Source organism: Carassius auratus, unplaced genomic scaffold (assembly GCF_003368295.1).
Source record: "Carassius auratus strain Wakin unplaced genomic scaffold, ASM336829v1 scaf_tig00215768, whole genome shotgun sequence".
NCBI lineage: Eukaryota > Metazoa > Chordata > Actinopteri > Cypriniformes > Cyprinidae > Carassius > Carassius auratus.
In genome coordinates, this window is record NW_020528235.1 from 573 (window position 1) to 62135 (window position 61563).

Consider the following 61563-nt stretch of genomic DNA (forward strand, 5'->3'; position numbering starts at 1 on the left):
TCTATTACGGTTATTTTGTCAATTATCTTTATTTCTTTCTGTTTGATGAAGACAAACTCTGTATCATCACAGAGGCATTTTTCACTTCCGCTGTCCCCCCTTAAAAAAATTACCATAAACACTAGACTAGAGCTACTGCCAAAATACTGCAATTGCTCGGGATATTGCAAACTGAAAATCAACCATCAAAACAAGACAACTCTTTTAAGAAGTTCCAATATTAGTCTATTTTGGTTTTAAGACTTTTTAAGAGAGATAAGAATCTGAATCAAAATCAGGGCCAAAATTTGAATCAGAATATGAGTCATAATCAAAGGATCAGAATCTGAATCAAAACACAAGTCATAAACAAACAATAAATTTACGTCAAAAAAAATGGAGTTTCATAGTCTATTATGGTATTAAGGGGTCAGGATCAGAATATGATATCAAAATCAGAGCCAAAATTTGAATCAGAATATGAGTCCATAATCAAAGGATCAGAATCTGATTCAAACACAAGTCATAAACAAACAGTACATTTCTGACAAAAAAGTATAGAGTTCCCATAGTCTAAAACACATGATCAGGATTAGAATCAGGAACAGAATCTGAATCCAAAATCAGATCCAAAATTTGAATCAGAATATGAGTCATAATAAAAGAATCAAAATCAGAATCAAAACAAAACAAAAGATGAGTTTTTAATCAACCACAGAGAAATTGCATTATTTCCAGTTTCTCACTGTCACATATTATGAGCTGAAAAAGGCAGCAGGTTTCTTCAAACATGATTGTACACACAGAAGAGCAGCTGAGCGCTCACTTTAAACATTGACTTTCAGACAGACCAGCAGGGGTTCAATTCTACAAACACTAGCAAACCATGTTTAATATGACTCGGAAACCTTTGTCTTGTCTTGATATTCAATCTATCAACTGCCACGATGTGTTTGTGTAGCTCAAAGTGTAAACAGCTGAGAGAAAATTACTACTACCCTTTATTATGGAATATTTCTTTAAAAGGCATAACCATGTGTTTCCTTTTTAAGGTGGATATGCTTAAATCTACTAAAAACAGACAATAGTTTCCTAAAATTAGGCTTTTTTTTTGCATGACACTGGACAGTAAAGAGAGCTTTGGGAGAGGATGGAGGTCTAAGTGGTTGCCATGGTGCCATAGGGTCATGGGGGTCACAGCTGCAAGAGGCAGCTTTAGGAGATCGCTAACAATTGCGGGGTCGCTAATCACACCATCACTCACATACAGAGGTAGCTTTAAATGAAGCACCAGTCGCGCCAGGCCTGAGACCGCTTCACTCTTAGCAGGAAATTCTGTGAGCATCCACTCAGCCTTTCTCTGTTTCACCCCTGCATTCGGCAAATCTCTCACCTCTAAGCCCCTCTGTTGGGCCAGCAAACCACTTCACAATCCCACCCTCCCACTCGCACACACACAAACACTGCAAGATGTCCTTGGTCCTCTATGGCGCAGGACAGATGGTGTCCTGCCTTAACCACTCAATTCTTTTTTCCCTATTTTCTCTATTTTGTATCTGTTCGGAAGGGGGAGCCAGGCTCTTGGAAAATGACCTAAACATGGTGAACGCTTTAGTGAGGCTTGAGTGGAGAAGAAGAGAGAAATGTGCATTAAAAAACTGAATTTGATGTTTGTCTGACACTTTTTAAGCTTATTTGAGCATGCATATAAATTCATACAATCATATGATAACAAACATATTTTTAACCCCCACTTACAACAAAGGCCCAAACAAAGGGGTATTATTTATTTTCTAATGTGTAGTTGAACCATTTAGTGCATACTAACAGCTAAACACACACACACACCATCCTCCATTCCATCTCCGCTGTCTGTCCTGACCAGGGTTTCATTGTTAACCTGTGTTGGATGCACAGATTCAGCTCTTCTCCAGCTGTTAGTGTGGCCATCGGTGTTCAGCAGCAGAGATTAACCTCCTTTTTAACCCCTAGTTCAGACAGCTGTATTGATCTGGACTGATATACTTCTGTATAAATCCCCAGTGAGACAAACCAAGGGTTGAAATCTGGGTTTAATCTGAGGTTAGCCCATCTCTATCGATCCATGAGGGCTTTCAAGATTCGACTGTTCTAGAAGAGTGTCCTGAGGTTCATGAGGGGAGTATTACTGGTTTTGAATCATGGGAATGTTCTGATGCTGGAGTTCACACATACAGATAGTTCTAATGTGTTCTAATTGACGCATTCATATTTTACAGTTGTTCTATATGACTGGTATTTCCAGATGCTAATGACAAATTATGAAAGTTCTAATGTTCTAGCATGCTATAAAATGCTATAGATATCTAATGCTCTAGAACACTGGAGGTATTTTGATGCTGATATTCATTTATTTTTACTTAAAGCTGCAGTAGGTAACTTTTGTAAAAAATATATTTTTTACATATTTGTTAAACCGGTCATTATGTCCTGACAGTTGAATATGAGACAGGTAATCTGTGAAAAAATCAAGCTCCTCTGGCTCCTCCCAGTGGTCCTATTGCCATTTGCAGAAAGCCATCCGCTCCCGGTAAAAAAACAACCAATCAGAGCTGCGGTCCGTAACTTTGTTTGTGTTCAAAATGTAGAAAATTTTATATAATAAGCGAGTTCACCATGAATCCATTTTCCAAACTGTGTTTTTAGCTTGTCCTGAATCTCTAGGGTGCACCTATAATAAGTGTTTATATTCTGACTATTTTAGATTGCTAAAAATAGCCCAGTACCTTTGTGATTCTTCATAGACATAAACAGAGAGAAGTAGATCCGGCTAAGATGTTCTTCCGCAAGAAGCAAGCAGTTCTGTTTATTAACCGCTAGAGCGTCAAAAGTTACCAACTGCAGTTTTAAGCACAATTTTGCTATTCTAGATCCTTGGAGATTTAGATTGTTGAAGTGTTCTGCTGTAGTCGTTCACGCATTAATGTTGTAGAATGCTAAAGCTTATGCCTACATTATAGATATCTAGAACACTGGAGGAGTTTGATGCTAATATTCACACATGAAGAGAACTTTACTGTTCTAGATCACTGGAATGATCACTGACTGATACTGACAGTTCTAAGGAGAGTTCAAATGTTCTAGAATGCTATTGAACATTAGAGATGTTTTGACGCTCAGTCACATTTTTACTGAATTTTACTTAAACTGAATTATTTTGTTCTAGGTCACTGGAACGTTCTGATGCCGAGGTTCTAGCTTAAATATAGTGAGTTCTATAATTGTTGGGCTGTTGATGCTGTTATTAGGAGAAGTGCTCAGATGTTCTAGTTTCATGTTCTGATGCTAATGTTCTTGTTAGCATAAGGATCATTTTTTATTTTCTAGAATATTTTTATGCTGAAAAAAATTCATGTATCGCGATTATATAATGATGACATACAGTCAACTGATTCCATGAACATGAAATATTAATATTTAATATAGTTAATCATTCAAAAAGTTTTACTAGTACATTATTTTAATAGTTATAAAAGTAATACTCAAATCTTCTGGAGTCCTTTGCACGACAATACAATTGCTAACTGAGATAAAAGATTGAACTAGTTGTGATTGTATTACCTGTTCCAGTTGTGTTGAATTTTTGATATACAGAGTGATTGAAATGGATGACAGTGAATATTACGAAAAATCAACTCATTGTTTGAGCTTCTGACCAATCAGAAGCAGCATATCCCCAAACTGAAATATTAAATGTGCTAGCCAGAATCATGAGTTGTATGACGAGGTTTAAGCATACATAACAAAGGGTCAATGGTTGCAACTAGAAGAAATTTAAAGCCACGGTGGCCTGAAAACATGATTTATATTTATACTCCCACATCCTCAGAGAATAGATCAGGATGCCAAAACGTTCAAAACACCCATGTGGATTTTTAATGGTCTATTGCAAAGGCAGTAAAATCCAAACAGCCATTAAACTACCAAACTCCAGGAAAAGAGACTTTAGTATTATTCCCATCAAGTCATAAAAGTTCAGGGAACAGGAGAAATCAATCATCTCTATCAGGCTGCGAGTAAGGCGCCTACCAAAGATCTTGGATAATCAACTAAATATCTAATGACTTTGGATTTGCACATTACAGTTTTATCATAACTGCCTAAGCTTCTCAGACAAAGACTTACACCCATTATCTGAATAATACCCCTAATTAGTGTATTCATTATATCCTCCCACACAAAGCCAGAGACACAGACACCTCTGGATTACTTAATCTGATGATGATGCAGTGTCATTTTCCCACTCACTCCAACCAGCGCCAAATGTTTGTCACAATCGGGTGGAAAATGCATAATCCTCACAAATGCTCTAAATTAGAGGAACATCGTAGACATGGAGCTAAATTCTGAATGTGCAGACCATAGATGGGATAGAAGCATGCAGGAGCTTTAATCATAACCCCATTACAATCCAAAACCCTTGTGAAAAATACATTCAATTCTGCATTTAATGTAATAACTGATGTACCCACCGGGCTTCAAAAGTAGACATATTTAAACAACTACCCAATAAAAAATGAGAGAGCCGTTGGATCTGGGTGTAAGAGGAAAACGAGCAAGAGAAATATTATTATTGTTATTATTTTTAATATGATTTCTAAATATTAATATATGCATTGAGTATACAGTACAGAACCTATTTTAGCTTTGATAATTAATTTGAAAATATAGTTGACTGTGAGTATTTATTTAAATTTTATGAGTACATATTTGTTCAATGAAATATTGTGCTTGTCAAACAGGCGGTTCCTTTAGACTGAAGGTTTGGTTTGACCTAATGAAATAAGTGATGAGCCGGAGTTTCTGCTGCATGTATGTCTGAGCGAGTGTGTTTGGGGTGCTATTGACCCCAGTTTTGCTGTGCACAGTGGGGGCCTTAATACAGAGAGCTGAACTGCCCCTCTTTTATAAGGAGCATAATAGCCATTCTCTCACAGTTGACCAACATTATCAAAGGGAGAGGAGGCATGTGGATTACAGATTTAACGAGCCCTTTGTGCAGACTAATTACATGTGAATGAGGGTCTGTAGGAGCTCATCCACCCCTTATATCTACCACAGGTGAACCCCAGACAAACCCCACACACACATTCAAACTGACAGAATACACAATGTAATATATATATATATATACATTGTGTGTATATATATATATATATATATATATATATATATATAGATAGATATGGTGGCATAAATTGTAACTGATTTGTAAAATGTAAATTCAAAGACTGGAGAATTAAATAAAAATTCAAATTAAATAAATTCAAAGACTGGACACTGGAAAATATAAGAAAATCGTTTTATTACCACAATGTACTTTCTATTGCAAAACTAACTAATCACACTCTATAAAAATGTGTTTTACAATAAATATTTGATATATCTGTATACATTGTATAGTTTTTGTATATATATATATATATATATATATATATATATATATATATATATATATATATATATATATATATATATTTTAATTGCCCTTTTTTCTTCTTTTTCTTTCACTTCCTATTCTTGCCTATTATTGTTGTTTCACTATAATTTTACTGCTCATCACATGTATACATGTAATATGAGTGTTTGTATATATTATACTAAACATATCATGTCATAAAAAATGTTAAAATAAAAAATGTGTTTTACAATATTTCAATATTTTCATATATAGGCTATTCATAATGTACTGTTTAATTTTTTATATACATGTTTTATATTTTATTTTAAAATTAAATGTATGCATTTAGCAGACGCTTTTATCCAAAGCAACTTACAGTGTATTCAGGCTATCAGTTTTTTTTACCTATCATGTGTTTTATTTTATTTCCTTTTCTAATAAAAATTATGGACTTTAAAGTTATAATTCAGTGTTACCAGACTGTTCTGCTCATGCTATGAAAAAAAAAAAGTATAAGAAGACAAATCCCCAAGATGATCATGTTTTCAATCGGAACATTTAATTACTCAACAGTCCTTTCTAATTAAGCCATGAGAAATTAAACAACTCCAGCACAGGGTCGATATAATTACTGCTAATTTATTGCTCAGATTATTCACCATTAATTTTTATTCTCTCAAACACAAATTGGAGGAACTGCCAGAGAAATAACTGTTTAATAATTATAAACGCTGGGCCTCTTCGTCCCTTTAATGGGTATAGCATCATTTATGCATTATTAGGATGTGTAACTGAACAGCCCATAGTTTGCATATTACTTTATTAAGCTAATGTGTTTTCTGCTTGGCCGTGCACGACTCTGTTAAAGCTTCTGAATCTTAAAATTACAACTCAATTAACACGACCGCTCCTTGCGTTTCACCAAATCTCATGAACATTGGGCAATCTGCATTCCCAATTAGTATCATGGGATTATCATGCTTTTTTAGACATGTTTTTTTTTTTTTTTACGTAGCACACAGAGATGCTTTATAAGGGAGTGCAAAAAAATGTGTGGAGAACAGTGCATGTGGGTGCATGTTTACAAAAGTCCGTGGCTGGGGTGGAGGTTGAGACTGTCATTCACCTCTCTCTGGCCCTGCGATGCCCTGCATGTGCTTTTCAGGCTTTGAAATGGGCTTTATGTGTGCGGGGGAGAGAGAGAGAAAAGGCTCGAGCAGCTGTGACGTGGGCGGCGTTGTTTCATTCACCTCTTGCCATGGCAACGGACAGGGGCCCGAGAAATATGCCCCCTCCTTGAGCCATGAGGGAGAAACAGAGAGACTCTGAAATCACATCAGTACATAGAGTGTTGTTATTTCAATCATATAATAATATAAACAAATATAATTATCGTAATATCATCAGCTCAGATAACCATTTAACTTTTTTCATATACACTGTAAGGATGGCATTACACCTCATTGAAGTTTACTATTGTGATTTTTTTATTTTATTTTTTTGCCTTATTTTTTTTTTTTTAATATATATAAATAAGTAAAATAAAATAGTCGTGCCAGATTTTCAATAAGCAGTCATGAGCTCACTGCACCTTTTCAATTTGAATTTAATTTTAACAAAGAAAATACATTTTTAAATTATAATTTTAATGAAGAAAATTAAGTTAAAATAGAGTAGATATCACAAAGTGTTGTGAAATATATTTTAAAGTGCAAATCACATTTCTGAATTTGATTAATAGTATTAGTCTTTATTTTCTATTTGAAATATATTATGAACCAAATATCATTATTTTATTTTTTGTTGAAAAGCATTTTGTTTTATCCAGTAATATTAACTTAATATAAGATATAAATATACTTAATTAATTTGCTTACACATTTAAACTATTTTGATAAAATTATTTTTCTTTGTTTGTTTGTTTGTTTACCTTTTATTTGAAATGCTTTGGGCCAATAGCTACGGTATATAATAAATTGTATTCCTTTTTGGACAAAGCACTCATTAAATATCCAATAATGTCGAAACTAAGCTACAATTTATTATTGAATTGGAATATATATTGGAATAACTATCCTATAAGTAACAGCCAAATAAAACAGCATGTTAATATTAAATTGTGAAACGTTTCAACTTTAAGAAAAACTTAACGAAAGCCAGACTGGATGCTTTGGAGCCCACTGCGCCCTGTCACTGCTGATTCCTCTGTGCTTGTTTTTTAGGCGAACGCAATGGGATGGGGCTTCTGTCGAATCTACTGCGACCAATGAACGCGCCGCTGTCACATCTGTTAAGCGCTTCTGACCAATAGACAGCAGCGCGAGGCGGATCTCAGGTGCGCGCCTCTGCGTCCTCGCGGCTCTGGCGCGCTGGGGAGCCGCCTGTGGCACAGAGTAGCTGTGGAAACTATGGCGACCGCGGCGTCCAACCACTACAGCATCCTCACGTCCAACTCGGAGCCCGGCAGCATGCAGCAGACGCCGCCGCCGCCGGCCTACAGGGACGCGCACAGCCTTCTGCAGAGCGAGTACACCACACTGCAGAGCAGCGGGAGCACGCTCGGCCACGCGCACCAGTGGCTGACGGCGGCGCTGTCTCACGGGGGAGAGGGGTCGCCATGGCCCGCCAGCCCGCTGGGCGAGCAGGACATTAAGCCGGTGGAGGAGCTGCAGCATTCGCCGAGACAGGCGCATCTGGTGCAGCAAAGCCAGCAGCATCACGAGGCGGGCGCTTGGCGCGCGACCACTATGCCGAGCATGAGCACCTCCAACGGGCAGAGCTTGATCTACTCTCAGTCCGGGTACGGCGAACCGGGGATGCACCACGAGGACCACCACAGCCCGCATCTGAGCGAGCACGGCCACCCGCAGAGCCTGCACTCGGACGAGGACACGCCGACCTCGGACGACCTGGAGCAGTTCGCCAAGCAGTTCAAGCAGCGCCGGATCAAGCTGGGGTTTACGCAGGCGGACGTGGGGCTCGCGCTGGGCACCCTTTACGGCAATGTCTTCTCCCAGACCACCATCTGCAGGTTCGAGGCGCTCCAGCTGAGCTTCAAAAACATGTGCAAACTCAAGCCCCTGCTGAACAAATGGCTGGAGGAGGCGGACTCCACCTCAGGAAGCCCGACCAGCCTGGATAAGATTGCTGCGCAGGGGAGGAAGAGGAAAAAGCGGACCTCCATCGAGGTGAGTGTCAAAGGGGCCCTGGAGAGCCATTTCCTCAAGTGCCCGAAACCCGGTGCGTCGGAGATCACTTCGCTGGCGGATAGCCTGCAGCTGGAGAAGGAGGTTGTGCGGGTCTGGTTTTGCAACCGGCGGCAGAAGGAGAAGCGAATGACGCCCCAAAACGGACCGATGGCCGGGAACGAGGATGTGTACGGGGACGCCTCGCCTCACCACGGCGCGCAGACACCTGTTCCGTGAGAAAGGGGCGGCCTGAACATAATCGACTGTCTCTTTGTCCCGGTCACAAGCCCGCTCGGGGCGGACCGACGGTGATGAAGTGTCTCTGTGTGTGGCACCTCCAAGGGCGCGGAGCGCGCGTGGTTGCGCGAACAATTTACCGGCACGGGCGCGAGAAAACACGCTCTGAGTCGTTACGCGCAGCGGCTGAACCTAAAGAGGGAACGTAAATATTATTTTATTTAAGATTTCTTTTCAAGTCCGGGGATCTGTGAAAGCATCATATCACTTCCAACCGAAAGCTGTGAAAAAGGCGTCGGGGGCGCGCCATCTTCCCCTCATGACCAGAAAAGGTTTATTACGGATTGAAATTAATCTGCTGCAGTCTACTGTGCATTCTCTTACACATACTAATGGCAAATGCTTCATTATTATTATTATCATTATTATTTCCGTCACGATCACAAAATGTTTAATACTCATTAAGATTGTGTCTGCTTTTTATTGGCCTTTATGCCAATAAATAACCAAATAATAATTATTATTATTATAAACGAAATATATCTAAATTATTTAAATAAATAAAAAACCTAACATGCACAATTAACAACAAAAGCAACAATAATAATATTTATTATTATACTTAACATTATGTGGCTATATGTTAACTTATCTGAAAGTATCACTGTTAAATGCAAACGTGATCAGTTCTTTAAAAGTCTCATTTCGGTCACAACAAAGGCTGCCAAGTGCCGCTGTGTGTCGTTCACAGGCAAAGCAGGCCGATTTCATGCAGATCACGGATTCACTCTGCTGGTGCAAAACAGAGGCCTGAGGAAAACAGTAAAACCTAGAAGCGCACAGTGCTTTGGACCATATCGAAATTTCTATTTCTATAAATAAAATTCAGTGATACCAGCTCTTCATAAGTAACCACCCAATTGGGGTTTCTTAACATTTTGAGTGAATTTTTATAATGCACCAAAATTTGCACCATGATTTGAGACGGTGGCTTATTTAGATTTTAATCAATTTTTGTTTATTTGGAAATCTAAAAAACCCCAAAACGGAATCGTACAATTTATGATATTTTATATGAAAGATAAAAACAATCCAAGCTTTTAATTTAATTTAATTTAATTATTTTGTCTGGAAACGCTTTATATGGAAATGACAAGATTTAAAAACAATATTGACGACAATAATAATAATAATAATAATAATAATAATATAGAGGCTAGTTGTTCTTGCTCATAATTAACACAGATCAAGATTTTAAAACAACAACGACAATATAATAATAATGATAATAATAAGAGGCCAGTTTTCGTTGCCCATTATTATTATAGCATTGTGTGAATTTGTGCGTCAACTAAATGTATATGCCTCGTTATGTTTGTATCTGTTTGCTCTATTGTGTTTCTTGTTTATCCCAAATATGTATCTTTTTTTTTAAGAGAAATATTACACCAGCTGTGTCACAATGATTTGATGGCCTGCATCGAGAAACAAGGACATTGTGCGTGGATTTTTCATTTGAATTTTCTATGGCTCTGTGAATACTTGTATATTTGTGCACTTAACCTGACACTGCCAAAGCACAAGCTGTCAGTGTGCCCTGTTGAGACCAGTAATGTCTTTGGTTTTGACAGAAAAATTGCACAGTTTTTAAACGCCTTTTGTCATTAAATGAATACGTTTTTATAAGAAGAAGTGCCTCTCATCAATCTGTGCCCCGCGCATGAAGATCCTCAAGATAAACGGATTCACAATTCCACACATTATTCGAGCATCAAGGCTGTGTGAATATAATGTTGCTTCAGGATGAGCTGATGCTGTAGATCCATCGCAGCCCGATGCAATTCCTTCGCTTCCATTTCTGAGTGACCATGGAGGCAAATGTTTGCCATTTCACTGCTAATGAAGACGGATCTGACGGGTCCAAACGTGTCCAGAAACAGATCGGCAACGTATGTTAATATTTTCTGATGCTATTCTGGATCTAAAACTTATTATTATTATATATTTTAAATACATTAATGGAAACAAAATATCAGACTACTGCTACAACATTAGTGAGATCTTAATTTTCTAATTAATAGCTTTTATAAGATAAAATTGCTTTCCATTTTTAAACAGGCCGGTCGTTTCTAATCGGCTATTACCTGTAAAACAATATAAGTTATTGCTCCGTCAATGTACAATTTAAGATGTCAGTTTTATTTGCTGTGTATTGATAATGAATAGTGAATCTTAGGGCCTTGGAAAACGGCGTAAAGCCGCATTTGTGTGTGTGTGTGTGTGTGTGTGTGTGTGTGTGTGTGTGTGTGTGCAGTGAGCGCCATCTACTGACGATAATGTGTTGGAGAAAAGCAATTCTTAATGAAATTTAGATATTACAGTCGTCTATATGTTTGCATGTTCTGTTTAGTCAAACATACTGGCATAAAGTATCCTAATGTAATATGAGCTCGGGGGTGTGTTTTATAAAAACACTTTCTAGTAGTTTCTAGTTTCTAGTCACTCACCGAGTTAGTTCAGATGGTACCTGTAGAGGTTTGTATAGGTTTGGTAAAGTGCAAGTCAAAAGTCTCAAGTCATTGTATGTTGGTTGTGATTCATATTCATTTGTGTTTGAGAGAAAGTTTTTACCTTTGGAAAGTTGTTCTGTTGGAGCAGGTGGCACCTAAATACATTGGATCAATATTTAACAATCTTAGGATTTAAAAAAAATCTGGCATGCAAACAGGCAATTGCAGTTTGCAATTGATTCATATTAACTGAATGAATGAATTATTAAACTAAAACTATTCAACATAAAACACAATAAAAAAAAAGGCTTTGTGACAGTATATACACGCTATACTGATATGATTTAAGTAATTGTTCTCTAGGCTTCAGAAATGAGGGAGTTTAAAAATCCTTCTAAATTATATGTAGGCTTATTAGGAATAAATATTAAGAATTAAAGAATGAACTGCAATCAGAAACCACACATAGAGCAAGGAACAGTTCATTTAATACAGCTATATTTCATGAAACGTGGTTTAATCTTTAATACAATTATCAGACAATTTGGGTTCCTTATGTTACAGTGACCATTTGTTCATGTCCACAACCCCTGCCTCCCCAATATTATGTATAGCCTATAATAAATCCATAAATCCCCCGGGGTCATGATACACACAACATAGACTCTGTAATATGGCTCTAAAATCAGCACACACACATGAAAATAAACATGAGACTTGGACTCCCTACCATTGCCTTTCCAACATTATTCCATCTTTGGGTTGCCATATTTCTATCACTTTTGGCATATGAGTGGGACTGTATGACTTGTGAGGAAAATAAATACACGATTGTCATGTATGGATGATAAAACTAGCTAGAAACTAAAGCTCAACAAGGAACCATTAAAAATTAATTTGCAATAGTCTGTAACGCCTAAAGTGAGCTTTTGAAGACAAGCCTTGAATTCTGGCCTAGTGAGCATCATCTGAAATTCATTCAATATGATCAAAAAGAAAACTGTGTAAAACACACAACTCTCACAGGAACTAAAACAACTGCAGATATTCATGAAGAAATATAACAACTCATTAAAAGTCAAGAATAAGTCTTTTGCAATACTTTCAAAACATAAATTAAATCACAAGCAATAAATAAAAAAAGATCAAGTGGTCCAGGATTAACACATAGTACAAACAAAACATTTAAATATATATTTTTAAATATTAAAATATATTATTATTATTTTATTTTTATTTAAATCTTAAATCAAGAAAAATACAAAAGCAAACAAACAAACATCTTAAGAAAGATTATGGTTTAACTCAGACTGACTGTCAATTTTTTGACTTTGTACTTTGAAGGAATGGTTCACCAGAAAAATTTTAATTTGCTGAAAATGTACTCAGGCCTTCCAAGATGTAAATTATTTTGTTTTATCATCGGAACAGATTTGGAGAAATGTAGCACTACATCAGTTGCTCACCAATAGATCCTCTGCAGTGAATGGGTGCCGTCAGAATGAGAGTCCAAACAGTTGATGAAAACATCACAATAATCCACACCACTCCAGTCCATCAAATAATGTATTGTGTAGTGAAAATCTGTGTGTTTAAAAGAAACAAATTCATCTGTAAGACATTTTTAACTCTAAATCATTGCTTTAGGTTAAAATATTAGTCCTCTGTTAATAATATTGCTTTCTCCAACTTCACAAGATATTAACTGATATACTGGAGTAATGTGGATTATTGTGATGCTTTTATTAGCTGTCTGGACTCTCATTCTGATGGCACCCATTCACTACAGAGAAAAAAAAAACTAATCTCTATGTTGTATGGTCAAAGGGTGAATAAATCATCAGCAAATGTTCCTTTTTGGGTGAACTGTTCCTTTAAGTCTTTGGCACATTTAAATAATTGCTGGCATGCAAACATTTTATTTCTGAAAAAAGCACCAGTTAATTAACCCAATGTTTATTTAAAATCGTTTTTTCTAATAATGCTTCATTTAAAAAAACATCAGATAAGTACATTTGGATTTGAAGGGGCATTCTTTCTAATAAATGCTCTATATAGACAGCATCTTAATGCAGGATTATGTTTAAGATTTTAAAAGGGCTTTGGTGGCAACAGGAAGGAAGTTTGTACGGCACAGCAAGATACGGATTAAATCTCACTAAGGAACAGAAAAACATAAGTCTCCCGTCCTGCATGTGTCATTCGTTGTGCATCGGACCCTAGGAGATCATTCCTGCGAGTGTGTTCATGTGTGAAGATGACTCAGAGACTCAGTCCTGCAGCAGATGGACACACACACACACACACACCAGCTGTCTGTCTCCATCTGTATTGTGTTATGAGTCTCCTGTAATGGCTGCATTGGAGTAACACTGCTGCATTACCAGGGTATTCTGTTCTGTTCTGGTCCAGTGTTTTTTTGTCGTAGTAAATAATGATGCAGCCCACAGGAGGCGCTCTTGCATCACAGATCCATCTGAAGTGTTTGCTGTTCGACAAACACAAGTGATGTTTTTAGCTAGGAAAACATATACACGAGTCTTGCATGATATAGATTTTAACAGCATGCAACTGATTCTGGATCTGCATTGCAGACTATATTGATTTTACATTTTCTTGCAACTGAAAATAGACTGAACCTCAAACAAATAAATGATCTATTTATACATTCACCGTGTTTGCTCCTAAATTAATAATTTGCCCAATATCAAATAATAATCTGTCCTTAATTAAACATGCAGGGAGTACTGATGAGATATGACTGATATTAAACCACAAAAGTTAAGTTAGGCCTCTAAATTATGAACATGATCAAAACTGTCCTGGAAAACCTGTTCTATTGAATCTACTATATGCATTCTCTCATCAAACTGATAGATTATATATATATATATATATATATATATATATATATATATATATATATATATATTTTTTTTTTTTTTTTTTTTTTTTTTGCAAGTTAAAGGCCTTTTAGAAATTGTGAAAATTTTTGTAGTTCAAGTGTCTTTTTGCTGTGACAAATAAATAAAATAATCATAAAAATAACTTGTATATTGTTATATTTCAAGATGAATACTGGACAGCAACTTAGGCTTACTTGATTTATACTTACGCATAATTTTTTTGAAAAATCATGGTAAAATATGAGTACTATCAAATATGCTAAATATGATCAAATAAAACTGGATGTGAATTTTAGATTGACTATAAGAATGAGTCAAGTTGTTTCACACAAGTATTTACACACTTCAATCAGAACCCAAAACCCTTCTTTCTGTCTGTCTACCCGTATAACAATAAATCCCAGGATGTAAGAAATGCTGTTTAGCTACAAAAACACACACAGTGAAAGGGAAGTGGTCACATGTGATGATGTCATTCTGTCGATTTCGAGCGCAGTGATGATGTCACAACCACAGGAGGAGTGATTCAGCTGAAGCATCATTCACTCCGTTCCATTCTCACTCTTTAATCCATCTTTATTATTCTGTTTGATACTTTTTCTCCCTGGATTCTCTATGGCCTGACCTTCCCTCATTGAATAAAATCTCATTCTCATTAATTAAAAAGTGTCAGAATACCTGTCCATCGCTGAGAGTCTGGGAAAACCGCTGCTATGTTACCACATCTTTATTTGACCAGCCCTTCCCCTGCTAAAGGGCATGTGGGAGAACAAAGGGGGCGGGGCCCGTGCAGATACATCATCAAGAGGGTGTGGTTTTCACTTCAAATGCTCAGTTTCTGAGCATTCGGTGTCCATGTCAGAATCGAACAGAGAGTGCCCGGTGGCGTCGCTGTCTGGTGACGGTGTGTCATGGTGCGACAGAGCACTTTCCTGCTCCTGGAAGCTGCCGCTGCGTGAGTACAGACCCAAATCCGGAAGCTGAGAAGGAGAATCCGGCTCCTCGCTCAGTCCGTCGTAGTAAAGGTCGTCGACGTCCACAAACCACTCCGGCCAGAATTTACGGCGGATTCGTTCACAGTACATGGCCAGGTTGATGAACTCGCCTGCACCGATGAAGCAGCTTCACTCAGTTAATGCACTCAAAACTTTATGTAACAGTATTACAATACACAAAAAGCATGAGTTCATTAAATTCACCTTTGATTAACTGCTCTGGACGTGTTCCTGGGAGAGTCCACATGGCCTGAGCCAGATGACCAAATACAGCAGCATCTACTGTGGAGAGCTCCGGGCCCATTAGATACTTTTTATTGCCTACAGGATAAAATTGTTATTAAACTGAATTATATAAAACAACAGAAAAATTATTTTTCTATATTTTTCATGTGTTTTCTGGTTTGTTGCTATGATGTTGTGGTCTCTAGATATGGCTCAGGTACCTACGGAAGCTTGTTTCTACCACAGATGTAAAAAAATAATAAAGGTAATTGTGGTTTATATCTTACAATTCTGCTATTTTTCTCAGAATTTTGACTATTTGTTTTCTCCGAATACTGAATTTACATATTTTTCAGAATTGTTAAAATATGTCAAATGACTTTTTCCCTCTGATATTTGATTCTCAGATTTTTTTTCTCATAAAAAAAGTTAATTATGAGTTTATATCATCACAATTTAGAGCAGGAAAGTGGATCGTGTGGTCCAGAGTTGAGGACCCCTGATCTAGATTAAATATAGAAAATGACTAAAATGCTACAAATCCTGTCAATAAAGCTCAAAAAACTGTGCCTCAAATGTTCAAAACACACCAAGGAATGTGGCAAGGGTGCGCATGTCTTTCTCCATCAGAGAGTAAACCTCCTCTTTGGAGAAGCGTCCGATCCCATGGCCGTACATCTCTCTCTTCACAATGCTGCCGGTCACCTGACTCAAAATCCACCTGAGCATGTCACTCAGCGGCCCGTTTGTGGCTAACATCTTCTGCGTCTCTTCCACATTGTCCACCCACTGACAGTATGCTATCGTCCTAAAGCAAAATGCATCATATGTAGAATATTAACACATTTCAGTCATTCAGTAACTTAAATATTCAAGTAACTTATGCAAGTGAATCTGATCTCTGTTTTTCTACAATATAATGAAGCACTGAAGATGTTCATTCAAATATCAGGTTGATTTAGACCATATGTGAAGAAAAACACCCAGCTCTTTCTCACCAGTAGAAGTGTTCCTCCACCATCTTGGTTATGGCACGTGAGATGGCTTTCTCTTGAGGACTCAGGCTGGAGTTGAGATTCACACCGAGCTTTTCCTCCAGGAAGTCGATGATGAACTCTGTCCCGCACACCTGCTCCTTATTATACGCTATCCAAGGCATCTTCCCTTGAGGAGACAGCTTCCCATCGAAATAGTTCTGAGGAGAAAACAGCTTGTATGTTTAAAAAACATCCACCTCTTTTCACAACGTATCATTATCATATATTTTGATACCTGGTAAGGAAGGTCTGCCATCCGCAGGTATGTTTCTATCTTCAGGCAGAAAGGGGACAAGCTAGGCACTCCAGTTTTGGGCCGGGCAAACTGATGCAGAATGATGGCATCTTCAGAGTCCAACTCCTGTTCCTTCCTACAAGGCAGCAAATATGGAAGTGAATTAGAAATTAATGGAGATAAAAAAAAGTTCACAAATACACTAAAACATCATAAAGTGGTACATTTTCTTTTAAAAATGCACCAGAAACTGTCCAAAATGAGCAAGATTCAGCACCATCTACTGTGAAAAGCTTTGAGCCCATTAGATACTAATGGGAAAAATCCTATTATTACCTTGGGAGAAATTATATTATTAAATTGAATTATGTAGGGGGAAAAATAGATTTTTATGCAGTTTTTATGTGTTTTCAGATTGATGGTTGCTATAATATAGCTTAGTTACTTCCTTCAGTGTCTCTGGGATTTTTTGAAATTTCATCCTCTTTAAACCAACTTTATCATATTCTACAATTTTACAATTTTATTTCAAAACACACCAGAAACTCTTCAAAATGACCATATACAGCATTATCTATTGTGCAAAGCTTTGGGCACATTAGATACTTTTAATTGCGTTTGAAAGAAAGTATATTATTATTATATTATATATTATATTATATTCAATTACTTGATACAATTGGGGTAAATAGATTTTTAGATTATTTTAATGTGTTTCCTGGTTGGTTGTTATAATATTCTGTTTTTTTTTTTGTTTTTTTTTTTACATTTTATAATTTTTAAACAGAGTTCATCAACTCCTAAAATTATTTTAAAAAAAATTAAAATGGACCAGAAATATTCCAGAAACACTTTAGATCGATTCAGAGTTCAGTCTTTAGTGATTAGTCGCTGTCCACTTCAGTGGTGCTGAAACACATTCAAAACATCACAGTCAGTAGAGTTCTCTCTTCAGTTTTGTACTTATAAGTGTGTCTCTGATCTTAAAACAATTAATAATATGTAATTATATTTGTGTAATGCATGTCTGAATCAATAGCTCATGTGAATGGTCATCAAATAACACCAAGCCTTTCCCAGGGCCTTGTGTAACCTGAGATGTTTTGCTAAGTACTAACAGCACTGCCATTTCTGCAAAGGTCAGAGACAAAGCAAAAGCACAGAATTAAACCCAGCTGGCTCTGATCTCTACATTGACGGGTCACTATTTACACATTGTCAATAAGGGTATGATAAAGGTCATTCTATAACATCACAATATCACAAGGAGACATCCTCAAGGCCTACATATAGAGACGCTCCTGCAGCCATGCCCTTGATATAGCACACATCAACATGTCAACATGCGTAGACGAGGTAATAAATAGCATACTGCTCAAAATTCAATCAGTTGGCAGGTTCTGATTCTGATATTCATATTCACTGTATTCATCACTCTTCAGCGTAGGATAACGAATGGCTGCATTGCATTTTGTTGACATGAATTTAGGTAATTTTTCATACATAAAAACCCTGTTTATGCCCCTCTCACTCCATCCAAAGGGGATATATATATATATATATATATATATATATATATATATATATATATATATATATATATACAAGCATTACATAAATCGTAATAATAATAACAAAAACAGAATAATACAATTATTGTTATATATAATAATTGTTAAATATTATTTACAAAATATTAAATATGTCAAATAATGTCTAAAATATTTAAATATTAATATATTAAAATATAAACATTAAATTTCTATAAATTATATATAAAAGTACAAGCACTGCATGGATAGCAGTAATTATAATTTATATTATTATCACCACTGTCTATGCAGTGCTTATTTATTGAGTGCTAATATATAAACGTTGCATAGATAGATAGATACCTAATGACAAGCAGCTCGTGTAGTAAATAGGCAGCGGCGGCGAGCAGCGCGCCCCCGGTGATGTAGAGCGTTTTTCTCCACCAGGAGTCGACTCCTAACGCAGACATGATCCCTCCGCACTCCTGCAGCGGGTAGGCTATAATGTACCCATATAACGAGAGATCCTCCTCAGAGCCGCACAAGCCAAGCGAGAGGCTCTTGTTCCGGCCCAGTTCAAGCGCGCAGGAGCGGCTCCAGGCGAAGGCGACGTGCCAGTACATCCTCTCTCTCCTCTATCCGCCCTTCGGCCCGGTGTGGGTTCGACAGAGGAGGCTTCATCAGTGCCGCAGGGTGGAGGTGGTGAGGATGTGGGTGTCAGAGGGTCTAAGGACAAACGGATGAGGAGCAGCAGCGGGCATGTCGCCTCCTGATGCTGGCCGTCCGTCCCCGCGGTGGGGTCGGCATCAATCCGCAGCCGCTCGCCGCCGCTGTTTACCGCACAGCTGAGCGCTGTACGTCACCAGGGGCGGGGCTGCTGATGCTGCGAGGGGGCGGGACGAGTGCGCAGATTCGCCACTCTCATTGGTCAGATCCACTTGTTCGGTAACAAAAAATTCATAATAGCTCATTATATGAAATCAGTAATTTATAAAGGTTCCATTATTTTGTTCCAGAAACATTTGATGAAGTAGCTTCGCAACTAACCTCACAGAACGAAGGATTAATAATATGTTCTATTTACATCAGTGTTATTTTCATATCATGTACCGTACATCTGCTGTAGCTTACATTTATATTTGGAATTCAGTTTTTTTTTTCATTTACGTTTTTTACATTATTATTATAAAATTAAATACTTATAGTTTAAACGATTTTAGTTAATTTAGTAGGTTAATTCATGACAATTGGCAGATTTTTGTCAGTCATTTTAAAGAGAATTTTTTTTTCCCAATTTACCTGAATCACCCTACATCGAAAATTTCACATAATTCACAATGCACCATTAAAATTAAGTTTAAAATATAACATAAAAGTATAAATTAATTTAATATAATTTAAAACTTTATAAATATATAAAAATATTTTATATAATTATAGAAAATAATTAAATTATATATTTAATATATAATTTTTAAATATCATTTTAACACAGGACACTTTTCATGCCAAAAAAAAAAAAAAGATTTGTAATTTTTGTTTCAACAGCAGCTTTATTCAATAAGGCTTCTGAGCTCCATTATAGACAAATTAATGAGAACACTCCAAGCCCTCTCATCTTACAGAGCTCTCACATTGACAAATATATATACAGGCAAATAATGGGTACAATGCATCACGGAGAAGGGCCACATTTATGCAAGTTCACTCAATAAAGATGAGGCAACACTCCTAAAGCACAACTAAAATTAAAATAATTCCATTCAAAACACACCCAAACATGTATGTTCTGTAAAATAATTTGAAGTCCTTCATGTCCACCAAACTAATGATGGAGATGCAAATGATAGGAAGTGAGGGACTTGATAACCACATCTAAGACGTAGATCTACATGGCCAAAACCCTGAAGATATTGGCTTGTCCTCCATGGACAACAAATCTAAAAACAAACAAAATGAAAGCAAAAAAAAAAAGTCATTTGGCTTTATGTCAAGTACACATATAGCATAATCATACAGTAAATTTATGAGACAAAACAATGTCAAGGGCTATAAATGGAAAGCATATTTACAATGCCGTTTGAAGCATACTGTGATCGACTCAACTATCTGTGTCACTTGTGCATTTTAACTCACATCCACATGTGCGTCAAATATCCAATCAGGATTTGATTACACAGTACGAGGGTTCAAAAGATCGCCGTCACATAGCCCTGTGGCCAATCAGTTTACAGACAGCCACTTTGTAAAGAGGACTGATCCGTTTCCCTGAGGAATACAAACTGTGATATGGTCAACGAGAGGCACGCATACAAATATATTTGCGATTAAACACACACACTCTCTATTTGCCGCTCTCAGACAGAAAATAATCAAGTTTTCTTAGTTCCCAAAGAGCATCCGCTAAAAGAAGCTTAATGGGACTTTTCAAGGAAGTCAGGACCATCGACTAACAAGATCTGGGAAAACAGCACCCCTCTTAATCAAACAAATACCCAATGAGGTGCGTTTGTGTGTGTGTGTGTGTGTTGTGTGTGTGTCCGTAACATTCAAGACAACAGCCTTAGGCTTGCCAGAAAACTCTAAATCAAAGCATATTTCCTATTGGTGAGCAGTTCGGACATGGGCTGCTCTGATTGGTGGAAGGAAGGAGGTGGCATCATTCTCTCTGCTCTGATTGGTGGAAGGAAAGAGGTGGCATCATTCTCTCTGCTCTGATTGCTGGAAGAGCCCAGAAGAGAGGAAAAAGAGGATTTGTGCCGGGAATGTGTTTCCCACAGTCATAAAACAATGAGCTTGTGAAAAGCAGCATTCAGATGTGCCGGGATGTGCTGTGTTTGTGTATCACTCCACCTCAGGTCCTCCAGCAGAGGCCGCTCTAGGACTGACTGTACGAGCTGTTTTGACTCCCGTTTGAGCTCTGGTCAGTCTCACTGTTGTAAGAAAAGAAAATACAGGCGCAGAAGTGAGAGGAGATAAAAAAGGTCTTTTCCACTTTTCTTAAAACTATAAAAAATTACCAAAAATGTTGGTAATTGAAATAAAGCTGAAATAAAATATAGATGAAAAACTTGAACTTAAGCTAAATTTAGAAATGCCTTGAAAACTAATAAAATAAAATAAGCATAAGTACTAAAGTTACTAAAACTAAAAATGTAATAAAAATTAAAACGAGCTGTAATAAAGTGCTTTTCCACTTTTTGAAAATGTTTCAAATAATTTTGAGTACTGAAATAATAAAGAAAAAAAAACTTAAACCTAAAACTTAAAAAAATATTTGAACATAAAACAGACTTTAATAAAGGGATTTTTTTCTAACTATCAAAAACAATGAAATAAAAATAAATAATATAAATGAATAAATACAGGATGAAAAACGTACATTTTAAAAACTTGCCATTAAGCTATATAGACACGGTCAAAATAAATAAATCAATCAATCACAAAAGCACATAAAATTTGTAAAATGTAAACTGAAAATATAAGCATGAAAACTAATTCAAAATATGAATAAATAATATAAAAGTTTATAAACAACACTAAAATATCATTGGGCAGTATCATCAACCATGTTAAATGCGGTGAAAAATTCACAAGTGTGAAAGCATGCATTCTAACAAAAACTGTGACATTAACTCTAAAAAAAATTTTTTTTATCTATAACTGTAGTATAATCCAGTAATTGTACTTTTATCCATGACATTTACAAGAATTCAAGAGTTGCAAAGACATTTTGCACTGAAATGCACTGCCTCTTTTCATTGTTTCTCTTTGCATTAGTGAAAGCTTCCCAGAATATTTCCATATAGATAAATACAGTGTTGTGTGATTGTGAAAACTGAGGTCTGCAGTCTGTCGTACCTGTTAGGAGGAGGTTTGGGTTTGGGCACTTTGTTGAGCACAACGGCCATTTCCTTCCTATCATCAAAGTTCTTCCACTGGTCATAGAGTTTCAGAATCACCCTGATAATCTCCAGGATCTGTTTGGAGGAAAGCTCCTATGTTAATATACAGAGCAAGGCAGAAACATTCATTCATTTTTACAGCCGAGTGTGTCTTACCTTGTCCATGTCAACAGACAGCTCAGCGAACCACTGCCTGGCATCTTTCTGCTGCACCACACAGGCCACATGCAGGCAGGCTGGAGGGGGAGGGACACACAATCTGTAACTCCGCCCACTGGTATGTGACATGACAATGTCTTCATACAGTTATTTGGATTAAATATAGGCAGTTTGTTCTTACCCAGTGCTATCATAAATGGAGGATAAAGCAGACACAGGTCTGTCCTGTAGGTGTCGTTCACTATCCTCCTGCACACATTCACAGGACATTCAAGTTCACTCATTCAGCTTATTTTGCGAGACAGAAGTAAGCTATCTTCTGTGAATGTGCAAGACTTCCGCTTCTTTATCTGCTATAGGAAAATGACTAAGAAAAAGGAAATGTAGTAAACCAGTATTATTTTAGTATCATTGGGATATATCATAGTTTTTATTAATATTTTGAATCAGTTTAATTTTAATATTCGCGGTTTTCATCTTAAAGTTTTAGTAATTCTGTTATTTTTCTCATTAGTTTTTGTTTGTCTAAAGTTTTTATAAATTTTTATTCAGTTTTAGTTATTTTCATTTATTAAGTTAAACTAAATTAAAAGGAGAAATGATGCCATGGCATCTAGCCAAAATAGAATATATATATATATATATATTTCAGTTCATTTTTGTTTATTTCAGTTATTTTAGTTTTGATTTCTACAACTATTTCTATAACTATAATAATCCTGCAGAAAATGGTTACACTATTTGCACTTCAAACCAATTTATTTATTATATATATATATATATATATATATATATATATGATAATAAATGTAAAATATTATAAGAAATACAATTCAAGCAATATAACAGTTTTTGTAAAAAAAAATATTAAAAACATTTTTGCTAATTAAAATAAAGCTAAAATAAAATATTAATATTAGATTAAAAATGTAAATAAAAATTAGATGTCGTTTTGGTAACTAACTCAAATAAGTTTAAGTAATAAATGTTTTTTTATTATTATTATTAATTAAAACCAAAACTGAACTAAAACTGAAAAAAAAAATAAAGATATAAAAAAAAAAAAAAAAAAACTTAAATGACACTGCTGGAAGCAAATGACACCGGACACCTCACACATTAATTTTATAAACAGTCGCACCTGCTCTTACATTACAAACAAGATTTTTTAATGAAAGATGAGCTTTCAGGAGAGGCATAGATTCAAAAGCAAGAGGCTTGTATCTGCAACTTATCTAATCAACATTTCCTTCACCACCCACTTAGACGTTTCTAACACACTTATAAGGCAAAATGAACAGTGCTTGCTTGTTTTCCATGCCGTCTGAAGCCACGCTCCTCACCAAGCCAGCGGCAGCAGCATGTCCTCCTGCCCCATGTCCTGCACATACTGCAGTAATGGTCTGTAAGGGTGATACACGATCAGACAGCAGTCCTGAAACAAATCCAAACCAAACACCCATGAACAGACGGCAAAAACAAACACCTGAACATCCCAAAGAAGAAGAATCAATACCAACCATGAGCTCCAGTAAGTAGAATTCACACTCCAAGATCTAGACACAAAGAGAGAAGCATGAGTTCACTGCAAAACATGTGGATCATTTTTCCCATTACGATTATCCATAAACGTTCCACCAGGCCTCTGAGACCCCTGATCAGTGGTGTCCCCAACAAATAAAACTCTTTGTAATCATACCACACTTATCACCAGCCCGAGACACGGGCTGCCACAACCAACAGTCATTTTCACCATAACGAGACTTTCCTACGAAGGTGTCGTAAGCGTGAGGAATGTCGCTCCTGATTGGGTGTCAGAAACTTGGTGACCCTTAGGATGTGACAGAAGGCTGCATCATCACACACACAATCTCAGCCTCTCAGACAGCGTTTCCATCATATGAATCAGATTGTTTTATCTAGATCTTTAGTGACGCTGTCAGATTTGTTTGGGACTGTAACAGCAAGGCTATCTGGAACAACTCGCCTACATTTCAGATCAGTGTTTTAGAAGTTTTCTGCTGGAGCAAAGCAAAGAAGTCTGACTCACGTGGTTCATTCTGAAGGGAAACTCCTTTGGAAAGGCATAAGAGAACCTTGTTTTCACTGTTACAAACAGAGAAAGATGTATTTAATCCATATTAGTATGAAAACATGATCTGGTATTCCCAAACCTTCCTGATAGTGAAGAGATTTGGTGATTTTTTTTTATTTTTAATTTTAGATTTGCATCTCAAATAAATGCATCTTGATTAAAGGATGTTTAGACATTTGTACTAAAAAATAAAAATACTAAGGAAGACAATCTTTTTTTTCCCAGTGAATGCAACATTTATTATCATGACTTTATGATTTTAAAATCTTTTAAAGTTCTTTATTTGTGGAAGGGTGAATTAAGTCTTGTTAAGACCCGTTGAAACCCTGTACTTTATACTGTTAAATTGCATTTCTGTAGTAATATATGATGCTGTCGGATGAGTTTGTGAAATATAAATTACTTACTCACAGACGTTGCTGCTGAAATAAGGCGTGTGTTCGAAACAACACCAAATTCCTGTTAAGGAAATATTTTTTTTATTACATTAAAAATCAAAATGATGCATCTTTCAGCAGAAATTCCCATATTGAGAGTGTTTACCTCTACTTTAGAGGCCAGAAACACACATGTGGGGGCCATCAGCACAGGGTCTATGCTCTTCAGAGAGTACCTGAAAACAAGCCAAGAGCTTTCTTTAACTTTCATGCAAGTGTACTCGAAAAAAGCCACAGAGAATAAATGTAGCACCCTCATTTGTAAAACACAAGGGCCATCAATCTTAAAGTCGAGCACCAATCTTTACGGAGGAAGTAAAGGCTGTAACCAAGAAAAGGACCTGCTCACCTGGCGTAGAAACGCTTAAAGTAGACTGTTGCCGTTGCGATGACCTGCTGCCTGAGTTTCAAGTGTTCCCCTAAAGCTTGAATCACTGCCACGAGAAGACAAATTAAACTATTTAAAGTGTTTAAAGACAAGGTTTAATGCTATAGAATTTGAATGAACATTTCCTTAAAAATGTATCTTGAATAAAATACAAAGCAGCCGAATTACACCTGAAGATATGCATAAATTCAGAACAGGCCCATGTTCATATTTTAAAAACAATTTATCTCCATACCATTGGCAAAAAATATCTGTAGCTTCCAATATTCCTCCTCGGTGAGGAACTTGAGATCTTTCTGTCTCTCCTTCATCAGATCCTGTTTGTCCAGAACCCACTGCAGACTGATAAGAACAAACACCAGACACTTAAAATTCAGAAATCATAAAATAATAACTTATAAATCAACGCAGCGGCATTACATTGTATATTTAATATACTCATAATTTATGTCACTTCATTTTCAAACTTCATACAAGCATCAAAACAAAATGATACTTACTGAAAAACGTAAAAATCACTTAAAACGATAAGAATGAACTAATGCCGTGAATAACACATTTATTATTCTTTTCATAAATTTAATTTCTCTATGGTTTCTTCAGTTCAAAGCCACTAGCCAGCCGGCTAAAACTAATAATCCAGATATTTAAACTATTCCAAAAAATAATAGACATCCATTCTAGTATATATTATTTGGTATTAACGAAGATTTAAAAAAAAGACATTAGTTACAATTAGGCAAATCCATGAGTTTGTATGGTTTTATTTCTCTTGCAGCTTCGAAGCAGCAAAACCTCTAGAAATTCCTTTAATGTCCTCGATTTTATTTACAAAACCGGTCTCTACTTACTAATGTGAGCTCTGCCAGAAGTTCCCTGCCATCCTGAGATTTTTTAGGTAGAAAATAAACTTAACGTGATCTTAAATTGAGTTAAAATAAAACGATACTCTGATTAAATCAGACGATGAGCGCGACATAAAAAACACTCCGTGTAATTTAAATGTGCACATGAAAACGGTCCGGAAGAAAGCAAATCTAAGCATGAGTTCCGGGCAGTTTCATAACATAACATTACATAACATTACATAACATAACTTTTTTTCGTATTAAGATGTGCTTTCCTTTTGAAGCAAAAAAAAAAAAACAAAAAAAAAACGCATGCAAACTTGTCCTTGCTAAGGAAGGATAGTACATAGCATGCTGCAATATGATTTGTAACAAATACATCTTCACGTTCCCATCACTTGTACTTTGTACAAAATAGTTGGTTGGTCATCCTTGAACCAAAGTAGAAAAATGCATATGTTATTATTTACTGCCAATATATTATTAGGTAAACTGCCAACTTATATTTGTAATCTTTTATCATATTATACTTCTAATTATATAATACATTTTACAAACCACATTTGACTGTTCGCTCTGAGTTTGGCAAAAACAGCCTTTTCCTCAGCTGTGGAATGAAATGCGGAGTGTTAGGATGTTAGAAAAAAAATCCATCTCTAAATATTTGTAGAAATCTTTTGGAGTTCTACCTGGAAGAACTTGTGAATGTCTTTAAATATGATGTTAGATGATTATTTTTGTCTGTCTAATTTCCTCCTGCTATTTTGGCCACTCCCTGGTAGAAGAGATTTATATCTCAGTGGGATAATTCTTGGTAAAATAAAGGATAATATAATATAATATAATATAATATAATATAATATAATATAATATAATATAATATAATATAATATAATATAATATAATATAATATAATATAATATAATATAATATAATATTTTTGTATATAATATAATAGTACTGTTATCATTATATATAAAATATAAATGTATCATATCAATTTAAATGTAACAAATAATATTTCATGCCACTTTTATGCTATTTAGCCCTATATAATAATTATATTGGAATTTTCTTTATGCGTTTGTTTGCTTGTTTGTTTCCAGAACATAATAAAGTAGCAGCATGCTCTTCCTTGATGAGGTCACCAGCATTTTCAGTCTCGGAGTTTTTAGACAGTTTCAGATGCAGAGAATTTCATTATATCAGGCTTGCCGTCTTCATTAGGAAAGCTCACTCGTCTATTTTTATCGCGGTAAAGCTCTTCGCACTGGCCCATCAGATAGTTGAGCGGAGGGTTCGACTCTGTGTCAGACTGATGTTCGACATTCCTCGCCCGGACAGCAGGTATAAAGCTCCATCATCCATGAGCGCAGGCACAACGCTTCTGGAGCATCTTTGGAGACGTGCGAGGAACTACAGCTTCACCATGAGTCACAGTCCAGAAAGATTGTCCTCTTACCGCCGTCACTTTGAGGGTGGCCTGACCTCTTCCACGCTTCAGGTCCGGGTCTCCAGCCCTTCGCCCACCCGTGGAGCCGCGCGCCACCGCTCCGCCAGCTACACCCGCAGTGGCACTATGGGGCGCAGGGCGCGCTCCGGATCCCGCAAATCACGCATGACCAGGTATGCCTTATCATATCATATCATATCATATCATTATTTCAGCTATGAAATTTTTTATTTTTGTGTACTTTAGATCTAAGTACTAAAATAACTAAAACTATAAGCTATGCAGACATTTTTTTTTTTTACTAAAACTCGGAACTAAAATTAAAATGAAAATAGAACGTAAAAATAAAATCTTGTTTTAAATCTAATTTAAAATATTGAAGAAAAAAAAAAAAAAATATATATATATATATATATATATATATATATATATATATATATATATATATATATATATATATATATATATAAGCATATCAAGGATACTAAAATAACTCTGGCAATAATATAATAATAATATTGCAGTTAACTAAAACTAAAAGCATAAAAAAAAATTTAATTACTCTAAATAATATAATCATTTAAAAGAAATAAAATATTTTAAAAATTCTGCTAGATTCCAGGGTAACAATTCTCATTTCTGTTTAGTTGAAGTATTAAAACAACAACAACAACAACAACAAATAAAAAAAAAAAACTTAAAACTAAAACTTACAATAAAAATATACAGACTTATTTTTCAAAAAAAAGTTAGAAAATGTCAAAAACACAACAAAGTTACTAAAACCTTGACTCAATACACAAAACAGAAAATGTTCAATTAAATTCGAATTCAAAATATCAACAAAAATATTATATTATATCAATTATACTAAACTAACACTGGCAGTAATGGCTATAACAATAATATATAATATCATTAATAATAATAATTTTATTGCATTATATATGTGATAATTAAATTGGTCAAATAGCTTGTATTTTGTATTACCTTTAAAAAAATATACATTTTTTACAATAAACACTATTTACCTTCTACAGCAGCGTGAGTATGGGAACGCTGTGTCTGGGCATGGGTTTGGGGGTAGCTGGGGGTGCGCTGGATCTGGACGCTGCAGCCGCTGAGAACCAGGCTTTCCTCAGCACACGCACCAGTGAGAGAAAGGAGATGGTCACCCTCAATGACCGTCTGGCTGTATATATTGAGAAGGTAAGACACTTCTGAAGCATGCTTCTCCATCTTCTCCTTTTGCTTTCCCATTTTGTAGACCAGCCTGTGAGTTTGAGTGGTCTTGTTCCAGGTACGCTCTCTGGAGCAGAGCAACAAGCTGCTGGAGACAGAAATTGAGGGCATCAAGAGCCACCATGTGAAGCCGTCTGGACTTCGACTGCTCTATGAGGACCAGCTGAGGGAGCTGAGGAGGATTGCTGACCAGATGAAAGTCCAGCGGGTGAGGGATGACCACAGGCCAATCACGACTGACTTACACATTTAGACCATAACTTACTAATTTCTAGCAAGTATCTACCCTTGCTTTCGTAGGACCTGGCAGTAGCAGCAAAGGATGCCATGGCAGGTCAGCTGGAGATGCTGAAGGTGAAATACGAGGAGGCTTTGGAGGCCAGGAAAAAGGCAGAGCTTGAAATTGAAACCTTCAGACCGGTAAGGTTCAACTTAATACACAAAAAACGTTAACATCGATCAGTTTTACTTAATGACTGGTGCTCAAACTCCCTTTGTCTACTAGGATGTGGACGCAGCCACATCCGCCCGAATTGCCTTGGAAAAACGACTGGAAAACCTGGAAGTGGAGCTTGAGTTCCTGCAGAGGATTCACAAAAAGGTCCAGGCCATTTAAATATAATATTATCTAATATTATAATATTATAAATGTCATCATATTATTATAAATAATAATATATAAGAAGAATTGTGACTTTTTTTCATGCAATTCTGAGTTTACATCATGCAATTCTGAATTCTGAATATAATATAATATAATATAATATAATATAATATAATATCCACTGTAAAAAATGACATGACAAGTCACGGCAACATATCTTTTTCAATTACTTTAGCTTATCAAAATAATTTTTTTACAAGCTTATCAAACTTAATTTTTTAAGTTATACAAGATTCATTTATTATTCTTAAAAACGTAACGTTTTTTTTTACAGTCTGCCTACTGTAAAGTTTAGTTTTACTGTTCTCAAAGAATATTCTCAAATTGCTATGTGATTTTAATGTTAATCACTGGGTATTTCATTGTATTGATATGTATTTACAATCGAATTAATTGTTCTGACAACTTGATTGAAAAAAAATTTCTCTATGTCAGGAAATCGAGGAGTTGATGGCTCAGATTTATGGATCTGTGGCTAAAGTAGATGTGGCCTTCTCTTTGCCCGATCTGGCATCCGCCCTCAAACAGATCCAGGCTCAATATGACAGTATCGCTGCCCAAAACCTGCAGGTAATGAGGACGGGCCGCATATAAACCTCATTATCCCTTACACTGAACTCAAATGCTCATGTTTTTCCCGACTGGTGTTTACTAGGAGATGGACGCTTGGTATAAAGCAAAGTTTCAAGATCTAAACAAAGCTACATCACGGCATGTGGACACAGTGAGGAGCATCAGAGAGGAACTCACAGCTTACAAGAGAGAGGTGTGGGAAATCCTGTCCCGTGCATCATTTAATAAAAGCACCCAACTCTACTGCCTTATAAATTGAATGCATGTGTGTTTTTAGATTCAGAATAAACAGAGAGAGCTGGACGCTCTTAAAAACAGGAATGAAGCACTGCTGCTCCAAATCCAGGAAGCACAGGAGAGACACAAGAAAGAGGAGGAGGGACTACAGGTAAAGCCACACCCCTTTCAATGTAAAGAGAACATGTCACAATGGCTACAAACCAAATCCTCTTCAGCGGACTCATGGGATAGTAAAGTGTCCATCATATGTGTACTTCAGTAACTTGCTACCCTTTGACTACCATTTTCTAAATACTGTAAATTCAAAAATACTACTCTTTTATAGTAAAGGGAAATATGCAAACTTATGAATAGTAGATTTTCTAGAACAGAATGTCATTGAGACCGAGGGTGGGCCCTTTTTGTAGCAACCACCCAGAAACTAACCTCACTGCGTTGTATCATACAAGCATTCATGAATGAGTTACACTCAATTTGATTCGAAGATCTCAAAAAATCATGTGTCATAGATCCGTATCGAGACTTTAAAGGAGGAACTGAAGTCTATTAAAGGGAAGATTGGGCTGCTGCTGAGAGAATATCAGGAACTGCTCAACATTAAGATGTCGCTGGAGATTGAAATCACCACATACAGGTACTTCAGTGCTGCCATCACACCACAGCACCTTGAATGAGTGATACATTGCATCTTAAAATTTAGATATTTTTTTAGATGTAAACACAGAATTTTGAGAAATAATCTCAGAATTCCAAAATATAAACTCTCAGTTCTAAGAAGACAAATCTGAATTGTGACTTTTTTCTTGCAATTCTGAGTTTTAATCTCGCAATTCTGTTTAGTTTTTTTCACCATGGAATTAAAAAATAAAAAGGTAATTGCAACTTTTTAATCTTACAATTCTGACTTGTTTCACTGAATTATGAGTTCTTTATCTTGCAATCCTGACATTTGAATTCTGAGTTTACATCTCACAATTCAGTTTTTTTCGGTAAGGTAATTGCGGTAATATCTCGGATGTTTTTTTTTTTGTTGCCTTGAAACTATTTAACTCACAATTCTGACTTTTCTCTCGCAATTGCAAGTTTGTGAATTTTTTTTCTCAGAACTGCAAGTTTATATCTCACGATTCAGTTTTTTTTTCTCTCAAAATTGTGAAAAAAGTTTTCAATTGTGATAAAAAATACTCACAATTCCCTTTTTTATTCTGTGGCAGAAATGGGATTCCATAATATAATGATTAAAAATGGTTTACCATATACACATAGTTTAAGATCCTTGGCAACTACCGATATCTAACCCATTTTTGATTTGCCTGTGGTATTGCAGGAAGCTGATAGAGGGAGAAGACAGTCGCTTGTCCAGTATGGTGAGTGGACTGTCTCTCATGAGCGTGAGTGCAGGAAGGGTCAGCAGTGTTTCTGGGGCGATCCGTGGAGCGGTGAGCTCAGCCGCCTCAGAGAAGATGCTCTCCAACAGCACAATAGTCAACCACAACCATCAGGAGTCTGTGGAGGAGTTCACTCACGAGCAGGCTGTGGAGATGACCGAGAGAAAGACCGTCCTCATTAGGTACAAGTACACCATTCCAACACAACATTACAAAACAACTTCATACTTCTTTTTTTATTATTATATTATAAAATGCATCTGGATGCTAATTCCGATCTCACTTTGGTTGCAGAACAGTTGAGACAGATGAGGACATGTTTGAAAGGGACACCCAAGAACGTACCATCACTATCTCTGGCGCCGCTGAAGAGAACGATTGAAATTGTCTCATTTCCATCTCCATCAAAGTTAATTCATTAAGAGTTGTTGTTGCTCAGATCTCACATTCTGTTATCAAAACCGGTGACAAACCAAATGTCAAAAAAAGTTTTTCATCCTTTGCTACCTGCTTTGACTAAATTGCTGTAACTGCGTCTATAAGCGTTTAACTATGTCTCATCTGATTCTTCAAAACAAATAAAGTTTGACTGCATAGCAGCAGTGCCTGAAATTGTTTTTAATGCAGTGCATATATGGCAAAAGTAATGCTTTCATATTTTTTTTACAGGTAATATCAGATAGAAGAAACCACCAGAATGATAGGATACAATGTTTATTCGAGTTTCTAAGAACCCAGGTAGCATTTTATTGGAGAAAAAGGGTAATAAATCACATAAAGCTACATACAATCAAGTTTAATTCACCTCTATTTTATTTAATACAATAAGGCTTTTATTAGAGAGCTACCCAGTTTTGATTGCACATTCACTACTATTCAAAAGTCTACTATTCAGTTTTTCTGGAAAATAATTATCATGGTTTCCACAAAGATATGAATCAGCAGCACAACTGTCTTCAGCGATGATAATAATCAGAAATGTTTCTTAAGCAGCAAATCAGCATATTAGAATGATTTCTGAAGGATCATGTGATCACAGGAGACTGGAGTAATAATGCTGAAAATTCAGCTTTGCATCACAGGAAAAAAATGCTAAAATATATTCAATATATACAGTAATATTTCCAAATATTACTGTTTTTTTACAGTATTAAAAAATATTAAGATATCTTACCAACCCCAAACTACAAAATATTTTGTTCTATTCCCAAAATGGTAGGTAAAAAATAAAAAAATAAAAAAAGGCAAACCTTGAGTGTAAACATATGTTCACATAGATCATGGTTTAACATTCCCTCATAATCATACACTTCCATTTATAAAGATTGTTGGTCATTCATACAGTACAACATTTGTCATCTCCCAAATCATTCAAAACATTTGTCTGTGCCACAAAAACTTGTTTACTGTACATTTAGAGTATTTCTACATTTCACTGCATGGATTCAAGCTGTCTGCATGCGTGAATGTTTAATTAGTGCAGAGGTTTTGGCTCGTCTCCGATTCCTCCAGCAAGACGATACACAGCCAGGCTGACCTCATGAGCCAGACTATCAGCACTTTCCTGCACATAAACAGAACAATTGTAATTACAATCAAACACATCATACGCAATATATCAGAGAAAACGAGTGTAATGATCCAGTGTACCTGTGTGTCAGCCTCGGCATAGACCCTGACCACATCTTCAGTTCCAGACGGTCTAACGAAAGACCGAGCGCTTTTATATTTCTTGACAAGCATGTCGATGGTGTCCTGCAGCCCCTTTGGACTCACAGCCCTCCTCTCTGCGTCTGTCGTATCTATGACACGCCGGTCTGACACCTGCAGAGTGCAACAGTTAAATATACACTCTTACACTCATAAACCTCACAAACACACACACACGAGCACACACCGTGACTTTTAGCTGGCGGTTGGGCAGGTCTGTGTAAATAGCGTCCCAGTCTTGTGCAGACATCCCTCTGATGGCCAACACCGCTTCAATCACTAGCATATCTGATATCGCGTCTCCCACCGTCTGCAGAAAAGAGAAAGGGAGTTCAGTTTTGAAAAAGACAGTTTTAGTAAAGCGTCTGGTGATCCAGTTTGTCTATACCTGGTTGATCAGATTGATGGTGCTCTCCAGGAGTTTCACCGCTCGTTTTCTCTCATCGTTTGTGTTCGGGTCTTTCATCAGCTCCTGAATCTGTTTCTGTGCAGCTTTGCTGAACAAAACCTGGTTAAAAAAACACTGGTTAAAACTAACAGAGCTCAAAAATAAATCGCAGATGTTACATTTTAACATGATGGGAATGCTAAATTGTGCAGTTTCAAATGAATACAAGTTTAAAAGTATATTTGAACATTTTAAGAGCATGACAACATATCCTAGTCCTAATACTAATATTATCAAAATATGTTGAAATTTAAACTTAAAAATTCAAAAAATAAATGTAACATTTGAAATGCAAAAAAGTTAGATTTAAATGTAAATGTAAAATTCTAAATCGAGTGTTGCTGCCTTTTTTAAATTTTCAAATCAATACCCTTCAACCGAATTTTAGCCAATGACCCAGGGATCTGCCTTTGTAAAATGGCATTATTTAGCAGTGAACTCACAGTTCCATGTCCATTTGCCTCAAAATACACTCCAATATCATATTCCTGTGCTGCGTGATGTAGGTGCTTAACTCCTGTTTTCGTACAGCATACTGTGACCTGAGGAGAAGTCTAGGGTTACATCTCATAAACAGCAAGTTTAACCATAAATTGGAATACCTTAAAGTAACAGGAGACTTTTTATTGAATCACCTTCATGACATCCTCCAAATAGCGAGTTGAGCTCCCATTAGCATATGCTGTCTGAACAACAGCAATCTGTAAGTTCAACTCTGCCTGAACGTAAACACACAGATTAAATGAATGTGCAAGTTCATATTTGGATGTGGTCACTTCATTCTAGAATGCGTTTAGAACCTGTGTGAGCAGCTCTTTGAGGTATGTGCTGATGAGAGTAGCGATCTTGTCTCCGTCCAGCAGATGGAAGCAGCCTTTAGAGTCGGTGTAGTAGTAAACGATGCGATCGGCATCACCATCGAACGAGCAGCAGCGCTCACCTACTCCCATATTCATACCTGGAGTCAAGAAAGCGAGAGATTTCTCAGTTAAATTGCTATGAAAGAGTGATATCCAAGTTTGGAAAAGAAGTATGATAAGGCTGCATTTATTGGATCAAAACACATGAAAAACAGAAATATTGTTCAATATTATAAGAACTGTTTTCTGTTTTAATATACTTTAAAATGTTATTTATTCCTGTGATACAAAGCCAAATTTTCAGCATCATTCCTCCAGTCTTCAGTCTCACATGATCCTTCAGAAATCATGCTAATATGCTGATCAGCTGCTCAAGAAACAATTTTTATCATTCGTATATATTTTCCCGCTTAAGGTTTTGTGGAAACTCTGGTATAGGTAAGATAAAAAAATAAATAAACAAATATATTAATTTAGCAATGAAGCATTTAATTGATTAAAAATGACAGTAAAGATCTTTATAATTTTACAATAATTTATATTTCTATTACTTAAAGTATCTTAAAATATGTAAGACAAATATTAAGAAGCAAGAACTGTTTTCAACACTGATAGTAAGAACTATTATTAAGAATTGAGCAGCAAAAATAACCTATAATAACTAATCAGTATATCTGAAGGATCACGTGAGACTGACGACTGGAGTAATGATGCTGAAAAATTATATTTAAGAAATAGCAATGTTTATGATTTTTTATTAAATTATTTATGAAGACATTTTTAAACTGTAATAATATTTCAGAATGTCACCATGTTTACTGTTAATGAATGAAGCCTTGGTGAGCCGTCTATCAAAAACATTCAAAAGCATAATTATTCCACACTTTTGACCAGTAGTGTAGTGTTTTTCAAAGCTTATCTCATTGTATCATAAAATAAACTCTTAGTTAATACAAACACAGATATTACAGCATCTTCTACTCATAAGAAAGGCTTTTTTTCCCCTGCTGGGATCAGAGGTGCAGTTTTCTCATGAGACGTCCCTCGAGGAGTTCAGACAGACCTTGAGGCGCTTTCTGCTGCACTTTGACGTAATCTGCTCCACACATGTGGTTGAGTTTCCCACTACTGCCGTCATTCGAAAGCACCACCTGCAGCTCGGATCGAAGAAACGGCTCCATTTCTCTCATCTTCAATGCGCCGATGCCGTTGGCTCCATCCACCAATAGCCTCTTCTGATCGTCGGTGCGGTTTAAGGCCTTTGGAATACAAGCAGGGAAGCAATCAATGCTAGAAAAATAATAAGCATCATTAATGTTTTTTTTTTTGTCGCTCTTACATTTTGAGTGAGCTGAAGGAAAGCCTGTGAGAGTTTTTGGTAGTAGCCCTCAATAGTGGGACTGCCGTAGCAGCCATTGGTGTTGCAACAGCACACCATATAATGCAGCTGGGGAGTGGTGACCAGACCATAGTCTTAAAGAGAAACACACACCCATCAATATGTCACAATATAATCAACAGAGCAATTCATCAACCTTTGTACTGTCATATCTGTGGGCAAACCAACTGTACTTATACTCGGAAATATAATGCAAATGCAAAACATCTCTAAATGAGCTATATACACGAGTCGATGAATTAAGGTTTTATAATTGCATAATACACACCATGAGTTTTGCCTCCCAAACTGGAAACTCCATCCAATACAGCCTGAGAGAGACTCACACTGCTTGGTCTGAAGAAAATATACAAAGAGAAATAAAACACTACACTTCAGTAATGTATTTTATGCAGTACACATTCAACCATTTGACATATTATAGATGAACGCAATAGCATATGTAGATCTAGCCATTAATCATGAATCAACTAATGTATTATTCATCAAATCTATTAAATATAGCATGTTCTCATCAGGTGCTTTATGCCATGCGGAGTTGGGAACAAATCTATCAAATGATCTCAAAACTGCACAGATAATGTATAAAGCACATGCACATGCATTCACAGCTGTTTAAAATGAGAGTGAGCTGGTATAAATGCATAAAAAAAAATAACTGACAATATATTGAAAAAAAAAATGTAGTTCATTTTGCAATTTTTTTATTTTATTTTTTTATTATTAAGACAATAAACAGATATAAAACCCCAAAACAGATCATTTGTACAGCATATATAATATTTGAAACAATTGTATTCATGTATGAAACAATTTTTAGTTACATAGCTTATAAAAGTTTTCTTTCTGTATAATTTTGTATACATCTAGTAATGAAAATCACACTTATTAGAATTATAATGAAAAGCGTATGCATAATAAACTAAGGCTTCAGCTTGCACCTTTTTCACTTAATATGTATAACTATGTAAACATACTATGGGAAATGGTGTATGAAATGAATCCTGATTATGATAACAGTTAGGTAAAAATTTTTTTAGCCTGAATGCACTGTAAGTCACTTTGAATAGAAGCATCTGCTAAATGCCTAAATTTATTTTTATTTTATTTTATAACAGGAAGTATGATTATTTTTGGCTACACTGGCTAGTCAATCACGTTTTCAGACTGTGCAACCTCTGTTGGCCGTTTTCTGACTTGATCTACTGGCTTGGCCACTATGAAGTCTACAGGTTTGGTAGCTTCTCTCTCTATGTACTTAAGCTTTCAGTTTTAACATTTGTTAACCTTTCCACTGTGTAAACAGAATCCAGGCTACCTGGTGTCTTTGCCGATGTAGACGCTTGCAGGCTCACTCATGTCGATGTCCTCTTTCTTAATAATGTCCTTCAGCTCTTTGAGAAGAGAGTCCTGCTCAGCGTTAGCGAGCTGTGTGGCGTATCCCTCCCACACCACTGTCACCATCTCCCCCATGGGGTCAATTAGCTTTACCCCATTGTCCTCCTGAAAATGATGAAAACATTCCAGGAACATTCTTGGAAAGTGAAAAAAGCACCACTACTCTATTGTTATGACACAGATGGCTCTTACCTCTGGGTTATGGGAGGCGGTCACCATGACTCCAATGGTGGATTTCGTTTTTTTGGACCTCAAAGTTGCCAGCAGCCCCATGCGGAACATGATGTGATCCAGATGTGTGGCATGAGTGCGGAATCCAGCTGTGCCATACTGCAAAGTCAGGCCCTCCGGCTTCGGATGCACCTTGGACTTCTGAGATACTTTCTCAAACTGAGCCATCTCTGAAATCTAACACAAAAACAACTCCAATCATCTAGCTCAATTTATTTATTAAATCATATTCTTTACAACTTTCATAACAGGATCACCCACAATGATTACCACTAAAACACTGCATTGTTTCATGTATAAACATTGCTAAATCTGAACTATAAAAATTATAAGTTTTAAAAAACTAGTGCTGTCAAACAATTAATCATATCCAAAATAAAAGTTTTTGTTTGACTAATATATGTGTACTGTGTATATAAGCCTATAAACACACACACACACATACATTTATATTAATACAATTTATAGAATTTAATTTATTTCACATATAAAAATAAATTTTCTGAAATATATACATGCATGTGTGTTTATTTATATAAAGATAATAAATATACAGAGTACCCACACATATATTATGTAAAAAAATAATCGCCTGGCTGTGTATCGTCTTGCTGGAGGAATCGGAGACGAGCCAAAACCTCTGCACTAATTAAACATTCACGCATGCAGACAGCTTGAATCCATGCAGTGAAATGTAGAAATACTCTAAATGTACAGTAAACAAGTATTTGTGGCACAGACAAATGTTTTGAATGATTTGGGAGATGACAAATGTTGTACTGTATGAATGACCAACAATCTTTATAAATGTTAGTGTATGATTATGAGGGAATGTTAAACCATGATCTATGTGAACATATGTTTACACTCAAGGTTTGCCTTTTTTTATTTTTTTATTTTTTACCTACCATTTTGGGAATAGAACAAAATATTTTGTAGTTTGGGGTTGGGGTTGGTAAGATATCTTAATAGTTCTTAATACTGTAAAAAAAACAGTAATATTGTGAAATATTACTGTATATATTGAATATATTTTAGCATTTTTTTCCTGTGATGCAAAGCTGAATTTTCAAAAATAATCGCAATTAATCATTTGACAGCACTATTAAAAACTCAATACAGTTTGTGGTGCACAAGGAAACCAGATGAAAAATCAAACCAGTGATCATTCAATTCCTAAATAAACTGCAATGAATAATTTGCCTGTCCCAATTATTTTATCCAAGCTTAATTTATAAAACAACTATAAACGAACATCTGAAAAATCTGAAACATGCAAACTAACAGACAGTAACTACATATATTAAAAGACGTGAATATAACCATAACATTTAAAGAGTTCCACAAAAAAAATAATAATAATAACTTCATTCAATCTGAAATGAATGAATCTGCTAATCACACAACCGCACACATTATCCGGACTTGCGAACGAAAGAAAAACATATGCAAATGATTTATTATTTATCTGCCATTAAAATATTTTAATATGAAGACAGCTGATGAAGTTTATACTTACTCTGCTCTTTCTGCAACTGAAGGGCGTGCGCTGCACTTCCTACTTCCCTGATTACGTGGCTGCAGTGACGGAGATCGCCACGCCCCCTAATCTGACGTACGCGTAAACTTGACGCATATTTTAATCAAATTGTTTTCGTTTGACCCACTGGGTCTTGCAGTGTGTGCTCTAACTGAGAATTTTCATCGTTATCCCTGAAATATTGTATATATAAAATGTTATTTCTTAATAAATATTTCATGAAAAAAAAAAAAATTTTTATTAATTAACTTTATTAATTTAAACAAGTTTAGCTAAAGTATGACTCTTTATTTCAACAAACTCATTTACATCAGATTTTAAATAAATAAGAAAATAATTAAATGTTTTTAACTTCAAGAACATTTTCTCTAACTTTCAGTGATGACTAAAGCACTATGTTTCAACCCAACTTTGGGTCAGTTATGGACTAACCCAACTTTTGCAAATGTAAAAATGTAACCCAACAGTTGGATTCAGTCCATATTTGACTCCTTTATAGTGAAGTAGGCTATTTTAAAAAATATATAATACTTTTTCAGCCCTAGATGTTTTTTTTTTTTGGCTTCCTTATCAGCTGTGTAAACATGTTCAGAGAACACAGCAGATGTTATAAACATTTTTTCCATTTTACTAATGGGGAATGGCATCTCAGATGCCCCAGCACTATTTATGCCTGTCAATTGTTAACAAACTTCATGCTTTTCATGGTGCATAGTGCACAACAGAAAATGAAAAACACAATAGAGGCCCTTCATGAGTCAAAAGAGACTTTAACACACATGTCTGATATCTGACTAAATGAAGTAGACAGCCAGACACAGAACGAGGAGAGAGAGAAAGTCGGTGGCCCCTGACCAATAACAGTTTACTGTTAAGCTCCCTCTCATTGAGGACTGACCCCTCACACACACAAACTAACACTCTGTAGCATGTGCTGAAAGAGCTTTCAGTAATCTGTGTGCTAGACTTAACAAAACTGCTCTTGGGTTCTCATGCATTCTCTGTAGTCATTTTTCATTTGTTTTTATGTTCATGTCGAAGAAAAGTGAACTTTGCAGCTGCCACAACAAGCAGAGGAGGTCCTCATGGTAGATTCCTGCATCCCGCTGTGAGCGCTGTACCTACACACATACTCAGCACAATGGCACATGGCTTTCCCCGTCTAAAAGGCTTTAATGATTGGTGTTGATGAATCTTGGGAAGACTGCTGGCTTTGTTTCTGGCCTGAGCTCTGAGCTGGATGGTGAGTTTCCAGGGTTACTCTGTATGAAAGGAGGTGCAAAACAAGCAGCATAAAGAGCAAAAGAGAAACGTTTACTGGTCTCACTACTTACTACTGCTGACTGGTGAGTAGAAAAATGATTGATGGATCTCATGTTCTTCTTAAATAAAGATTTGCATTTGTGTTTGAAATAATTACTGTTTAGCGAAGGTAATTTAAAATTAAAAAAATATATATATCATTTCACAGCCCAGCTCGTAAGAGTCTATGAATGCTTTACTAACATTCCTGCTAGTTAAGATTTTTTTTTTCAAATGTATTATTTTAAATGTTTTTAAAATGCTTTTTTGGTTTTGTGAACGTAATCGTCATTTTGCAAACATAATGGGAATGTTACATTTGAATGTTCTGAACAACAGTAAAATCTAAAAAGCATTGACAAACATAATACTAAAATTTTTAAGAAATAAAGTTCCATATACAAAGTATAGATTACATGTTTGCGCTAATGATTTGAGAAAAATACCAGACAGCACACTTTTAAAAAAAGGTTCCTTAATGGCATCAATGGTTCCATGAAGAATCTTTAACATCCACGGAACCTTTTCATTGGACACAAGGCTATTTTTAGTGAAAACGGTTCATTTGATAATGAAATGGCCTTCACACTGACAAAAATATGATTAATTTAAGAACTGTTTACGTAAAGGTTCTTTGTGGATCCCAAAATGGTTCTTTTGCTACGACAGCACTGCAAAACCCTTTAGAACCTCTATAATTAAGAGTGCAATCTGAATGGATGTTAATGTGACTGGAAGATCATTTGTCAAAAGGTTCTGAGAAGGTTCGAAGGTTCTTTATAGCAAAAAAAAGGTAGTTGAATTTCAAAAAAAAAAAAATTTATTCTAAGAAAAATTGGTTCTTTTAAGAACTGTTCCCTGAAAGGTTCTTTGTGAAACCATAATGGTTCTTCAAAAAATCCAGTTCAGAACCTTTTTTTTTTTTTTGACAGTACATGACGATGCAGTGTAGTGTATGATGTTTTTGTGCAAATGATGTGTGTATTTCCTTTGTGAAGATCTAAATCGGCCACTGAGCGATGAGGGTTTCTAAAAGAGAGTCGGCCACTGATGAAGGTACTGACAAAACAGTGAAAGACGATGCAGTTCATCTCAGGAGGAGGATAGGCCTGTTGCCATCAATTTCTTTCATCATTGGCACGGTGGTGGGCAGCGGCATCTTTATCGCTCCCAAAGGCGTGTTGATGAATTCGGGCAGTGTGGGATTGTCCCTGCTGGTCTGGACTCTGTGTGGCATCCTCTCCACTTTTGGTGAGGAACATCTTTCAGTCAAAAGTTTGGAATAATGTTTAATGTTTTTGAAGGAAGTCTCTTATGCACAACCAAGGCTGCATTTAGTTAATGCTGCAGAAACAGTAATACTGTGAAGTATTGTTTACATTTAAAATAACAGTGTTCTGTTTTAATTTACTTTTAGAATGAAATGTATTCCTGTGATGCAAAGCTGAATTTTTATCACCATCATGCAAGTTTCAATGTCACATGATCCATCAGAAATCATTCTGATCTTCAAAGCTGGAAACATATTTTGTTGCTTAAGATAAGATTCACAAGAAAAATCATAACACTTTAATCTAGCAAGGACACCTTCAATTGATCAAAAGTGACAATAAGATATTTAAAAATAAATGCTTTATTTTCAACAATCAAAGACCCCTGAAAAATCTATCTGTCAGGGTTATGTCTTGGTTGGGTTTTTATTCATACGTCTTGGTTTCATGTTTACCCTTTTAGTTTAGTCTTTAACATGCCGTAGTTAATCTCCTAACGTTCTCCTGTCCACCATTAAAGGGATAGCTCATCCAGAAATTAAAATTCTGACATCATTTACATACCCTTAAGTTGCTCCAGATCTGTGTGAGTATCTTTCTTCTGCTGGACACAAGAGAAGATGTTTTGAAAAATGTAGTTAGTCAAACAATTGATGGCCTATCCATTGACTTGTGTAGTATCACTGTTTGGTTACTTACCAACAGTCTGCAAACTATATTTTTGTGTTTATGTTTAATGCAAGTTGAATCCATTTTTGAAATATAGCATGTTCTCATCAGGTGCTTTATGCTATGCTGAGTTGGGAACAAGCTTTAGAAAATCAGGCGGTCATTACACCTACCTGTTGGAGACCCTGGGACCCCTGCCTGCCTTCCTGCGACTGTGGACTGAGTTCATATTCATCAGGTGTGTGTGTGTGTGTGTGCATGCAGTGTTTGTATTTCACAGTGTTCACAGAATTGTGAGTGAGTCCAATCATAATGTGATTTCAGACCTGCAGTGGCCACGTACGTGTCTCTGGCTTTTGGTCAGTATGTAGTGGAGCCGTTATTCATGCCGTGTGCTGCTCCAACAGCTCTGGTCAAAATCGTCAGCATGCTGGGAGTCAGTGAGTGCTGCTACTTTATGGATTGATTTAGTTAAAAATACATTTGTAAAACTATATACTGTTCTGCCCAGCGTTTGTGGTGGCAATGAACTGTTGGAGTGTGTCAATGGCAGCACGTACGCAGGTCTTGCTGACCTTCATCAAGATGTTTGCTCTGATTCTGATCATCATCCCAGGCATCATGGCTCTGGTCAATGGTAAGAGTCACATGATGTCTTACCTGTATGCTGGAATAGTTTTTTCAAATTAAATATTAATTTTACTTCGCTAAACCTTTACACTGAAGGTCAGGGAGTCGTGGTAATGGTTCAACAATAGACATGCTTATATTTATCAACAAAGCTCAGTCCCAAAAGTGTGTGTGAGAAATTGGAATGGGGCTAGATGTTTATATATCTGTGTGTATCTTTTCCGGGTCAAAATGGACTCAAATTTCAACAAGAAAGGCAGGAAATGTGCTTGATATTTCATTTTCTTCCTGTTTCAGGGAAAACTGAAAATTTCCAGAATGCCTTTGACTCAGATTCTTTAACTCTGACCAAACTTCCTTTGGCCTTTTACTCAGGTCTTTACGCATATGGCGGATGGTGGGTATTTATAAGCAGTATCAAATATAGAAATCCAAAGTATAAGGGATTTCAAAAACAATGTAAATGTGTTTGTTTCTGCTTACAGGTTTTATTTAAATTTCATAACGGAAGAGGTAATTAACCCAAACAGGTATATTGAACTTCCTTCTTTGCCAAATTGTTTACTTGACTATATGTTTTAATTATTATTTTATTAAATTATTATATAAAGGCACTTAGGTTAATTTCTTGTATATTCTTGTTAGAACCATCCCATTGGCTATCATTTTCTCCATGGTGACTGTTACCGTGTGTTACGTGCTGGTCAATGTGGCTTACTACACCATGATGACTGCAAATGAGTTACTGATGTCAGATGCCGTGGCAGTGGTTAGTAGTTCTGGACTTTGGAGATGTTATTACAGGCTTTAGTTTGGAGAGTAAAGGTCATGACTGTTCTCTTTAATGCATTGCAGACATTTGCAAGTCGGGCTCTGCAGGGTATAGCTCCAGCAATACCAGTATTAGTTGCTCTTTCTTGCCTTGGAGCTCTTAATGGAGGATTTTTTGGTTCACCCAGGTAAGGTTTCAAAAGAAGTTTTGAATCTAAATTTATGTTTTATCTTTGTAGTAGTCTTTAACTTTGACAGGTTAAAATTTAAAAGAAGTTCACCCAAAAAGGAGCATTTGCTTAAAATGCACTCACACTCAGGCCATCCAAAAAGAAATGTGGCATTACATCACTTGCTCACTAGTGGATCCTCTGCAGTGAATGGGTGCCGTTAGAATGAGAGTCCAGACAACTGATAAAAACTTCACAATAGTGCACAAGTAATCCACACAACTTAAACAGTTTTCTTGCTAATTATGAGTCATCTATCCATTCTATTACTTTCGCCAGTAAAAAAAAAATAATCTCGTCTGAATCGGGAGAAAAATATGCACGGACCAAGCACCAGTTATAAGCAAAACCAGTTAAAAACAAATATGTTGGTGGATTTTAATGTGAGAGGACTACAGTTTTTAACTTTTTCACAGGAGGAGGAGTTATTATGGACTAGTTTTTGGCCAGAAGTGACAGGACAGTTTAACTTTAAAATGTCTTATTTTATTTCTTACATGCAGCTTTTCACTTCACAAGACATTCATAGTTGTACTCGAGTGTTTTGGATTACTTGTGGATTATTGTGATGTTGTTATCAGTTGTTTGGACACTAATTCTGACGGCACCCATTCACTGCAGAGGATCCATTGGTGAGCAAGTGATGGAATGCCACATTTCTCCAAATCTGTTCAGATGAAGAAACAAACTCATTTTCATGTTGGATGGCCTGAGGGTAGGTTTTCAGCAAATATAAATATTTCCTTTAATATCCTAACTCGGTTTCTGCAGGATGTTGTTCGTAGGAGCAAGAGAGGGTCACTTCCCGGCTATCTTCTCCATGATCCATATCCGCAGACAAACGCCACTGCCAGCTGTGCTATTTCTGGTACAATCCCATCCAGTCATCCTTTTCTCCCATTTTTATTCATGTCCGCTTACTTTTCTCCTGATGTTTGCAGTATCCTCTGGTGATCATCATGATGGCAAGAGGAGAGATCTTTCAACTGATCAACTTTGCATCCTTCTCTCGTTGGCTCTTCATCGCTTTGGCCACCTTGGGAATGATCATCCACCGCTACAGATTTCCAGATCATCCCAGACCATTCAAGGTCCGTTGGCAAATGGCTGATAACTGATTTATCAAAAGGAATTGGTCACTGTACTCATTAAACACTGTTTTGAATGTGTTTAGGTCCCTCTAGCAATTGCGGTGGTCTTTACCATAGTGTGTTTCTTCATCGTGGGCCTGTCATTGTATTCGGACCCCTGGAATACAGGCGGCAGCTGTGCCCTCACATTATCAGGAGTACCTGTGTATTACCTGACAGTCAAGAAGTCATACATACCTGAACGCTGGAAAAAAGCCTTCAGTGAGTCATGCAAGCACCTTATTGTATTAAGTCCATAAACTAAACATAAATTGCTATAGATCTTAGCCAGATTAGACACCATATTGAATTTAACATGGATTAAAAGGGATGTGAGGGATAGATTTACAGTCTTTACAATGCCATGCACTGTATAAAGGTCCAACTCACGAGCTTTAAAACTACTTTGAGTTTTGTTATACTGAAATTGTTTTTCGGAAAGACATTTTATCAGCTGAACTATCGGTATGTTGTTTAAGAACGTACTGTATTTAAATCCAGCACTACTTTGAGTCGAGGAAGAAAGGATGCAATGATTGACCTCTACTTCTTCTTGTGCAGATTATATAAGCCTACACCTGCAGATATTCCTGGAAGTGGCTCAGCAGGAAGTTCAGACCTACTGATGGAACTTCACCAAACACCAGCTGAATTCATGCCAACTAACAGATCTGAGTGTCAAATGGCGTCAACGTTACATTTTAGTGGTGCTTGATATTACTATTGCCCCTAACTACCCTAGCAACCGCATAGCAACATCCTTGCACCCTATCCAATAATGCAAGCATCACTTATATTTTCATCAAATCTGTATTTAATTGAAAAACCAAATAAATATGCCCAGAGAAGTCATGCTGTTGATTGTTCACCCCAAAATGTAATAATTTACTCACCATCATATCATTCCAGTTCCATTATTATTTGGTCAATCTTCTAAGCATAAGTGATTATACTTTTAATGAAATCTGAGAGCTTTCAGTCTCTTTATTGAAAGTCAAAATAACCAAAACTAGTTTAATGCAAGTGCTTTGAGGAATTACAGCTTTTTAGTAATAAATCACAAATGTGACTGTATAAAGTATCCCTTTATTGTCAAAAAGTAAGTACAATAGGAAGAGAAACCAAATTGTATGCTTTGTTGGAAATGACAATGGGTGTATCTGGTCGAAGCCTGTTACCTCAGTAAAATGCCTAGTAGAGAACATCCATATTTCAATAGTCTTCAGAAATAGCACAAAACACATCCTAATATGATTCTCTGAATGGCACAGGGTCTTAATGGTAAGTTTTTTATGCATCACCAAAATGTACGCTTTTGGGGAATGTCAAAGTTGAATATTACATGGCTTTGAAGTCTTATGGAAACCACCAGCTTTTTTAATGTGTGTGCATTAATATACTATTATTATTATATAGTACTTCATTTCTAATGCTGATGTAACATCTTAACACCATAAATGTCAACCATGTAGTTCTTGTATATTTTTATGACATTTTTTCTTGGTTTTGTTTTACATTGGAAGAACGTAAGCATATATGCATTTAAGCACATATGAACTCGATGCATGCTCACAAATCACTTTACATATGCAAATGAACATTAAAAGATTTGTAACACCACAAAACTCTCTGAATGCTCATCTTGGTCATACCCAACATCCAGAATGCAAAGTCTTACTTAAATCATTCTTAATAGCAAAAACACATGAATGCAGAAAAGCAGCAGCAGCAGAGATGAGTCACTATTCTGATACGTTTGTAACCATTAAAACACACATTATGGGATGTTATAAAAAGCTTGATACACTTCAGATGAATGACTAGTAAATTCTAGTACAGTGCACCACTTACATGACCATATGCAATTAACAAACAACCATTAAAGGGACAGTCCACCCAAAAATGAAAATACTATCATCATTTACTCACCCATGAGTTGGAGTTTCTTCCTTCTGTTGAACAAAAGAAAATATTCTGAAGAAAGTTACAAGTCAATGGCTACAGTCAGATGTTTAGTGACCAATGTTTTCCAAAAAATAAAATAAAAATAAAAAATCCTCTTTTGTGTTCAACAGAAGAAAGGTTTAGAACAAGTGGGGGGCAGATTGTTTTATAACTGTGTGAACTATCCCTTTAATTTGAATGTGAGGCTTTTTTTCACACCCCAAATTGTCTTAAAAATCTGTTGTTGTGTGCTATTTTTACCGTCAGTCTATCTGGCTAATCCAAGGTTTTCAAAATCATTCCAAAATAAAGAAACACTGTAGAATTGAGTAGTGTAAATTCATTCATCTGGCAAATCTGTATGTCCACTTATAATATACACTCTCTCTCACACACTCATATTTATATATTACAACTTGTGCAAATTAATCTCATCTAAGTACATTCGTCACTAACAGTTTTGCGCACAAACAAAGGCCTACACATCCGAAACACAGACACGTACAGTAAAAGGCAGTGAAATAGCAATAGAAGTTAAGAAAATACTTAAGAGATCAATAGCAAGTAAATAAGAATCAAAGGCAGTGAGGGAAGTGTGAGCAGCTCGGATAAAAGAAGTTGAGATATGCTTCAGGAGTCACTTGAGCTCCGGGATAAATTGGGACCAGCTGATGTTTGCCATGCAGAGATCATCATCCTCCAGGTTGGGGAAGCTGATATCCACTAGGATTTTACTCAGGCTGTCGTTCATGGTATCCAGGACGAGGCCTTCAGTGAGAGAGCGGTTGGCGGCACCCATTTGCAACAGCTCTCTGGAGCAGGTCGGAGTGGAGCGTCTCGGAGAAGGTCTGGAGCAGGTGAGCAGCTCTCGAGGGGAGCTGAAGAGCGCCAGCTCTTTGAAAGGCGTGCTGTTGAAGCTGAAAGGTGTGTGTTCGTTCCGTTGCGGGGTAAGCTGTGGCCCGCTGGGCGTACGGATGGGGCTGAAGTCCAGCACGCCTCCCTTTCCGACAGGAGTGATCCTCCAGGGCTCCAGAACTGTGGGAAGCTTACTGGGAGTGGATGAGGAAGGGTGGCTGCTCTTGATGGGCGTTTTAAAAGCATATTCTCTGTTTGGGCTGTCGGGGTCAGGTTTACAGGTGGATTGGGGCTCCGGATCGTGAGTGTCTTGGAAGGTGGAGACGTCGGAGACCACGCCCGAGTCAAAGAGAGTGCTGTCGGGGTAGAGCAGGACGGGTTCCTCGGTGGCTGGCAGGACTAGACGCTGTTTGCGGCGGGAGCTGCGGTTTTCTCTGTGTCTGGTTTTGGGGGGCGGAGCTGCAGACACCTCAGGAGTCATAGACACACTCACAGGCTCCTCCTTTATATCCTGAGAGGTGGATGCACACAGCATGACCGAGCTCACGTCAATCTGAGATACATTTCACAAAACACACACACACACACAAGCATTAAACAACCAGTACATGCTCTATTCACTCTATTTCTACACACATTTCTCAAGTTATGACTTCCGTGCTGGGAAAAAAAGATCATGCTAGCATAAGGTGGATTTGGAATAACATAATTGGCTTGTTGGATACACCAAATGTGGTCTACCAGCCCAAAACCAGGTGAAAGTCCAGCTAACCAACAATGTTGAATAACTTGGATCAGACTATAATGACCCAAAAAAAGGATTAGAATGTGGTTTTAGCTAAATTTTCCTGCGGGGCTGAAATTCAGTGTTTTCATGATCTAATACAACTAGTATTAGTGTAATTAATACAAATTAAATGATAGTGTTTGCTCTGATGCCTACATTTTTGCTAGAATTTGTAAAATTTCATCAGGCAAGTATGATCTACATTAAGGGCAATGCAAACCCCTGTTGACTGCTCTACAATGGTTTACCAAAACCATCTGGAAGTCCACCTGCTCTAGACTACCTTGAATCAGGTAAAGATAAAAAATGACCAATAAATTCTGGTTTTAGCTAGATTTTCCATCAGGGCTAGAATTCAGTTTTTTCCCCTATGTGAAATTAATGAGTAAATCACATGCAACCAAATAATTATTGGAAAAATTATTTAGATAAATGACTATAAATAAATATATCTTGCATAGCAAAGTATTTACAAATAATGCTTGCATGTTGTACTGTGTTTGAAATTATACCATAAAAAAGAAAACATTACAGTATTGAGAATCACCACAAAGAATAAATTAGGTTTTATTTTCTAAGAATATAGCTTTTCTTTTGATGAAATATGACCTAGAGCCCTTTTTGTGAGATCCACTCATATAAACGGGTAGGTATTACCTTAGGGGCAATCCGGACCCGCTTGCTCGCACCGCTGGAGCTGGGAGTGGAGGAACTGTGAGCGTGTGGAGGAACGGCGAGAGACGCGGGACTGGAGGAGGGCAGGAAGAGTGACTGACCCAGAGGAAGCTGGATGGGAACCAGGTATGAGTCTGTCCGAGGCAGAAGCGGCTTCATCTTCCTCTCTGAGGGCGAGCAAAGACAAACGACTGTCAGGAAACAAATTCATCATGCACTCTGAGACACTCATGCCTTTCAACACTCACCTGTGCCACCTGTGGCGGGTATGGCTTTCTTCAGCTCCGGAGGACCTCTCTTCTGTTGCTACGGGAAAAAAAAAGAGATTTTCTTTACTTTTGCACAAAATGAGACTTTCAAAATAACTGCAGTCTCAATACTGTCTGCCTTTTTGATGACTCTCAGATGACTAAAAGAACAAAACAAGCGATGATCTCAAACTGAACGTGCTTCCTTCTGTCTGACTGTCCCTGAAATAAAATAACTGATTCCTGGAGAAGTAGAGAGGCTGGTCCCTGTCTTACGACCTGTAGATCTGCCATGAAAAGATGAATTAGTAGGAAAAGGGGTCTTACTTGTTTGAAACCAACTTGTGTGATCTGAGGGCAAGGGGGGGTCACTGGGTCAACCAAAGGCTGTGGGATGAGCCAGGAAGTGGACACAGTAGCACAGTAAGTGACTGGCACATAATGAAGTGAGTGTGTGATCTGTATTAAGATTAAAATGAGGTATACACACCTTGTAGACCTGGTCCAAAGTGAGACAGCGGTTTGCTTCCGGTCTGATCGTCCAGTAGGAGATCTTGCCATCGGGAGACGTCTCCCGGACGAACATGTCATGCAGCGAGAGATTATGACGTATAGAATTCTGACAAAAATAAATAAATTAATCACACTCGGATATCTTACAAGAGAGGTAAACTGAAACTATGCAGGCTTTATACACTACCTTCCATCCAGGTTTGGCAACATTTCTGAAGTACGGAAAGTGGTCTTCGATCCAATTGTAAATTTCTTTCAGGGTCATGCGTCGGTTCTTCTTGCTGTTGATTGCAAACTGGATCATAGCCATGTAGGAATATGGTGGTCTCTCAGACAGAGGGTCCTTCTCCTTTTCTGGAGCTTTGGACTGCTTAAAAGGCAAAAAACAAATTTAAAGAATGCAATTAAAGAATGCCACCAGTCTGTCGTTTTCACCAGAAGATCCACTTAAGTCATTTTGATTAAATATTAAAGGTAACACTTTACAATACATTTATTACTCTTTGTTAGTGTTAATGAAAATAGTTTAGTTCATCTTAATGCACAGTGCATTAACAAATCCTAACAAGCACATCTTTAGATTTTAATAATGCATTAGTAAATCTTGAAATTAACATTAAGATTTAAAAAATGCTGAAGAAGTGTTGTTCATTCTTATTTCACGTTAACTAAATTAACTGACTAATGAACCTTGTTGTAAAGCGTTACCTTATTCTAAAACATTTTTTTTAAACATGCACCGATGTATTATCCACAACACTATCTATAACAGAATAATCAAATATTTGTGCCCCTATATTCTACCTTCCTTTTGCAATATGGCATGCCAGTTATCTCTAACCTATAACGTGCATTTCAAAGAAAGGATAGGGAGACTTGAATGTTGTGTACCTGAGGACAGTCATTTGGATTGTCTTCGTTGGTGCATTTTTGGTTTGATTCTGATCCAAGCCCATCAGAGCTCATTTTTCCCAGCCACTGGATGTTTGTCAGACTGTCATCCAGCGGGAAGCACTCCGTCTCCCTTTTCACTGACATCATGACAAAGGACATTTCAGAAAACACATTTTTGAGAACATCCACGTGTTTTTAAGGAAGTCTTAGCCACGTCCCTCACCTTTCTCAAGCTCATCCCTAGGTTCTGTAGATAAACACCCGAGGGCTTTCTCCTCCTTCAAACTGGTGCTGCCACTGAGCAGGATGAACTTGTTTCGGCCCTGAGGTCCAGACTCCTTTCCTTTGGCCGTCAGGGCACTGATGACGCTCTGCAGATCTGCTGCTTTCGGGATCACCACCACCTGAGTGTCTGGCATGGTGGGGTGGTCCATCATCCGGATGCCATCAGGGAAGCAGCGGGCAGTGGACAGGGTTGGGGTGGTCTTGGAGCGTGGCCCATCAGCCTCATCACACCCTACATCAGATTCACTCTTCTGAAAGGGCAGCTTCCTCCTCTTCAGGATGATGGGTCTCCTCGGGCTCTCTCTCATTGTTTGCTCACAGCAAAAAGGCCTGTCTGACGACTGTCTGCAACATATGAAGCACATAATATGCCATGTTTACATCTTTTCCTTCTTAAGTACAGCACATACAGGAACTATTCAGCTTAACAGTGCTTCATACGAACAATAAAATGACAAACAGTCTTGAATCAAAAGCTGATAAGTGTCTATAAAAATGGATATATAAAATACACATTCAATATCTAAAATACAAATATATATAAATATAAATATATATATATATATAAAGATCTTGGCTAAATGTAACATACCGAGAAGAACGTCAGCTGATAAACGACTTTTTTGTCTAACGTCTTTGAATGACGATTTTAGTTCTAAAATATAAAATACCGTTACAAAACGATTACTTTCAATCTGGCGTAACTTACTGTTGTTATTGTTTGTTAGATCAATTATAAACAAAATACTTCGTACAATGCAGGTTAAAATTGTGAAAAAGTTATTTTATTTTATTAACGTTACAATGACCTCTCATCGCGTTGATCGTCGTTTTAAAACACATTAGAGCTTGTTGTCGTCTTAAAATGTAGGGTAATCTAATTAAAGCACTAAATTAAGGAAGTATAAACGATCTTTCTTTATTATCCGACGTGAGGCCTAGTGATTCGTCTAACGTTAACTTACCCTACTAACGTTAACTAAATTCATTCAAAATAAAACTCATGTCATATAATACGAAGCGGGTCAAACCTTCATCTCATGGCAGCCGTGCAGACTTGGTTTATCGGAGTTAATCTGGCAGTGATGAGTGATAAAAGGTATTTTGATGTGGCTAAAATAAAAACTCTGGTCCAGGGACTTTTGTTGCACATTTGGTGAGATTTTGAATTTTGGCGCAGAGCGGGACAGCGCTATCACGTGATCGCGTGTAGCCCAATGGACGCTACACATGGGCGGAGCCATCGAGCGGAAAGTGTCGAAAGTGTTGCCGTTTTCTGTGGTACAGTCAGTTGTGTTCCTTTAGGGGGCGATCGGCGGCTCAGAAATATAAATTCTGCATTCTGCGAAGCGGAAATCTTCTACATTCTTCAACAGAAAATATTCTTATATAAAATTTGAATAGGCCTATTCTGTTTCAGTAAATTACACACGAGTATATCTAGTGCTTTTCAAAATGTGCTGAGAAAAGTAACACAGTTTATGTGCTGCGTCAGCAGTGGTCTAGTTTCAATTTTACACCTGAATAGTAACACGGATAAAAAAAAATAATAATATTGCAACTTTAAAAGTGTGGCTCCATCCTACTCGACCAATCAAAACAACGTCTGGGCCACTAAGCCACGCCTCTTGTGGTAACCTACTGTTAGGCTAACTAATATTCAATCAATTTTTTTCTGGGAGGAACCGGAGTTTGTGAACCGAGGATGAACCTCAGTTAGACGGTTTATCAGCCTCTTTGTTGAATTTACACGGTCCAAAGAGGAAATACAATGCGATTAAGAAGAAATACAAAGCGATGCGTGAGTATCAGCTAAGGTTTTCATTGCATGACATGTAACTTACATTTTCCTCGTGCGAACTTTCTTGATAGCTCATAGTACTGCTGCCATCTCTTACTAAGTGTATGTCGAGGGACATTGCATAAAACATATGATAAAATGCGAATGACATTTTTGAATGAGTATTACGGGGTTTGAGACTCATAAATGTGTTAGCAGTCAGTAGTGTGTGTCTTATACAATGTGCAGGCAACTGACAGTAGTAGTAATTCTCTGTCTCATGTCATCTTGTTTTCCTTCCTTGAAGCTTATCATGTCTTCTAATGCCCCGCAATTCACATAAGAAGAGGCTGCTGAACCCGCACAAATCTCAGCTGTTGTTTGTGGAGGCTCCCATTAATGGACCAAAGCATGAGTATGGACCACAGCTACGGAGTGCCATTCAACCCAAGACATTTATATCAGGAAAACCACAGCAAAGTGGTGCACCATGTACATCTTGGGTATTTGCATGCTTTGCAATCCTTACTTGAATGTTTTGAGTGCAGACATTTTATTAACTGATATATTGTCTGTTTGTAGGTGTCTCCGGAGTTTAATTCACTTGAAACCACAACAGTTAGTGGATGTGGCCGAGGGAGGAGAAATAACCAGAGACATACGAGAATCTCAAATAAGGCGCCAGATTTGGGGTTTCCTCAGCCTAGAAGAGCAAAGGGATGCAAATATATTCCGTTGTCCTTTGAGGCAACCACAGCAGGTTCGCAGCACCAACGTGAAAATTTTAGTAGTACACGGACGAAGAATGACAGGCAGGTTTCCTCAGACGGTCATAGCAAGGAGTGTAGAGAAACTCCGAGAAGAACTCACTTTCCTCGAAAAGGGGTGAAGATGAGGATGGCTACCCGTGTTCTATCCACCTCCAGGCGTTCAGAAGTTTTAAAGAACCTTCAGATCCGTAAAAATGGAAATAGAACGTCTATGGATTCTGTTCACACACCGAACACAAGCTTAGTTCCCGACCCCCCGAATATAGAGACGCCAGAAATGCCACATTGTTCCAGCACATCTCCATCCAGTGTTCAACATCTCCTCTTCCCTCCAAACCAAGGAAAATCTCTTCCATGTACTGAGGACACAAGTGTCCTGGTGCAGGACACACCTGAGGAAGACTATGGACTGAGGGTGACATGGAGACGGAGGAAAGGACTGATGAAATTGTTGATTGATAGAGGTCAGCTTCTTCCAGCAGATGCTGGAGTTGCCAGTGATTGGACTTAACAGATACGGCAATAGTTTGATTCGTTTTTTAGTCTTTTCTGTTCATTAACGGATTTGATAAGATTTGGGAAACTGTGATCACTTACAACCAAGAAAATGTAATATATGAACACTTCAGGAGAGAGGAATTAAAGATGTAATTTTGATGTCCCCAGCCTTATTTAATGGAAGCATCTTTGCATTCTGTAGGATCAATAAATTATGTGCTTAAATGTAAAACGCGCACATCTGTTGAATATGCCTTATTTTATCCATTTATTTTTAACCTAAGGGAGTTTGTGTACATTTATCTATGCTGGAAAAGGCTAATATCTTTTAGATTTTATACTATAGTATTTTGAGGAAGTCTAAAATGTATACAATATGGAAAATATAAAAACTTAGAAATATAATATGAACTTAGAAATATAAGACATTTTATTTAAAATATTTTGGCCTATATTCCCATATTTTTTTTTACAGAATATATAACTATATCATTGATGAAGAAGTCAATTTATTGTATAATAGATGGTGAATGCAGTGATGTGTTTTGTGATTGACAGAGATCCACAATGAGCTTGTTATACCGAGGTCTCCCAGTAGCCAGATTAGAATCAGATCCATCTCTCTGTGCAAAGCTTTTCTGGCTTTAATATTACTGTATGTTCTTCTTGTCCGTATAGACCCGGGTAAGATCCGCTGGCCATTTTTATGCAGTGTGTCCTCATTAATTACTTTGATTATGATTGACTGCCATTTTCTGCTATTTCTCTGCTCTCTGCATGAACTCCTTCAGCAAACGTCGAGCACCATGTTTGGACCTTATTACAGAAACAGTAGAGTTTTAATGGAGTTATCCTTGAACAAACTGTAAAACAATGTTTCTGTCCCAGATTTGTTGTACTTAATACATCCTGTGATTGGCCATCACTTATTGGTGCAATTACATTATAGATAAATAAATCAATGAATTACTGTATATCAAACTACTGATAACCTATTTAAAATGGATGGTATATCTTGAAGAGAAATATTTCATGCACATAAAATGTAATTTTATTATAACATGTGTAAATATGATTTTGAGTGTATGAGCTCCTGTGGATCTGGACCTGTGCGGCAGACACAGTATTATTATTAATATGTACTTTTAAAATGCACTTTTATTAAGAATGTACAGATTAAAAGAAAAACAGTTATTATTAAATAATACCAAAATTATATATATATATATATATATATATATATATATATATATATATATATATATATATATATATATATATATATATATATATATAAACATTATTATTAATTATTATTATTATTTATTTCAGATGTATTTCTCATTTTTAAGATGAATACTAAAACTAATAAGTATAGACATTTCTTTAAAAAAGACTGTCAAAACAAAATATAAAAAATATGTAATTCTAAAAAATCCATTATAGTATGCTAATGATAGTAACATAACACTGGTTTAAATACATTAAATATAAATAGTCTATGTAAAATTAGTATTCGATTTTCCTGATATTTCAATTGATTACAAAAAAAGAGTGATTAAATTCTGTTTGTTAATAGTAATACTTATAAAAAATAAAAATAATACCTAGCCTATGCATTTATTCTGAACCGGGTGTGAGTTTCGCATCTGTGACTGAAACTGACGCATGAATTGAAAGTGGAAGTAACATCAGCTGTTTCTGTTTATGTCTGTATGAAACTGCGTGTTATGCTACGAGTACAACGGGAGCGGAAGTATCTTGAAGAGAGTGAATATTTCATTTGATTTTTATAACCCATGCGCAGTTTTATTTCGACGGCGTCAGAACAACAGTTTCCAGACAACACTGAGAAACGTTTGCAGTCGTGTATGTCTGTAGATGGGAAAGTATTGGAGTAAAATGGCTTATTATCTACTATACACACGCCCTGTACCAATGGATTATGGTAGGTACTACTATGGTGGCTACTGTAACTACAGTCATTTTCATTTCTTTTGAACCATTTTTTAAGTTCAAGTTTATCAAGAAATGCTGGAACTAATAATGATCTTAATGTTTCAGACGTGAGGGGACTTTTAAACTACAAGCTGTCCTGCTGTGTAAATGCTTTGCTTCAGTCCTTTTCTGCCACCACTGAACTACTGGACATACTGAACAAGTAAACCTCTATTATTGTTTAAATAAGATGCACTCTTTGCAAACTAGCCATGTTTCATTTGTTAAAAAATGTTCTCATTCTCTGGACATCAAAGATGAAGAGTTTGTTCCATCATCAGAATGGATTTGAACAAATGTAGCATTCCATCAATAGCTCACCAGTCCTCTGCGGTGAATGGGTACCGTCAGAATGAGAGACCAAACAGCTGATAAAAACCTCACAATAATTCATAAGTAATCCTCATGACTCCAGTCCATCAGTTAACATCTTGCGAAGTGAAAAGCTGTATGTTTGTAAGAAACAAATCCATCATTAAGGCATTAGAACTCTATAATGCATAAAGAAACACTTCCTCCAGTAAAAAAAAAAAAAACAAACGAAAAAAATCCATCCCCTGTCCTTGCATCAAAATCAAAAACAGCTTGTACTCTCATTCTGACGGCACCCATTTACTGCAGAGGATCCATTGGTGAACAAATGATGCACTGCTACATTTCTCCAAAACTTTTTTGAAGAAGAAACAAGCTCATTTACTTCTCGGATGTAGTACATTTTCAGCAAATTTTTGGTTCAATTTTTCCTTCAAAGATGGCATCCATCAGATAGGACTGATAAGAGTAATGTCCCACTGCAGTTGAAGAATATCCTGGAAGCCATGAGGGGCAAATCATATCCTGCTCCATACAAAGACTTCCTCAACTGCCTCTACCGCCAAGCCATCCAACGTATGTGACATTTCACAGTAACATCTTATACTTATGGAAATCTTGTACGTATTATGTTGCTCGGTTGTGTCATTGTGGTGTAGGATGGACTGAGCAGGATGCAGATGAAATATTCCACATCATCCTCAGTCTCAGTCAGAAGCAGATAGCTGATGCTGTTCTGGTGGGTTTTCATTAAAAATCAATGCACCTATGTTAAGAATGTGTTGTAATGGGAATGATAAATTCTGTTAAACTCTGTGTTTTACTCTCTCAGGCTCAGGAAATCAGCAGTCTCTTTGAAATAAAGGTTGAGACCCAGGTGGGGTGTTTAAATTGCAAATTCATCCAACGAATGCCCAACTCTCTTTTTAGCCTTCCTTTGGCGATCTGTGAAAGGGAAAACTCCTTGGTAAGCACACTAAACCATCATCAATGGTATCTTGAAAGAGGTCAATGGCTACCAGCAAATGTTTGTTTACCAGCATTCTTGAATCAATATATAATTTTAATCAATGTGCATAAGTAATATACATAGTAGATAATATATATGATCTTGAGCAAATCATACATAATTCTTCCTTCTTATGTTCTTCAGGAAAACTGCATCAACTCTTTTTTCCAGCTACAAAAGCTGGTGGACAGTGAGAAGGTTTACTGTGACAAGTGTGAAAAAAGGCAGCCATCCACTTATGTGTGTGCTTCATTTGTTATTGTAAAGCATTATCTAACAGTTTAATCGTTAACAATTACATTTCTGATAGTTTAATTGATTTCATGTGGTGATATAGCAAACTCAAGTAAGAATTTAACTGATTTCAGGACATTGTGCAATGCATTGTGAGTGGATTGTTCTGATTTTCTGACATTTTCATTTAGGAGTCGAAACTCGTCTCATTGCCTCCGATTCTGTGTGTCCACTTGAAAAGATTCAGAAACGATGATGGCCTCCCAAGGAAACTCTACAACAAAGTCGCCTTCCCTGAAACGTTTAGCACTGGCATTTTTTCTGCAGGAAAATCAGAAGTATGTTTAGTATATATTTAGTAAAGTATCATGCAGTCAAAATAATATTGCCATATATGCTTGATTTGTTGTATGCTTGTTTTAGGCTGATTGTCTCAGTTCTGATGAGCATTACAGTCTCTATGCAGTAGTTGTGCATAAGGGAACTACTGTGTCTGGTCACTACACTGCTTTCATCAGACCAAATCAGGAAAAGATGTGGTATTATGCTGATGACAGCTGCGTGCGACCAGTAAGAAATAGTGACAGACCGATTCATAGTATCTGAAATAGTTATGAGTGTTATGTAAAAGATACTTACATGCAATTATTTTGTTTATCTCAGTCCACATGGGCAGATGTGCAGGGCACATATGGAGGGTACCGTCAGCGCTATGGGTACGTTAAACATCAATAACCCTAAACTTACATAGCTTCTCACATGCACTTCACATGAAAGCAAAACATAAATGCAGACCTTTTAAATAATTTCTTCCAAGACATCTTCCAGATTTTAATTCTAAATTTGCTGTTTTTAGAGAGACAGCCTACCTGCTTCTGTATAGGAAGAAGAGCTGAATTCATCTGGAAAACTGTTGGGAACATGCACTGAAGCACTTGATGAACACTATATGAATGAATGCAGAGAATATTCCAAGAAAAGGATTAAAGTCTATTTATATTTTAAGTATGAAGAGGGGTGTTTAAAAATGTAAATCAGTATATATTTTTATGTTGATTGGGGTTATATAGGACAATATTTTGTATAGGAATATGCTGCCAGAGCATATTTTGTGGATATTATGGATACTGTTCAATAAAATGATAACAATATGTTTTGAAATAATCTTGTCTGCGATCTCAAGTTATTGCTGTAAAGCTCTAATATAATACAATTCTGTGAAAATACAATGTTTTCTCCAGTTAAAATACAAGCTACAATGGGACTTTTATTTTGAAAGAAATGCAAAGACGGAACCTGGCTTTTATTTTGACACGCCATCACGCTACAGGACTTATATTTTGGAAAGCATCCATATCATGGCGTTTTCCCCGCACGTCCTGGGAATCACCTCTGTTATGATCTTGTAGGTGAGCAAACACTGCCATAAACCATATTTCTTACATGAAACTTTACTGCCCAGTTGAGGGTGACTTTATCCAGTCAATAAATCGTCGTTTAGCACCTAAATAAACGATAAAGTATGACAATACAATAATATGATAATTACATATTCTAGGATAATCTTAGTACGCATTTATTGTGTTAATTTGGCGTTGCATGCTACTGAATACAATAGGCATCAAATTGTGGAGCATTATTGTTTGTTCTCTGTCTGTTTGAGGTTTATTCACAGGAGGAAAGAGAGATAAATTAAAATGAGTAATCCACTGAGAGGAGAAGTTATAAGATTGTACAAAAATGTAAGCATCATTGTCTGTCAGTTTCCTTTTTACTTCTGTTCTTTCCTATGAAATGTTATCCAGTGGTATTTTATGTCATCCTTTATTGGACATAACATTGCATGGCAGCAGAGTCCCGAAAGAAATGTAAAATTATACTGATGACTATCCATTGCTTGGGTAATGCATCTCTTTTCTACAGCTTCTTTATCTTGGACGGGAAATATCCCAAAGGCACTACATACTTCAGGGAGCGTCTGAAAACAGCATTCATGAAGAACAAAGATATCACCGATCCTGAGAAAATCAAAAAGCTGGTTGACCGTGGAGACTATGTGATCAAAGAACTCGAGGCGCTCTACTTCCTCAGGAAATACAGAGCGATGAAGAAACGCTACTATGAACCAGAGCATTAATCGGTGTTTCTGCCAGACTGTATATGTGTCAAAAGTTAAATCATTTGAATGTCTGAATGTTGAACAGATTCATACTTAAATATCTATTTTTACTTACCTTGTTCGATACAATAGGCAGTTATTTGTAATGACAATGAAGTATTTCTATGTAAGTTCATGATGTTCTTAGCAGGTCTTTGTGTAGACAGCTCTACATCACAGAAAGCAAAGTTGTTTTTTCCAAAGGATTTCTCTAGCTCCTGCACCAGGTCAAAATTTCCTGTGTTACTAGAAACCTTTTTGTGCAAATAATTGACAATGATAAAAAAAAGATGGGAATAGTGTGAGTATGTCTGTCTAGTTCTACATGTGTATTTATATATATGCATTAAAGAATATGCTCACTTTTGCTTTGAGTACATTGTAGGCTTTGTAGAAGGTGAGGTCTTCTTTTGAGAGCATAAGCCCAGACTGAACTTTCATCTGTCTGCCGCCTTAGAGACAAATTTAGAAAACATCAGTTACTTTGAACAATGACAGCAGGGTGCTTCACCTATCAGAAAGTCTCCTGAATACCTGAAAGTATGCTGACAGTAAAACCCACAGTGATGATTGCCACAGTCCCCAGTGGGCTGAAGTATATGTTTGAGAGTGAGTACCACTTATCAGCCAGGAAAGGCCTGTAAGGAAGTGGATACAATTATGTGCCACCTGAGAAGTTATAGCCCGTGTGTCATTAGAACGAGCGGTCTGCTGTTATCTGGTCGTGGAGGGTATATCTGTGCCTCCATGCACAGTCACAGAGACGGAGCCAAATCAGACACCAGTCCTGCCAAACCTCCCTAAAACATCCATACTTTTAAAGGAAAGTTTGACCAAAATCACTGAAAATTTTATTCGCATTCTGGCCATCCAAGATGTAGATGAGTTTGTTTCTTCATCAGAAGAGATCTGGATGTAGTTTAGCATTCCATCACTTGCTCACCAGTGGATCCTCTGCAGTGAATGGGTGCCGTCAGAAAGATAGTCCAAACAGCTGATAAAAATCAAACAATCACTCTAGTCCATCAGTTAATGCCCCATGAAGTGAAAAGCTGCAGTCATCTATTCATGATACTGCTTTCTCCGGTGAAAAGTCATTTTTCTGAATCAGGAGAGAAATACAGTCATGGCAATATATGATGTAATAAATCAAAGAAGGCTGTGGAAATTAATCTGCATTGTTAATCCTTTTGATCTTTTATTTTTTTTTAAATCACAAAAATCAAAACTTTCATTGGATAATAATAATTACAAATGGGGAGAAATATAATTATTAAATAAATGTTTTTCTCTAATACACATTGGCCACAATTAACGGCACCCTTTTATTTAATTACT

The 61563-nt window shown here is 36.7% G+C and overlaps 10 protein-coding genes across 15 annotated transcripts; 6 read left to right on the plus strand and 4 right to left on the minus strand.

The window, feature by feature from the left end:
- The first annotated feature begins 7666 nt into the window (after positions 1–7666).
- LOC113095705 (POU domain, class 3, transcription factor 2-like) lies at positions 7667–12080 on the plus strand. The gene has a single exon (XM_026261050.1). It carries the CDS (start codon positions 7828–7830, stop codon positions 8842–8844), a length of 1017 nt encoding a protein of 338 aa, XP_026116835.1. The 5' UTR covers positions 7667–7827; the 3' UTR covers positions 8845–12080.
- A 2244-nt stretch (positions 12081–14324) lies between these two features.
- Positions 14325–19231, minus strand: LOC113095711 (failed axon connections homolog). Its single transcript, XM_026261059.1, has 6 exons — positions 18648–19231; positions 16753–16888; positions 16479–16675; positions 16071–16288; positions 15460–15576; positions 14325–15365 (listed from the first exon to the last, which is right to left on the minus strand). Exons 1-6 carry the CDS (start codon positions 18905–18907, stop codon positions 15079–15081), a joined length of 1215 nt encoding a protein of 404 aa, XP_026116844.1. The 5' UTR covers positions 18908–19231; the 3' UTR covers positions 14325–15078.
- A 586-nt stretch (positions 19232–19817) lies between these two features.
- On the minus strand, positions 19818–26279 carry LOC113095708 (cyclin-C-like). The gene is made up of 13 exons (XM_026261055.1): positions 26120–26279; positions 25504–25610; positions 25230–25314; positions 24987–25056; positions 24851–24902; positions 24399–24454; positions 23869–23904; positions 23692–23783; positions 22530–22597; positions 22346–22425; positions 22146–22264; positions 21138–21217; positions 19818–21005 (listed from the first exon to the last, which is right to left on the minus strand). Exons 1-12 carry the CDS (start codon positions 26149–26151, stop codon positions 21163–21165), a joined length of 852 nt encoding a protein of 283 aa, XP_026116840.1. The 5' UTR covers positions 26152–26279; the 3' UTR covers positions 19818–21005; positions 21138–21162.
- Positions 26280–27378: 1099 nt separating this feature from the next.
- On the plus strand, positions 27379–32073 carry LOC113095709 (desmin-like). 2 transcript variants are annotated; one of them, XM_026261056.1, is made up of 11 exons: positions 27379–27742; positions 28610–28778; positions 28870–29019; positions 29112–29231; positions 29317–29412; positions 29911–30045; positions 30131–30241; positions 30326–30436; positions 30798–30922; positions 31616–31858; positions 31971–32073. In XM_026261056.1, the coding sequence occupies exons 1-11, from the start codon at positions 27435–27437 to the stop codon at positions 32056–32058; spliced, it is 1656 nt and encodes a 551-aa protein (XP_026116841.1). In that variant the 5' UTR covers positions 27379–27434; the 3' UTR covers positions 32059–32073. The 2 variants fall into 2 exon arrangements, with proteins under 2 accessions (XP_026116841.1, XP_026116842.1); XM_026261057.1 differs by having other exon boundaries at positions 27381–27742; positions 31976–32051.
- A 736-nt stretch (positions 32074–32809) lies between these two features.
- On the minus strand, positions 32810–39319 carry LOC113095710 (phosphoacetylglucosamine mutase-like). Its single transcript, XM_026261058.1, has 13 exons — positions 39242–39319; positions 37684–37899; positions 37412–37596; positions 36362–36429; positions 36034–36167; positions 35758–35953; positions 34635–34792; positions 34470–34553; positions 34278–34376; positions 33775–33894; positions 33574–33696; positions 33327–33500; positions 32810–33240 (listed from the first exon to the last, which is right to left on the minus strand). The coding sequence occupies exons 2-13, from the start codon at positions 37888–37890 to the stop codon at positions 33151–33153; spliced, it is 1638 nt and encodes a 545-aa protein (XP_026116843.1). The 5' UTR covers positions 37891–37899; positions 39242–39319; the 3' UTR covers positions 32810–33150.
- An 836-nt stretch (positions 39320–40155) lies between these two features.
- Positions 40156–46180, plus strand: LOC113095703 (cystine/glutamate transporter-like). Its single transcript, XM_026261049.1, has 13 exons — positions 40156–40608; positions 41563–41815; positions 42616–42742; positions 42829–42944; positions 43016–43141; positions 43432–43531; positions 43620–43664; positions 43780–43903; positions 43990–44093; positions 44907–45003; positions 45077–45226; positions 45310–45487; positions 45827–46180. Exons 2-13 carry the CDS (start codon positions 41584–41586, stop codon positions 45889–45891), a joined length of 1464 nt encoding a protein of 487 aa, XP_026116834.1. The 5' UTR covers positions 40156–40608; positions 41563–41583; the 3' UTR covers positions 45892–46180.
- Positions 46181–46331: 151 nt separating this feature from the next.
- On the minus strand, positions 46332–52753 carry LOC113095702 (forkhead box protein M1-like). Of its 4 annotated transcripts, none has more exons than XM_026261047.1 (9): positions 52498–52752; positions 51405–51811; positions 51179–51318; positions 50475–50654; positions 50265–50393; positions 50102–50161; positions 49775–49832; positions 49509–49693; positions 46332–48617 (listed from the first exon to the last, which is right to left on the minus strand). In XM_026261047.1, exons 2-9 carry the CDS (start codon positions 51772–51774, stop codon positions 47847–47849), a joined length of 1893 nt encoding a protein of 630 aa, XP_026116832.1. In that variant the 5' UTR covers positions 51775–51811; positions 52498–52752; the 3' UTR covers positions 46332–47846. The 4 variants fall into 4 exon arrangements, with proteins under 4 accessions (XP_026116832.1, XP_026116830.1, XP_026116831.1 ...); XM_026261045.1 differs by having other exon boundaries at positions 50475–50657; positions 52498–52751; XM_026261046.1 differs by lacking the exon at positions 52498–52752 and adding an exon at positions 52059–52165 and having other exon boundaries at positions 50475–50657.
- A 372-nt stretch (positions 52754–53125) lies between these two features.
- Positions 53126–54746, plus strand: LOC113095712 (RAD9, HUS1, RAD1-interacting nuclear orphan protein 1-like). Its single transcript, XM_026261060.1, has 3 exons — positions 53126–53267; positions 53554–53749; positions 53829–54746. The coding sequence occupies exons 2-3, from the start codon at positions 53570–53572 to the stop codon at positions 54525–54527; spliced, it is 879 nt and encodes a 292-aa protein (XP_026116845.1). The 5' UTR covers positions 53126–53267; positions 53554–53569; the 3' UTR covers positions 54528–54746.
- A 1464-nt stretch (positions 54747–56210) lies between these two features.
- Positions 56211–59228, plus strand: LOC113095706 (ubl carboxyl-terminal hydrolase 18-like). Of its 2 annotated transcripts, none has more exons than XM_026261051.1 (10): positions 56211–56462; positions 56579–56675; positions 57264–57400; positions 57484–57563; positions 57657–57791; positions 57978–58073; positions 58259–58405; positions 58491–58637; positions 58731–58783; positions 58924–59228. In XM_026261051.1, exons 1-10 carry the CDS (start codon positions 56396–56398, stop codon positions 58961–58963), a joined length of 999 nt encoding a protein of 332 aa, XP_026116836.1. In that variant the 5' UTR covers positions 56211–56395; the 3' UTR covers positions 58964–59228. The 2 variants fall into 2 exon arrangements, with proteins under 2 accessions (XP_026116836.1, XP_026116837.1); XM_026261052.1 differs by having other exon boundaries at positions 57310–57400.
- A 168-nt stretch (positions 59229–59396) lies between these two features.
- On the plus strand, positions 59397–60592 carry LOC113095707 (LYR motif-containing protein 5A-like). Its single transcript, XM_026261053.1, is given in 4 exon segments — positions 59397–59476; positions 59743–59809; positions 59991–60011; positions 60013–60592. Coding segments are annotated over 3 exon segments (258 nt in total). The 5' UTR covers positions 59397–59476; positions 59743–59764; the 3' UTR covers positions 60205–60592.
- Positions 60593–61563: the final 971 nt, after the last annotated feature.

Excerpts from the sequence above, each read along its gene's own strand:
- LOC113095705 (XM_026261050.1), top strand. The coding sequence starts at position 7,828 with ATGGCGACCGCGGCGTCCAACCACTACAGCATCCTCACGTCCAACTCG.
- LOC113095711 (XM_026261059.1), bottom strand. The coding sequence starts at position 18,907 with ATGTACTGGCACGTCGCCTTCGCCTGGAGCCGCTCCTGCGCGCTTGAA. Across the intron at positions 16,676-16,752 it reads TGGCAGACCTTCCTTACCAG|AACTATTTCGATGGGAAGCT; the intron begins GTATCAAAATAT and ends TTTTCTCCTCAG. Across the intron at positions 15,577-16,070 it reads CACCCTTGCCACATTCCTTG|GCAATAAAAAGTATCTAATG; the intron begins GTGTGTTTTGAA and ends TTTATCCTGTAG.
- LOC113095708 (XM_026261055.1), bottom strand. The coding sequence starts at position 26,151 with ATGGCAGGGAACTTCTGGCAGAGCTCACATTA. Across the intron at positions 25,315-25,503 it reads ACAGATATTTTTTGCCAATG|TGATTCAAGCTTTAGGGGAA; the intron begins GTATGGAGATAA and ends TTCTCGTGGCAG. Across the intron at positions 24,903-24,986 it reads TTCTGGCCTCTAAAGTAGAG|GAATTTGGTGTTGTTTCGAA; the intron begins GTAAACACTCTC and ends TTTCCTTAACAG.
- LOC113095709 (XM_026261056.1), top strand. The coding sequence starts at position 27,435 with ATGTTCGACATTCCTCGCCCGGACAGCAGGTATAAAGCTCCATCATCC. Across the intron at positions 29,020-29,111 it reads ACCAGATGAAAGTCCAGCGG|GACCTGGCAGTAGCAGCAAA; the intron begins GTGAGGGATGAC and ends TTGCTTTCGTAG. Across the intron at positions 30,923-31,615 it reads ATTGAAATCACCACATACAG|GAAGCTGATAGAGGGAGAAG; the intron begins GTACTTCAGTGC and ends GTGGTATTGCAG.
- LOC113095710 (XM_026261058.1), bottom strand. The coding sequence starts at position 37,890 with ATGGCTCAGTTTGAGAAAGTATCTCAGAAGTCCAAGGTGCATCCGAAG. Across the intron at positions 33,697-33,774 it reads CCATCAATCTGATCAACCAG|ACGGTGGGAGACGCGATATC; the intron begins GTATAGACAAAC and ends TCTTTTCTGCAG. Across the intron at positions 33,241-33,326 it reads ATGCCGAGGCTGACACACAG|GAAAGTGCTGATAGTCTGGC; the intron begins GTACACTGGATC and ends GTTTATGTGCAG.
- LOC113095703 (XM_026261049.1), top strand. The coding sequence starts at position 41,584 with ATGAGGGTTTCTAAAAGAGAGTCGGCCACTGATGAAGGTACTGACAAA. Across the intron at positions 41,816-42,615 it reads TGGCATCCTCTCCACTTTTG|GTGCTTTATGCTATGCTGAG; the intron begins GTGAGGAACATC and ends TGTTCTCATCAG. Across the intron at positions 42,743-42,828 it reads ACTGAGTTCATATTCATCAG|ACCTGCAGTGGCCACGTACG; the intron begins GTGTGTGTGTGT and ends ATGTGATTTCAG.
- LOC113095702 (XM_026261045.1), bottom strand. The coding sequence starts at position 51,774 with ATGAGAGAGAGCCCGAGGAGACCCATCATCCTGAAGAGGAGGAAGCTG. Across the intron at positions 50,162-50,264 it reads CTTTGGACCAGGTCTACAAG|CCTTTGGTTGACCCAGTGAC; the intron begins GTGTGTATACCT and ends CTCATCCCACAG. Across the intron at positions 48,618-49,508 it reads GGGTCCGGATTGCCCCTAAG|ATTGACGTGAGCTCGGTCAT; the intron begins GTAATACCTACC and ends AATGTATCTCAG.
- LOC113095712 (XM_026261060.1), top strand. The coding sequence starts at position 53,570 with ATGCCCCGCAATTCACATAAGAAGAGGCTGCTGAACCCGCACAAATCT. Across the intron at positions 53,750-53,828 it reads GTGCACCATGTACATCTTGG|GTGTCTCCGGAGTTTAATTC; the intron begins GTATTTGCATGC and ends GTCTGTTTGTAG.
- LOC113095706 (XM_026261051.1), top strand. The coding sequence starts at position 56,396 with ATGGGAAAGTATTGGAGTAAAATGGCTTATTATCTACTATACACACGC. Across the intron at positions 56,463-56,578 it reads CCCTGTACCAATGGATTATG|ACGTGAGGGGACTTTTAAAC; the intron begins GTAGGTACTACT and ends TTAATGTTTCAG. Across the intron at positions 57,792-57,977 it reads GTGAAAGGGAAAACTCCTTG|GAAAACTGCATCAACTCTTT; the intron begins GTAAGCACACTA and ends TATGTTCTTCAG.